Source organism: Triticum aestivum, chromosome 7A, assembly GCF_018294505.1.
Source record: "Triticum aestivum cultivar Chinese Spring chromosome 7A, IWGSC CS RefSeq v2.1, whole genome shotgun sequence".
In the NCBI taxonomy this organism is placed as follows: Eukaryota; Viridiplantae; Streptophyta; class Magnoliopsida; order Poales; family Poaceae; genus Triticum; species Triticum aestivum.
Genome location: NC_057812.1, coordinates 479,090,627 through 479,162,715, shown reverse-complemented (window position 1 = coordinate 479,162,715; position 72,089 = coordinate 479,090,627).

The following is a 72,089-nucleotide window of genomic DNA, read 5'->3' as shown; positions in this document are numbered from 1 at the left end:
ATGGTCTTAAACAAGCTCCTAGAGCATGGTATAAATGCTTGACCAAGTTCCTTACTACAAGTGGTTTTGAAATTGGTAAAATTGATTCTACTCTTTTTACTAAAAGGGTTAATGGAGAACTATTTGTATGCCAAATTTATGTTGATGATATCATATTTGGTTCAACTAACCCTCTCTTTAGTGAAAAGTTTGGAAAGCTAATGTCAGAGAAGTTTGAGATGTCTATGATGAGTGAACTCAAATTCTTTCTCGGGTTGCAAATCAAGCAAACTAAGGAAGGTACATTTGTCTCTCAAACAAAGTACACCAAGGACTTATTCAAGAAGTTCAATATGCAAGAATGCAAAGGTATGTCTACACCCATGCCTACTAGTGGACATAATGATTTGACCAAAGATGGTGAACCTGTTGATCAAAAGGTTTATCGCTCTATGATTGGTTCATTGTTATACCTATGTGCTTCACGTCCCGATATTATGCTAAGTGTGTGCATGTGTGCACGATATCAAGCTGCTCCTAAAGATTGTCATCTTAAGGCTGTGAAAAGGATAGTGAGATATTTAATCCATACACCAAATTTTGGCATTTGGTATCCTAAGAGGTCTTCTTTTGATCTTGTTGGCTATTCCGACTCGGATTATGCCGGAGACAAGGTTGATAGAAAGTCCACTTCGGGTACTTGTCAATTTCTTGGTAGATCTCTTGTGTCTTGGTCTTCCAAGAAACAAAACTCGGTATCCTTATCCACCGCCGAAGCGGAATACATTGCCGCTGGTTCATGTTGTGCTCAATTACTTTGGATGACCCAAACTCTTAAAGATTATGGGATTTATGTGAAACATGTTCCACTGCTTTGTGACAATGAAAGTGCTATCAAAATTGGTCATAATCCTGTACAACATTCTCGAACTAAGCATATTGAAGTTCGTCATCATTTCATTCGAGATCATGTTGCTAAGGGTGACATCAATCTTAAGCATGTTCGCACCGATAAGCAATTAGCGGATATATTCACTAAACCGCTTGATGAGAAAGTGTTTTGCAGGTTGAGAGGAGAATTGAACATCATTGATGCTTCGAACTTGGAGTAGAAACTCCATTGGATACATGCAAGACATGAGCTTATGACTAATCCATGATATATCTCTTATGATAACTATCTTATGTCTTGGATATATTTGCACCTTGCATGTTGTCTAACCCATGTAGGTGCTTGGTTGAATCTAATTCCATGAGATTGCGACTCACTCACATCTTGAGCAATCTCTACATCACCAAGACTCTACACAATAGTGGTTGAAGACAAGGAAGCACAAAACCATTCAAACATATCCTTTGACAAATTCTATGTTAAGCTTCATGATTGTCATTTTTGGATACACAAGTGCTCTTCCTTGCAAGAACTAACCCATGTAGGTAGATGAACTCAAACTCCAAGTGGTGCTCCCAACTCTTGATGAACTACATCAACCTTGAGCACCGACACAAGTTCAACTACATGAGCAAGAACCACATCACCACCCAAGGTATGTCATTCCATCTTAGAGAAGCTTTACTCCAAGACATGAGTCAAAGCAACTCAACAAGATGTGAATACATCAAAATGCTTAAACGAAAAATGGTAACCCGATTTTGAGCTTAGACGATGAGTATGACCTATGATCAAGTTTTCTCACTTGACTCCTAAGTCAATATACTCTAACATAGGTGACTATGTCACCGCCCAATTCTAGATGAAGTTATCTTGTGTTCTTTTCTGAGTTATTGCATTTGTCCCTTGCATATTTGTTTCCTTCTCTTTCAAACAAAAAAAACTTCATCTAGAAACTTTCACTCTTTTCTCTTTGTTTTTGTTCTGCATATTTCTGCATCAAATTCCTTGCAAATCCTTCAGGTAATTCATTGCAAATCTTTGTGAGATCCTACATGTCTAGTGAGCTGAGGTGACAAGTGTTTTTCTCTGTATAAACTCGGTTTCACCGACTTGCAATTTTCGGTCCAACCGAATCCTTTCGGTACCACCGAAATATGCCACTCAGTGCCACTGACTTTGCAATCAGAAAAACAGTTTGCCGCTTGTTCTACATCTCTTCTGATCCAGCTCCACTCAATGAATCTTGTCCTCTACAAGCATCACAATTTTATCCTCTGCCTTGTGCTGAATCTCAAGGACCAAACCTATTCGACGGATTCCAGGAGAAACCTTCTTGGAAATTGATGTCAAAGGGGGAGAGAGAGATCACATCAAAGCTTGTAGGAGAGAGAGATCACATCAAGGGAGAGAAACACCAAACCTACAAGAGAGAAAATATTAAGGGGAGAGAGAGACCTCAAGGGGGGAGAGAAAGTCTCAAGGATCCCAGATGTTGTTAAGGGGGAGAGAGAGAAAATACTCAAGGATCCCAGATGCTTGATGTTCAAGAGGAGAGATGCCACATGTCTTTTTGGGGGAAAGACATGTTCATATGAACTCATTTGAATTTAGTTCTATTCATATCCTTCAGCTCTGATTTTCTGTTTCCTATCTTCTCCCAATATCCCATGTAAGATTCAGGGGGAGCAAGACACCTAAGGGAAAGAAATTAGTCAAATTCATTGCATATCTTTATTCTTGGGGACATGTTGAATTCTATGTGGTACCTTGTACTCACTCTCTACATGTCATCCCAGTCTTGGTATTCTTGTGGTTTCTTTTGTTTGCTCTGGCTAGTGGACGTACCTGTGTTATCTAACCTTGTTTGTGCAGGTTCATTCCATCCTAAGCCAACTCAAGACCACAAGGTAAGTATATGCATCAAAATCATGAGTATGAGGAGTTCTTGCTTATGTACATACTGTTTGCAAGAAGGACTCATGAGCATGAAGGTATTTTCCTTGATAATCTTTTGCTCTGATGCATATGGCCAAGATGCATGTAACACATTGCCTACTCTGTCATGGTTATGCTCACATGCCTCTATATTTCATATTTACATGAGTGCATACATGTAGGGGGAGCCTATGCTTGTTACATGTCCTTCCAAAGCTTTACTTGTTGTTCTTTATATCTTTATCTAAAGCTTTGATGTATGTTGCCATCAATTACCAAAAAGGGGGAGATTGAAAGCACAAGTGCTCCCTAGGTGGTTTTGATAATTGATGACAACATATCTCTTGTTGGACTAACATTTCTATCTAGCATGTTTCAGATAAGTTCAACAATGGAGTGGCATGGACTAAAGGTTGTGGGAACTCCTTCAAGATGCTAAGGACAAAGGATTGGCTAAAGCTTCAAGCTCAAGACTCTTCATTTTACATTTTAGTGATCCAAGATCACATTGAGTCTTTAGGAAAAGCCAATACTATTAAGGAGGGATGAGGTGTTGCTTAATGAGCCTCTTGCTTCATGTGCTTAATGATATGCTCCAAAACCCTCAGCTACGTTCCCACTTCCACATATGACCTAAACCCTAAGCCAAACTCGGTCCTACCGATTCTTCCTATCCGGCGCCACCGAGTTCACTTGTCATAAGCCACTGCCAAACCCTAATCAGTTCGGTCTCACCGATGGGATCTCGGTCTCACCGAGATGGGCTTGCAAACTCTCTGTTACCCATTGCAATATTCTCGGTCCCACCGAGATATGCAATCGGTCCCACCGAGTTTGCTTGACCAAATCTCAGTTTCACTTATTACCCAAATCGGTCCCACCGAGTTTGAGTAATCGGTCAAACCGAGTTTTGGATTTACCCTAACCCTAGCACATCGGTCCCACCGAGTTGATCCAGTCGGTCCCACCGAAATCACTAACGGTCACTAGGTTTACATTTTCGGTCCGACCGAGTTTATTGATTCGGTCCCACCGAGATTGGAAAACTGTGTAACGGTTGGATTTTGTGTGGAGGCTATATATACCCCTCCACCTCCTTCTCATTAAGTGAGAGAGCCATCAGAACACACACACCATTCCAACTCATATGTTCTGAGAGAGAACCACCTACTCATGTGTTGAGACCAAGACATTCCATTCCTACCATATGAATCTTGATCTCTAGCCTTCCCAAGTTGCTTTCCACTCAAATCTTCTTTCCACCAAATCCAAATCCTATGAGAGAGAGTTGAGTGTTGGGGAGACTATCATTTGAAGCACAAGAGCAAGGAGTTCATTACCTACACACCATTTGTTACTTCTTGGAGAGTGGTGTCTCCTAGATTGGCTAGGTGTCACTTGGGAGCCTCCGACAAGATTGTGGAGTTGAACCAAGGAGTTTGTAAGGGCAAGGAGATCGCCTACTTCGTGAAGATCTACCGCTAGTGAGGCAAGTCCTGTGTGGGCGATGGCCATGGTGGGATAGACAAGGTTGCTTCTTCGTGGACCCTTTGTGGGTGGTTGCTTCTTCGTGGACCCTTCGTGGGTGGAGCCCTGTGTGGACTCGCGCAACCGTTGCCCTTGGGTGGAGCCCTGTGTGGACTCGCGCAACCATTACCCTTCGTGGGTTGAAGTCTCCATCAACGTGGATGTAGGATAGCACCACCTATCCGAACCACGGGAAAAACATCCGTGTCTCCAATTGCGTTTGGTTTCTCCAAACCATTCTCTTTACATTCCCGCAAGTTGCATGCTTTACATTCCGCTGCTCATATACTCTTTGCATGCTTGCTTGTTATGTATTGTGTGTGTTGAAATTGTGCCTAAACTCCACTTAAACCGAAAAAGCTTAAAAATTGCAACTTTAGCACTAAGTGTCTAATCACCCCCCTCTAGACACATCTACTTCTAGATCCTACATAGTGCTAGTCCATACTCCCTCCTTTCCAGTTAATATGGCTTAATCTTTTTGCGGGTAAATAAGAGATCTTTATTCATATATAAGCATTCTTAGGACGATCAGCCAAGACACTGGTTACTAGGAAGCGAGGTACCCCGAAAAAAAAGAAGTAGGAAGCGAGGTGTTTCATCAAGCCAGCTCTCGGCCACATTCAAAGTGCAGCAAGCATGGTTCGCACAAAGATCCGCTGCAAGGTTTGCTGACCTATTTACATGCTGAATAGCAAAAAAAGAGGAAATATTACCGAGCGCTCCTATTTGTAACAGGATATGAGCCAGAATTAAGCGAGAATTGTGGCGAGTGTTCCATGCAATCAACTTCCATTATCACATGCGAGAACCCTCGAAGAGAACTAAATGTGTTGAAGATTGCTTTATCACATTTTAAAAATATAATAAGAGTGCAGACGCTCCTCCATCTGGTTCCTAGTACTAGTATAGTACATACCTCTATAGACTATAGTAGTAGTACTAGTACTAGTAAACTTTGCGCTTGGTTGTTCGCCTCTTCTGGAAGTGCAACAATAATAGTACTAGTACAGTGTATGCTTCTGGCAATCTGACACCGAATTAACTGTTGCACATCCACCGCCTAAGCGAAGGAGAGCTTGCATTAGTCAAAAGTTTCTCCTTGTCCTGTGAGCCAGCGCGTGCAAGCTTCTCCCGTCCTGCAAGCTTCTCCTCATTCGGCAAGTTGACGGGACACAACAAAGTAATGTTAGTCCATACTGCCTCCTCTCCGGTTAATATGGCTTAATTTCAAATGAGATAAATACACTGTATGTCACTGTATATTTGTAAAAATATGGTCAGTGGACTTCATAATGCGCTCATTGCGCTCAATATATACATTTTTCAGTGTTTATACGGTCACTAGCTCACCCTGGCTGAGTATGTGTGTGCATGCACGTGTAGGTTGAGCACTTGAGTGTGACCGTGTGTGTTCCGTCGTGTGCTTGGACATGCATGCATTAGGATGTCGCGCGCGTTTTTGCATCCATGTGTACGTGTGACTGTTGCATACACGTAGGGGGAGTACGTGTAGGGGCCACTAAAGGAGCAGTCAAATCACACAGTAAGTTACTCGGAATAACCAACCATCATTTCACTCTTCAATGACACGTACGCAATATAAAATGGTTGATATGGAGAGAAAAGGAAAACCACTATATATACACTAGCAGGAGCCTAACCTACAAGCCTGCTTGCTTGGGTTGCTCTCTTCACAAGCATAGAACACCGGTGGCCACACCGCTGGTGACATATCCAGCCTGATCCCGCAGCTGGGGGAAGGGAACAATGTTCTGCGTAGACGCGGTCGACATCGGCGAGGGAGAAAATCCACAGTCGGTGCGTCCCAATCGGGGGTCACCGCGGTATGGGCCGATGCCACGTCCTAACCGCCCTTCTAGCTATAGCCCGACGTCTGTTTTGAAAATATTATTGCATGTCAACAAAAATTATACTAGTATCGTTGTTCCGTTTCGAAAAAAAGCATATAAGCTGTTACTTCTTACCCAAAGGATCTTTATATCCAACAGACACAAAATATCCATTCGACTGTTCGAAATTACTTTCACTGTTGATCTGATGTCGAGGTAATTGCTGCATCACCACCAAACCCACCATCTCTTAAGCTAAAGTAGACCGAGCTAACCCCTATATTAGCATATTACTAAGATAAACAGGAGGCACTGTAGAATCATTTAGGACGTGAGCTTGTCAATCTGAATGTGGAGGGACACCAGCTTAGCCCCGGCCAGCAGCTTAGGCGGAACTGTGAAGTAGGTCAGCTCTTGCACGGTGATGTCACCGGGATCCCTGCTGCTTGTCACCTCCATTTCCACCTTGACGGTGTCGGTCCTGCCTTTGGGCTCCCCCGGCGAGCCATTCGCCCATAGCTTGGCCACGTAGTGCGGCAGTGGGGACGCCCCCGCTCTGATGCAGACGACCGACACGGCGATAGGCGCGCCGATGTCAAGCATGCCGCCGACCAAGAAAAGCACGCGGTCGTTCTCCTCCGCAAACAGCAAGAGCCGTGGCTCCGACAGTGGCACTTGCAGCTGGAGCGCCTTGCCATACTGGATCCTGTGCATGGGCATGGGATGCACGGTGCTGATGTGGTGGGAGAGCACCGGCGGCGGGCCTTCATAGCCACAGATGGGCACGGGGCATTTGCAGGGCGCGAGCGGACACACGCTCTAGTGATCGGCAAGCTTGTGGTAAGTGACGTAGAGCCCACAGCCTTCGTGTGGGCACTCCACCCTCACCGAGGAGAGGACGGCGTCCACTGCCGTGTTCCGCACGTCGAATCCACCGCCACGCTCGCACTTCTGGCACTGCCGCTGGTTCCCGAGGCGCTCGACGCGGCAGTTCGCGCAAGCCAGGCGCCCTCCCTTGCACTGCACAAATCAATCGAAAAACACATCAATCAAGAAACCTGCACCTTGCTCGATCAGCCAAACGGACAAGGTGTATTCTAACCTCATACACTGGAGGCTTCAAGGGGCGAAGGCACAAGAGGCACAAGGTGAGGTCCACCGAGACCATAGAGAGCTCCATCGTCGGGTCTTGTTCCGTCTGCATGATCTCGCCCTCCTCGTGCACAAGCATCTCTCGCTTTATTAGGGCCGGGGTATTACAAAGCTTTACCGTCACATATTTTATACTACTTCAAGGTGCATTAAATCAACACATGCAAGTATCAAAAGGAGAGTCACTACATGCAAGCATGCGTTGTAATTAATGCATCGGTAAACGCAAATTATTGAAATATATCGAGTGCAGTGCTTTGATGTGTCGCGTCAACTCGTACAAGACTGAGAAGTTTGATTACTACAACGCCCTCTCGCCTTAACCGCACCTTCCTTTGGCTGTATGAAAGGTGGGCCACCGACCTGTTGGGCCCACCTATCATGGACGCAAAGGCAGGAGCAGTAAGTCAATGAAGTTGCGTCCCTCCCTCGCCCATGAGCGTGATGGCTGGCAGGACTAGGAGAAGCTTCTTCGTTCGCTACACGCTCTCTCTCCGGTATGCGGTGGACATGCAGCAGTTCAATCGGTGTCAGATGGCCAGAAGAATATTGTAGTACTCCTCCACTGCAGTAGTACTCCTGAAGAGGCGAAAAGCCAAGCGCAGCCCGGACGCTCGTGTGGCAGTTTCATGTGTAGAGTAGTCTAGGATAGCGTGTACTGTGGTTGTAAGCTTAAAATCGTTGGGGTCGGCTCCATGCTATATTCTTTTTGATTAAAGTAATCTTCTGGCCCTACCTGTCATCCTGGTGATTCTAGTTTGCACGCTCATCTGGTCAAGACAAGAATATATATTTTAATTTGTGGTGGGGTAAATGTTAGAGGTTGCAGCAAATGGAGTATTGTACATTGCGGGTCTTTCAGCGTCAACTCGTACAACGAGGAGAAGCTTGATTTTACTACTACACGCCTTCTCCCTCACCCATGCGCGTGGTGGTTTGCAGACGAGGACAGGCTTTTTCTTATAGTACTACAACAAGCTATCCCTCCCGCTCGCAGTGGACGGACATGCAGCAGTGGATCCGATACTGTAGAAGCAGTAGTAGTAACATCATTGTTCGTCTTCTCGAAGAGGCGAAGAGCCAAGTGCAACCCGAATGTGGCAGTTGCGAACCTTGGAGCACGCATATAGCCAGCCTCTTGCATGAGACAAAATTGCTATGTGAGCCCACTATTGTAGTACTCCCTCCGCCCGGAAATACTTGTCATCAAAATGAATAAAAGGGGATGTATCTAAATGTATATTAGTTCTAGATACATCTTTTTTATCCATTATGATGACAAGTATTTTTGTACAGAGGGAGTACTTGCTAGTATAGCCTTGTAAACCAGAAAGGAGAATTTGCCTTTCTAGAGATTTCAACAAGTGACTAGACTACACCGAGACGGAGTACATATGGAGCAAAATGAGTGAATCTACACCATAAATAAATACGTAGTTCTCTCGTTTTCCTCTCAGCCTTGGTCGCGGTGCACAATATTGAGTATACTAGTACTATCATCTTGAAATTTACGAGGTCACCATAGGCACCTCGTCGTCGATGGGGACGTCTCCTGACACGCGATAGACACGAGCGGCAGTCGCCTACATTGGTGCTTGAATGCCAAGGAGGGAGAGGGTAGCAGTTCCTGAGACGTTGAACAGTCAATGATGCATCCACAAATTACTCTACATGCAGAGGGAATTAATTGGAGAACTAGAATAGAGCCAGCACAATGTGAATGCAGCAGAGTTTGGATTCTCATATAAAGGCGCCCCACCATTCCAATCCATCTACTCCTTAGTCTGTCCGCAACACTGCTCACTCCAATCCAAGACCAAGTGACCAGAAGCCAGAAGCACCTATGGAGACGATGGTCGCGAGCGGCAGTCGGTTGTGCCAAATCATCCAAAGCACCGGCCCACGGCCCCACACCGTGCAGCGTTTCCAGACGGTGCTGGCGACTGCCGGTGTCGTAGCCCTCGCCGACGTCGGCTTCGCCTCTCGCATGGACGACATGATGGTCAACTCCATCGCAAGTTCGCCATCGTCAAGAAGCATGTAGCGAAAGCTCCTACTAGTCCTGCCAGCCACCACACTCATGCGCGAGGGAGGGACGCAGCTTCATTGACTTACTACTCCTGCCTTTGCGTCTATGACAGGTGGGCCCAACAGGTGGTTGGCCCACCTGTCATGCAGCCAAAGGCAGGTGCAGTTAAGGCGCCGGAGCTCAGTCCGCGAGGGAGAGGGCTGATACGTCTCCGTCGTATCTACTTTTCCAAACACTTTTGCCCTTGTTTTGGACTCTAACTTGCATGATTTGAATGGAACTAACCTGGACTGACATTGCTTTCAGTAGAATTGACATGGTGTTATTTATGTGCAGAAACAAAAGTTCTCGGAATGACCTGAAACTCCATGGAGATTATTTTTGGAAATAATAAAAAAATACTGGCAAAAGTCAAGGCCAGGGGCCCACACCCTAGCCACGAGGGTGGGGGCGCGCCCCCTACCTCGTGGGCCCCCTGGAGCTCCTCCGACCTCATCTCCAACTCTATATATTCGTGTTCGGAGAGAGAAAAAAATCAGAGAAAAGGATTCATAGAAAAGGATTCGTCGCGTTTTACGATACGGAGCCACCGCCAAGCCCTAAACTCTCTCGGGAGGGCTGATCTGGAGTCCGCTCAGGGCTCCGGAGAGGGAATCCGTCGCCGTCGTCATCATCAACCATCCTTCATCACCAATTTCATGATTCTCACCACCGTGCGTGAGTAATTCCATCGTAGGCTTGCTGGACGGCGATGGGTTGGATGAGATTTATCATGTAATCGAGTTAGTTTTGTTAGGGTTTGATCCCTAGTATCCACTATGTTATGAGATTGATGTTGCTATGACTTTGCTATGCTTAATGCTTGTCACTAGGGCCTGAGTGACATGATTTTAGATCTGAACCTATTATGTTTTCATGAATATATGTGAGTTCTTGATCCTATCTTGCAAGTCTATAGTCACCTACTATGTGTTATGATCCGGCAACCCCGAAGTGACAATAATCGGAACCACTCCCGGTGATGACCGTAGTTTGAGGAGTTCATGTATTCACTATGTGTTAATGCTTTGGTTCGGTACTGTATTAAAATGAGGCCTTAATATCCCTTAGTTTCCGCTAGGACCCCGATGCCACGGGAGGGTAGGACAAAAGATGTCATGCAAATTCTTTTCCATAAGCATGTATGACTATATTCAGAATACATGCCTACATCACATTGATGAACTGGAGCTAGTTCTGTGTCACCCTAGGTTATGATTGTTACATGATGAACCGCATCCAGCATAATTCTCTATCACCGATCCATTGCCTACGAGCTTTCCGTATATTGTTCTTCGCTTATTTACTTCTCCGTTGCTATTGTTATCCTCACTACAAAACACCAAAAATATTACTTTTGCTATCGTTACCTTTTGCTACCATTACCACTACTATCATATTACTTTGCTACTAAACACTTTGCTGCAGATATTAAGTTATCTAGGTGTGGTTGAATTGACAACTCAGCTGCTAATACTTGAGAATATTCTTTGGCTCCCCTTGTGTCAAATCAATAAATTTGGGTTGAATACTCTACCCTCGAAAACTGTTGCGATTCCCTATACTTGTGGGTTATCAAGACTATTTTCTGGCGCCGTTGCCGGGGAGCATAGCTCTATTCTTTGAGCCACTTGGGATTTATATCTGCTGGTCATTATGAAGAACTTGAAAGATGCGAAAACAAAAAATTATCCCTCAACTACGAGGGGAGGTAAGGAACTGCCATCTAGCTCTGCACTTGATTCATCTTCTGTTTTGAGTAAGCTGCGACACCTAGACCTTCTTCTGATATGTCGCATATTATTGATGATGCCACTTCTGCTATGCATGATACTTCTGATGAAACTACTTCTATGCTTGATACTACTGTGCCACTTGGTGAATTTATTGATGAAGAACTTGCTAGGGCTAGAGAGAATGAAATTATTGAAACTGATAATATTGATGAAAGTGATGATGAAGGCTCTCCTAATAAATATGAATTACCTGTTGTGTCTGAGGGCTATGTTATGGATGAAGAAACTAAAAGAGACTTTCTTGCTTGCAATGATAGATGTGATCTTAAGAAATTATTAGCTAAGATTAAACAAAAAACTTTGGATGCTAGAATGAAATATGATCCTGCTTATGCTACTTTACCTATCTTTGTTACTGATAAGGATTATGAATTCTCTATTGATCCTGATATAATTACTTTGGTTGAATCTGATCCTTTTTATGGCTATGAATCTGAAATTGTTGTGGCACATCTTACTAAATTAAATGATATAGCCACCCTGTTCACTAATGATGAGAGAACTCGCTACTTTTATATCCTTAAAATGTTCCCATTCTCATTAAAGGGTGATGCTAAGATATGGTTTAATTCTCTTGATCCTGGTTGTGTGCGTAGTCCCCAGGATATGATTTATTACTTCTCTGCTAAATATTTCCCTACTCATAAGAAACAAGCTGCCTTAAGGGATATATATAATTTTGTGCAAATTGAAGAAGAGAGTCTCCCACAAGCTTGGGGGAGGCTTCTCCAATTACTTAATGCTTTGCCTGATCATCCTCTTAAGAAAAATGAAATACTTGATATCTTTTATAATGGACTAACCGATGCTTCCAGAGATTACCTGGATAGTTGTGCTGGTTCTGTTTTCAAGGAAAGAACACCGGATGAAGTTGAAATTCTATTGAATAATATGTTGACAAATGAAAATAATTGGACACTTCCTGAGCCAACTCCTGAGCCTATTCCTAAACCAACTCCGAAGAGAAGGGGTGTTCTATTTCTCAGTCCTAAAGATATGCAAGAGGCAAAGAAATCTATGAAAGAAAAGGGTATCAAAGCTGAAGATGTTAAGAATTAACTCCTATTGAAGAAATACATGGTCTTAATTTACCGCATGTTGAAGAAATATATGGTTTTAATCCATCACCTATTGAAGAAACACATGGTCTTGATAACCCGACACAGGTAGTAAAGGTAAATTCTCTCTATAGATATGATAAAGCTGAAATCCCTCCTACTAAGTTTGCTAGCCAATGTTTGGATGAGTTTGATAACTTTATGGTTAAGCAAGAATACTTCAATGCTTATTTTGGTAGACAATTGAAACAAAATGCTTATATGATTGAACACTTGGGTGATTATATGTCTAGAGTTAAAGGTGAATTTAAACTCATTAGTAAACATGCTTCTATGGTTACCACTCAAGTAGAACAAGTACTTAAAGCTCAGAATGATTTGCTCAATGAATTAAATAGTAAGAAAAATGATAATGTTGTTAGAGTTATGACTGGAGGTGGTAAAATGACTCAGGAACCTTTGTATCCTAAAGGCCATCCTAAGAGAATTGAGCAAGATTCTCAGAGAAATAATATAGATGCACCTAGTCCTTCTAAAAGGAAGAAAAAGAAAAATGATAGGACTTTGCATGCTTCTAGTGAACCTGTTATGGACACACCTGGGAATCCCAATGATATTTCTATTTCTGATGCTGAAACACAATCTGGTAATGAACATGAAACTAGTGATAATGTTAATGATAATGTTCATGTTGATGTTCAACCTAGCAATGATAATGATGTAGAAGCTGAACCTGTTGTTGATCTTGATAACCCACAATCAAAGAATTAACGTTATGATAAAAGAGACTTTGTTGCTAGGAAACATGATAAAGAAAGAGAGCCTTGGGTTCAGAAACCCATGCCTTTTCCTCCTAAGCCATCCAAGAAAAAGGATGATGAGGATTTTGAGCGCTTTGCTGAAATGATTAGACCTATCTTTTTGCGTATGCGTTTGACTGATATGCTTAAAATGAATCCTTATGCTAAGCACATGAAAGATATTGTTACTAATAAAAGAAAGATACCGGAAGCTAAAATTTCCACCATGCTTGCTAATTATACTTTTAAGGGTGGAATACCAAAGAAACTAGGAGATTCCGGAGTACCAACTATACCATGCTCCATTAAAAGAAACTATGTTAAAACTGCTTTATGTGATCTTGGAGCAGGTGTCAGTGTTATGCCTCTCTCTTTATATCGTAGACTTGATTTAAATAAGTTGACACCTACCGGAATATCTTTGCAAATGGCTGATAAATCAACTGCTATACCTGTCGTTATTTGTGAGGATGTGCCTATTGTGGTTGCAAACGTTACTATTTTAACGGACTTTGTTATTCTTGATATTCCCAAGGACGATAGTATGCCTATTATTCTTGGAAGAATCTTTTGAATACTGCAGGGTCTGTTATGGATTGCACCAAAGGCAATGTCACTTTTCATGTTAATGGTAATGATCATACGGTACACTTTCCGAGGAAACAACCTCAACTTCACAGTATCAATTCTATTGGAAAATTTCCATCGATTATTTTTGGAGGCTTTGAATTTCCTCTTCCTACTGTCAAGAAGAAATTATTATTGTTGGGGATGTGCATATCCCTGTTGAGAAAATAATGAAGAGATTTTTGAGGGGCTCATCGAGCCGAAGCTCAAAGGAAAAGCAAAATGAAGAAGCAGAGAGGCCCAAATATAATCTGCCTCGCACCGCGGAGGTTCGGCCATGTGAATGGCCTTCTGGTGATTTCTTGAGAGCAGCCGGGATTTATGATGATTTTTATGAATTGGCTAAGAATGCAGGCCTCACTGACTTCCCCCGCAACCGATGCGAACAGTATCTCTTACTCACCAATACTTTTGTGCAAAACTTCTGGTATTATCCTAGGGAATCACCTCCTTCAGTAGAGTTTCATTTATATGATGTGGTTAAGAAGATGCCACTATATGAATTCTGCAGGGTTTGCAAAATACCTTGAGAGGGTAGCTTAGAGGAACCACATCGTACAGATGTGGACGGGTTTATTGACACTATTACTGTAGGGGAAACTAGGAAAGTTTCCGATGCAAGAATCACTAGCATACATTTTCCTGTTTTACGCTACTTTGCAATATTTGCTAGTCGTTGCTTAATTGGTCGCGGAAACTGTGGAAACCTTAGTGATATTGATATTATTATTTTGTTCCATGGTTTATTCTGTGACGACTCTGTTAGTATGGGCGGTATTATTGCTAAACGGTTAAGTCTGAACCGTACAAAGGGCCCCATCTTTGGAGGTGTCTATGCTTCATGCCTTGCTGCATACTATAACATACCTATTAGGCACTATGAAAAAGAAGAAAAATTGTTACCTACTGTTTATTTAGATTATAAGAGTATGGAAGCGCATGATTTTATTGTAAAGAATAGGGAAGGGGAGCTTAAATACAAATTGTTCTTTGATAAACATCATCCTGAGACTATCACCTTGCCTGCTCCTTCCTTGTTTGATTTATCTACAGGCTAGTATCTCGTCCCGCTGGAGGCTATTCACGCTTACCGGAACCCTACATCAGCCACAGAGCCAGAGTCGGAACCACAATTTGATCCTCCACGACAGTATAATTACCAGTGGGATCCAGAGATGATTGCCAACCAGTGGCAATCAGAGTCTTCTTCTTTGCAGTACGACCCCAACTATTACTTTGGATATCTGCCAGGCCAGCCGTGGCCATAGACCAACTTAGGCCAAAAGCCTAAGCTTGGGGGAGTACGTATTTATCACCGACATTACATTCATGTTCACACACTCATTGCTAGATGTCGGTGCTCATACTTTTTCATTGTAATATCCATGCTAGTTTATTTTTTATGATTTCTTCTTGTGTGTTTAATAAACCTTAAGAAAAACCACAAAAAAATTAGTTGTAGCTTTTAGCTAGCTTTAATTCCTATTCCTGTAGTAGTAGTAATTAAAAAGAAAACCCAAAAAAGATTTCCTATTCTTCTTTTGCTTGTTGGGAGCTTTCTCGTGTAAATAGTTTTATTTCTTTTCTTTTCTTTGGGGGTCGATAGGAGAAGACCATAACTAAATTGTTAAAGTGGCTCTTATTTGCATTATTGTTGATCTGATAAAAGATCCCATATTGCCTTGTCTTCTCCTATTTATTGAATGCTTGCAGATTCAAGCTTAGTCCAATGCAAATGCACTATTATTATTATTCACATCATTCGGTCGTGCAAGTGAAAGGCAATTATGACAATATATGATGGACCGATTGAGATGGGAGAAGCTGGTATGAACTCGACCTCTCTTGTTTTTGTAAATATGATTAGTTCATCGTTCCTGATTCAGCTTATTATGAATAAACATGTTTGCAATGACAATTAGACATTATAGTTGCTTATGCCATGCTTAATTAGCTAGGAGCTTATAATGGTTTACCTTGCACGCCAACATGCCATTAAAATGGTTGTGATGTGGTATGATAGGGTGGTATCCTCTTTTGAACGATTCGAGTGGCTTGACTTGGCACATGTTCACGCATGTAGTTGAAACAAAATAAACATAGCCTCTGCGATATTTATGTTCATGGTGCATTATATCCTACTCATGCTTGCATTCGGTGTTGATTAATTTTAATGCATGTTCTTGACTATTGTCGCTCTCTAGCTGGTCGCTTCCCAGTCTTTTGCTAGCCTTCACCTGTACTAAGCGGGAATATTGCTTGTGCATCCAATCCCATAAACCCCAAAGTTATTCCATATGAGTCCACCATACCTACCTATATACGGTATCTACCTACCATTCCAAGTAAATTTGTATGTGCCAAACTCTAAACCTTCAAATAAACATTTTGTTTTGTATGCTCGAATAGCTCATGTATCGACTAGGGTTGTCTGTATCTTCCATGTTAGGCGGGTTATTCTCAAGAGGAGTGGACTCCGCTCCACATTCACGAGAAAATGGTTGGTCATCGGGATGCCCAGTCCCATGCTTTATGCAAATCAAATCAAAATAATTGCAAACAAAACTCCCCCAGGACTGTTGTTAGTTGGAGGCACTCGTTGTTTCGAGCAAGCCATGGATTGATGCTTGTTGGTGGAGGGGGAGTATAAACTTTACCATTCTATTTGGGAACCGCCTATAATGTGTGTAGCATGGAAGATATCGCCATCTCTTGGTTGTTATGTTGACAATGAAAGTATGCCGCTCAAAATATTATTCATTTGTATTTCAAAACCGAGCTTTGGCACCTCTACAAATCCCTGCTTCCCTCTGCGAAGGGCCTATCTTTTTACTTTTATGTCGAGTCATCATCCTCTTATTGAAAAGCACCAGTTGGAGAGCACCACTATAATTTGCATTCATTACTGTTAGTTTACATTGAGTGTGACCTGACTGGATCTCTTTTACCATGAATTACAATGTCTAGTCAGTCCTTGATCTTTAAAGGTGCTCTGCATTTATATTTTGCGGTCTCATAAAGGGCTAGCGAGATACCATCTTGTTATATCATATTATGATTGTTTTGAGAAAGTGTTGTCATCCAAGATTTATTATTATTGCTCGCGATTATGCCATTTATATGAGTAAACATGAGACCTAAGAGTTATTGTGAATATGGTTAGTTCATAATATTTGCTGAAAACTTGAATGTTGGCTTTACATATTTACAACAACAAGAGCAAACAGACTTTGTAAAAGTTCTTCTTTTTCACTTTCAGTTTATCAACTGAATTGCTTGAGGACAAGCCAAGGTTTAAGCTTGGGGGAGTTGATACGTCTCCATCGTATCTACTTTTCCAAACACTTTTGCCCTTGTTTTGCACTCTAACTTGCATGATTTGAATGGAACTAACCCGGACTGACGCTGTTTTTAGCAGAATTGCCATGGTGTTATTTATGTGCAGAAACAAAATTTCTTGGAATGACCTGAAACTCCGTAGAGATTATTTTTGGAAATGATAAAAAATACTGGCAAAAGATCAAGGCCAGGGGGCCACACCCTAGCCACGAGGGTGGGGGCACGCCTGCCCCCCTGGGCACGCCCCCCCTACCTCGTGGGCCCCTTGGAGCTCCTCCGACATCAACTCCAACTCTATATATTCGTGTTCGAAGAGAAAAAATCAGAGAAAAGGATTCATCGCATTTTACGATACGAAGCCACCGCCAAGCCCTAAACTCCTCTCGGGAGGGCTGATCTGGAGTCCGTTCGGGGCTCCAGAGAGGGGAATCCGTCGCCGTCGTCATCATCAACCATCCTCCATCACCAATTTCATGATGATCACCACCATGCGTGAGTAATTCCATTGTAGGCTTGCTGGACGGTGATGGGTTGGATGAGATTTATCATGTAATCGAGTTAGTTTTGTTAGGGTTTGATCCCTAGTATCCACTATGTTCTAAGATTGATGTTGCTATGACTTTGCTATGCTTAATGCTTGTCACTAGGGCCCGAGTGCCATGATTTCAGATCTGAACCTATTATGTTTTCATGAATATATGTGAGTTCTTGATCCTATCTTGCAAGTCTATAATCACCTACTATGTGTTATGATCCGGCAACCCCAAAGTGACAATAATTGGGACCACTCCCAGTGATGACCGTAGTTTGAGGAGTTCATGTATTCACTATGTGTTAATGCTTTGGTCCGATACTCTATTAAATGGAGGCCTTAATATCCCTTAGTTTCCGCTAGGACCCCGCTGCCACGAGAGGGTAGGACAAAAGATGTCATGCAAGTTCTTTTCCATAAGCATGTATGACTATATTCGGAATACATGCCTACATTACATTGATGAGCTGGAGCTAGTTCTGTGTCACCCTAGGTCATAACTATTACATGATGAACCACATCCGGCATAATTCTCTATCACCGATCCATTGCCTACGAGCTTTCCATATATTGTTCTTCGCTTATTTACTTTTCCATTGCTATTGTTATCCTCTCTACAAAAGACCAAAAATATTACTTTTGCTATCGTTACCTTTTGCTACCGTTACCACTACTATCATATTACTTTGCTACTAAACACTTTGCTGCAGATATTAAGTTATCCAGGTGTGGTTGAATTGACAACTCAACTGCTAATACTTGAGAATATTATTTGGCTCCCCTTGTGTCAAATCAATAAATTTGGGTTGAATACTCTACCCTCGAAAACTGTTGTGATCCCCTATACTTGTGGGTTATCAAGGGCGTTGTAGTAATCAAACTTCTCGGTCTTGTACGAGTTGACGCGACACATCAAAGCATTGCACTCGATATAAGTCTTTTTACACATTTCAAATGGACTACTACATACGAATGTATGTAGTCATATTTTGCTTCGTATGTAGTCACTTGTTGCAATCTCTAAAAAGACTTATATTTGGAAACGGAGGGAGTACAACGCATGCATGCACGCCGTGACTTCCCTTTTGATACTTGCATGTGTTGATTTGATGCGCCTTGCCAAATTTTGACTATAAATTTAACTAACCAAATTTTCATGCATGTCACAAAAAATTACGGGGCTGTTTGGATTGTGACTATGTTTGTCTTATGTTGCCACATTATTTTTCCCACACTTGCCACACTTGCCTAACTTGAGTTGCTCAAATTGTTAGACACACTTTGGCTTGCCTAAGAATCTTGCCACACTTTTTGTGTCTATGACATGTGGGGTTCACTGCTAATAAAAAAATCTTGTCTTAGGTGTGGCTAATAAAAAGGACTTATATTTAGGAATGGAGGGAGTAGAAAATATAATTAATAATGCAAGTTGGGGCAACCCGCGTTTCCGAGCCATGGGCTTGTTCACAATTTTTACGAGGGGGTGGTTGTTCATTTAATGGAGGGACTTGTACCAAACTTGAACGATACAAAGTGCGACCTGGCACACCGTAACACCACTTGGAACAAGCGGGTAGCTATCTCAAAAAACAATCAACAACTAAAAAACGGCGACCTGGCACGTAGTACACAATTTTAAACGATTGTTTTGATGGAGTGAAAAGGGAAAACTACCCCACTACGTATATATAGGCCGGAGCCTCCGCGCTTGCTTACTAGGGTTGCTCTATTCACACTCTTATCCTCTCCAGATCTAAACAAGATAGGGGTGGTAACACTGTCTTTCTCCCTTCAAAAAACATTGTCTTTCTATCCTCACCACTGGTTACAGATCCGGACGTATCCCCCTCCGCTGGTGAAGGGGAGGAGGGGCAGCATTTAGGCCGTCGTCGACAGCGATGGAGGAGATTCACTGCCGGCTGCACCGTTATCTTTGGCCGAGCGCTGGCGCGGGAAGTCCTCTGATCCCTTCGCAGTTGCCCTAGTGTGGGCGGATCTGGCCTCCCGCCGCCCACCTATCCACATCCTGACGACCTTCAGGTATATCTTCCTTCGAAACCGCCTTAGCTCTACTTCCCCAGCTCACTACGTCGCTGCATGTGCATCATTTTCTACCTCTCAGCCCCTCTCGATCGGATGGTCCAACTCACCTATTTTTTTCTTCTATTGTTAGAGGTAAAGCTACTTCATGGAGTCAAATCTTGTACTTGGTTCAAACAAGAAGGGGCTGTTTGGTTTGTGACTAACTTTGCCAAAGGTTGCCACACCTAAGGTTAGGCAATTTTGACTAACTTAGGTGAGCGTTTGGTTCAAGCCACACCTTAGGCAAGCCATACTTGAGCCCCACATGGCATACACACAAAACGTGTGGCAAGATTCCCTTAGGCTTGCCAACTTGTGGCTTTCATTTTGTGGAAAAATATGGCAATACTAGGCCTAGAACCAAACAACCCCTAAACTTAGGCATGGTTGGCAAAAATGTGTGGCAAAATATGGCAATACTAGGCCTAGAACCAAACATGGTACATCGGACTTGGTACAAACAGGAAGGAAAGGGGGTGAAAGTAGTACAGATTGGTCATCCAACCGATCTCTTGGTCGAAAAGGGAAATATAGGGGTAACGCTGAACACAGTGGTATGACTAGGACTAGATTTGATATCCACACATAGGAGTAGGTGGCTAGAGTGAAAAAAATGGGACCAACCCAGATATGTTTCTTGGATGTTTGTTTCTCGGGGCAACAAACTATGAATCACCACTTTATGCCCCTGTTTAGGTACATGGTGCTGGACTGCTGGTGCACCCACTGTCCCATGCCCTTATACCAAATATTTAGCTGTTCTTAATCTAATGCCCGTGGTAAAAATGAAGCCATGCCACTGTTATAAGCCATGACAAGTTTAGCCAAATGTTTTTGCCTGTAATTGTTTGAGACTCTGACTGTTTCCTCTGTAGCTTTTTGTGTAAACAGGGATATCCATTTCACCTGGTTGCTGTTGTGACCTTTTGGTGCACTGCACAAAACTCTTCTTAAAAGGTCCTCTTAAAAGCAGTGACTTTTGTGTTGTTTAACTGGAATGTCAGAATGGAACAGCTGGTTCATTTCAGTGGAACTGCACAAAGGGAGATCTGTGTTCCAATCCTCATCATCCATATTGGCACCATAACCTTCCTTTAGGTAAGAATGATATTTAATGCATGTGTTCATCTCTATTTTGCAACTGCCATGAGAAAATAATGCTATTTTTTACTAGTACACTTGTACTCCCTCACTGACAAAACCAATTCTGAAATAGAAGGCCAATCATGTACTTGGTTTCACCAACTAGTGAGGAGAATGGGAAACAGAGCATGAAGAGGAGGAGGAAGAAGAATAAACAGTGCCAAGGCGATCTTGCTGAAGCCAGAGGCCTCATTCGAGGCCATTCAAGGGCTCCGGCAACGACTACCTTACATGTGAGATGATCCTCCAGGGAGCCCTTCCACTTCTGCCATCTCACTTAATTAATTAGGAGTACTTAAGTACCACTAATTTATTGTTGCCTAATTTTCTTGTCGGAGTTAAACAAATCTTTAGTAGCACCCTATGTTGAATCATGTATGTGTGTATGTTTGCCTATGGAGGTGAATCATGTGGTGGAGCGGGGAGGGAATATTATTAGTGTCATGACATAATAGTGCTATTGTTTTGCATGTCAATTTATTGCCATTGGTTCAATGAGGCAATGTTTTGCGTATTGTCCATCATGAATTTGATGCTATTGTTAAAATAATATGCTAATGCCTTTTTGTCCTTTCTCACTAAGCTAATGAAGGTTTCACCTTGTTCCTACTTGTGCAAACAGGGATCATGTTGTGCCAATCATACATTTTAGTGGAACTACACAAGACAATACAATGAACTGTATCCCAGCCTGTGCTTTAATTCTGCTGGAAGTTCTTGATAATCTTTCGATATAATCTCAGCACTAGTAAACAAGAGTGATTTCAACCATACATTTGAAGTGCACAAAAATATATACTATTGAGTGATTCCAGTGAGTGCTTTATCATCTCTTATGGGACTACATGAATAAGCTTTTTTCCTCAGGTTGGTACAGGCCTAAGGCCTTCGTCCATATTAGTTTGCTGTCATCCCTATTTGTATCGTGCTACTGTCATGAGAAACTCCTTTATCTTTCCACGTTAAAGTTTTGCAACCTATGATACATGGCAATGCTTTGAGTGTTGAGCTAATTGGCACTGATTAAATAAACTAATACCTCTCTTTAAGCAAGACTACTATGTTGCTAACTTTACCCATTAAGATAATGAGGGTGCTTCTATTTGTTAGTGTATGTTTCATTAACTAGTCCCACTATTACAGTAATCTCACTCTCTCAATATATGTGCCGACAAGGATGCTCGATTTTGGTGGAACTGCACAAAAACTTTTGGTGCTTCATTGCCTCGATAGCTTTCGTCCTTTCCTGTCAGTCGCTAATTTGGGCCTGCTTTCTTCCTTCGCTATCAGTCGCTTCGCTTATCTCGGCTTCCAGTCAAAGGAAAAAGTAATTGATATGCTACCTCACACATGTTGGTATTGGTCTTTATCCTGATTATTGTGCTTGTCATGTATTGGTAATTTGGCATTGTGCTACCGTTTGCCAATTTTATAAAGGAGTAACTTGGAGCCTGAACTCGCAAGCTAATCATTGCATTGGGTGATTTCAGTAGAACTACACAAAAAGATCAGATGGACAGATACTTATGTTGTTGCTATGTACTCCAAAGTTCACTCAGACAAGCATCGATGTTGACAAGAAGTGCCTATATTCATTCGAGTATCAACCAGCGTCAACCAGTTGTCAAACTCCAAGTATTAGGAGAGTGAACGCTAAAAATATTGCTTGGCGCATAGCCCAGAAAAACACAGTCCAGTCTTTGGCCCCAACTTGTGACCTTTGGTTATTGGCAGATATGGTAGCGAACTGTATGGCATGGAGTCTAAAGATTCCAGACAAGTTGGTTGACGCGTATATTCATCTGGCACTTAATCAGTCTGCACATCAGGGATGCTCCATTTCAGTTGAACTGCACAAAAAATTTGGGTGGTTCATTTTCTCAACCGCCTCCTTTCTCGTCTGCAATTAGAATTTTGGCGAGCTACAAGACCAAGATGAACCAGTAAAGTAGTTGGATGAAAGTAGTGGCCAAGTTGCTCAAACCTCCCTCGGCACGAGGCCACTATTTGAGGATAAACCTACATGCAAAGTTCAAATTGTCTGTGCTGCCTCTTATGTACTCGAAAGTTTACTCATACAAGCATTAATTTTAGCAAGTACCTCCGACTGAACACCATTTACCAGTCTGCAATGTAGAATTTTCGCGAGCTACATGACCAAGATGAGCCAGTAAACTAGTTGGATGAAAGTAGTGGCCAAGTTTCTCAAACCTCCCTCGGCACGAGGCCACTATTTGAGGATAAACCTACAAGCAAAGTCCAGATTGTCTGTGCTGCCTCTTATGTACTCAAAAGTTTACTCGTACAAGCATTAATTTTAGCAAGAAGTACCTCCGACTGAACACCATTTACCAGTTTGTACCCTAGGTAATTAAAGTTCGTCCATGTATCATATTGGCTGCGATCTCAATCATTTGGATGCATAAACATACTGAACATGTGTATATCTGAATCTTTTTGTGAATTATCTATGAATATTGTTGTGTGATCTATCAATCATTTGGATCCATAGACATGCTGAACTTGTGTATATATGAATCTTTTGAGTTGTTGATAGTGAATGTTGTCTATGAATATGAACGTGTCCTGTGAACCTGAGTTTGATACGAATGTTTACCTTTTCTGTTGTGCTTGGGTGTGAACTTTTTAGTATGCCTACTGTGGGGTATGTGACGTGTGGGTGTCAACGGCACACCTTCTTCCCGAGAAGAATTGCACCTGCTTTGTTAGGGTAGCAACGATGCATCGACTCGTTTTAATCTTTTTGCTCTCTCTTGCCCCCTCCCCCGCTTAACCCCTACCGTAATGTTTTCGGCCTCAAAACAAACATAGTACTGTGTTGTTTTTGGGGCTTGATGAAAAATCGAGTGTAGGTTTCTGTAGGTTGGCCCGCCCAGCAAATGGGTTGCTGGTCCACCACGGACTGGGAGGCTAAAAATACAAGTTGTATGGTGCAGAGGCAAGTAAAAAACACCATCGAGAGCCATCCACTGAAGAAGAAAAAATCGCACCTGATGTGCTTCTTCAGTCATGCTGCCGGCCCCCTCAATAATCCAGTTCGCTCGGGGATCTGGTATCATTTTTTTCAGAGGGCGAACAAGTATCAGCTAGGACTAGGTTTTGAATTTTAACATGCGTAGCCCATGACATACGGTGACAGTGGTTTCAACTTATTTTTTGAGGTCCATACCGGCCTATGGGCTTTTTCTTAAAAATGAGCCCAATGTATTTTTTTTAACCACATTATATATAATTACTATTATCGTATATTTTATAGAGACTTATATATACATTATAAAAACATCCCACGTGTTATTAACTTATAAAAGTAAATGTTTAACAGAAGTTGGCAAGGAAAATCATGGTTGTTTTTGACTCACGGGCAAGGAAAATTCTGGTGATTGCGTACAAAAGCTTGCGAAGATTTTAAGGACCAATGTAATAATAACGCGCTCATTTTTATTATGAGAAATAACTCTCTAATTTGTTAATTATGTATATAAAAAATGTGCCTCTCCGGTTTATTTTTGATATTAATTGCTCCTTCTAACATAACATTATATATATAACAAGCCCAGCTAATTCATGTATTTGAAGGAAGTGCAAATGGGCTGGGATTTCTTAGATAATATAAATGGGCCGCTTTGACGCGAAATTATTTGTTCACCCAGCCCAGCAAATGGATTGTACATTCTAGAAAACATGGGTTAAATGTATGCCACATTTTTGCAGACTGACATGTGGGCCAATAGGTCGAAGCCTACGCAGGGCGTTGTCAACTTGGTCGGCATGCACCTTCAATCTCTCGTCTTCTTCCTCCAGCGTCTCCGGGACCGCCTGGTCCGGCCTCCGACGGCTAGCGGCTCTGCTTAGCACGCATCACTGCGAAGCGCTACCCCACCGCCGGCCAAGCTATCCCTCCACCCCTCCACACCTCCTGTTATTCTCCACCGACTGCAGCCCCACGCCGCACCAGAACCAGCTATAGCCCTTCTCCTCCACTCAATTTGCGACTCCACTACCGCGTCTTCCCATCTCCGAGTCGTTCCCATCCGCGGCCTCGCCGTCGTCCATCGCCTCGCTACGCTCGGTGCGGCATGGTCAACAAACGAGAGTCATCGGAAGAGGATTGTACGTGGAGAGCCTGACGGCTGGGACCCATGAGGTCCATGGTCGCATGTAAGGAAAGTTCCTCCTTATTAAGCTGAAAAAATGTTTCCTCCACCTGACAGCTGGGACCCACCGACTGTATCTTCGCACGGAAGGAAGTGCCTCCTTGTTATGCGAAAAAATTATTCCTCCCGTTGACAGCTGGGACCCGTCAGATTTGGTGGCTGACTTGTGGGCCTACTAAGCGGACGTGTACGCAGGGCTTTGTTAACTTAATCAACAAATGATTCTAGTAGCTGGACCATTGGATGTTAATCCAATAGTCGTGCTCCTTCTTCAACCTCTGTTCTTGCTCCTGTCTCCCATGGGCGGCACCGCGGTTGTGCTGCCATGCACCCGAACCAGTCAAGTTTCCCACTCCTCTCCATCTGCGACTCCACTGCCCGGTCTTCCCCATCTCTGGGTCATTCCAGTCTCGGGCCTCGCCGTCGTCCACCGGCCTTTGGTGCGCTCAGCACGGTGTGGTCAACGTGGTCAACAACCGCTAGTCATCGAAAGATGACTGTACGTGAGAGGCTGACAGTGGGGACGCACCACGCCCATGGACGCATGCATGCAACGGAACGCGGCGTGGTCAACATGGTCAAGGAACGACTTCCATTGGAAGTGTAATGTACGTGGAGAGGCTGACAGCTGGGTCCACAGCCGCAGCAAGGAAGTGCCTCCTTATTACGCGGAAAATAATGATTCCTCCACCAAACAGCAGGGACCCACCGGACGGGCCACCGTATTTTGCGAAAAAATGTTTCCCCCTGACTGCTGGGACCCACCGAATGGGTCACCGTATTTCGCAAAAAAACATTCCCCCCGCTGTCAGCTCGGACCCACTGGAAGTGCCTCCTTATTATGCAGAAAAAATGAATACTCCCCCTGCTAGCTGGGACCCACCTTGGTGGGAGGCTGACTTGTGGGCCTACTAAGTTGACTGGGACAGAGGGCTTTGTCAACTTAGTCAATATGAACGATTCTAGCTCCAGTGACCGTACGATGTCTATCCAACGGCCGTAGTGCTTCTTCAACCTCTGGTCTTCTTGCTCCAGCCGCCCAAACCAGCGTCGGTCGTGCCGCGTGCTCCTGCCTCCCGTGGCCGGCTGTGATGTCGCGAAGGCCGCACCGCCCCCTACTACTCCCACCGCTGGCCAGGCCATCCCTCTACTCACCCACACCCCCTGTTATTCTACGGCGGCGACAGCCTCATACCGCAGTCGAACTAGTGAACCCTCGTACTCTCTCCGCGCGGGCTTCCACTACCGCGTCTTTCTCGGCTCCGCCCCCATCCCCTTCCTAGGCCTCGCTGTCGTCCACCGCCCTGGTGCTCTCGGCGGGGCGTGGTCAATGTGGTCAAGGAACGGCTTCCATCGAACATGGACTACACATGGAGAGGCTGACAGCTGGGTCCATGGCCGCAGCAAGGAAGTGCCTCCTTATTACGCGCAAAATAATTATTCCTCCACCTGACAGCGGGGACCCATCGGACGGGCCACCATATTTCGTGAAAAAACGTTTCCACTGACTGCTGGGACCCACCAGCTACATCTTTGCACGCAAGGAAGTGCGTCCGGGCAAAAAAACGATTCGCACCCCTGACTGCTGGGACCCACCAGCTACATCTTCACACGGAAGGAAGTGCCTGACAGTCGGGACCCACCTGGTCGAAGTGTATGTAGCATTGTCATTTTGGTCACGAACGTTTACGTACAAACTGGTCGATGTAGAGGCGCGCTGTTGGATTTCGGGTTCCGGCTGACCCTTAAGGTTTGAACACTGGGGTGCGCGCGGAGATTACGCCTTCTACCTTCCCGTCTCGCAAGGATCTAGACTACTGAAAGAACAGCACAAGAGACACGAGGTTTATACTGGTTCGGGCCACCGTTGTGGTGTAATACCCTACTCCAGTGTGTGGGGGGTGGATTGCCTCTTGGGGCTGATGATGATGAACAATACAAGGAAGAACAGCCTCGCGAGGGTCTGTTCTTGGCTGGGGCGATGAACTGCTGGGAGGAGTTCAGCCACCTTTCTCTCTTTCTCTCTCTCTAGCCAACCGACTGAATCCCCTTTGCTCTGTGGGCGGCTGGTCCTATTTATAGAGGCCCTGGTCCTCTTCCCAAATATTGAGCGGGAAGAGAGCCAACAATGGCGGGCTAATTTAAAGGGGGACAGCTAGTATCAGCTATCCTGACAAAAGCAGTCTTCGCCTGCGCAAAGCTCTGGTGATGACGCCGTCCTGGGCTCCATGGTGACCTCCGACTCGTAGTCCTCCTGGTCCTGGTCTCGTTGCACCGAAACGGCAACCTTTACCTGATGGCTCGGTACTTCGTGGCTGCGCTTGTCCCCTTTGCACCAAAGAGGAAAGGAGGATGCTGCCCGGGCTGGCACCCGCCTGGCGCCCCGAGTCGTCATGGCTTGTGTCACGGGCACCTCACGAGGCACCCCGCCTTGATCTCTCCGCCTCCTCGCGAGCCAGCCTGACGAGGCCGCGCCTGAGGAAGCTCCGTGTCGTCCGCCTCGCGAGGCTTGGCCCCTCGTGATGGTCTTGAGTCTCGTGTTGATGAATATGGGCCGTGCCGGGCCTCCTTTGAGCCACGCCGCAGGCCGCAGGCAGGCAAGTCTGGGGACCCCCGTTCCCAGAACGCCGACAGTAGCCCCCGGGCCCAAGGCGCGCCCGGACTTGGCCGTGATGAGAAGCGAAGGGGCAAGGGCGAAGCGCCGCGGGCCCTAACAGCCTGCGGCCTTGGACGCCGCGTGGCGGTTGATGGGACGTGGGCATCTCCGCTTCCCCATGATGCCTCGGTGATCGCGCGAGTTGGACAAGTCCCTGCATGCAAACCGTGTCATTATTACCTGTGATCGTGGAGGCCGGCCATTGGCCTTCGCTGGCTATAAGTACGGGCCGGCGCGCGCCCCTCCAGTTCATCCCCCTTGCTTCTCCTTTTCCTTCATGGCCCCGTCGAGGAGGTTTTCAGCCGCCGAGAAGGGGAAGGCTTGCCGGGTTGAGCCCGCCTCTCCCTCGCCCAAGTGCGGCCGAGGGCGTCCTCGTAAGCATCCTGTGGCCACTATGGTGGCTCCCCGCGGCCGTGAAGGCGATCTTCAGCTCAGCGATGGGCGGATTGCTGCAGCCGGGGGGCGCGCTCCGGCTGTGCGTCCCCCCAGGCCGCGCGTTTGTGCTGCTGAAGCGCTGCCGGAGTTCGTTGTGTAGGCAGCGGAGCCGGCTAGCACCCGGCTCTCGCTTCCTCGCTTCCTCCTTGGCGAGCTCCCGGCCGGCGCCCCGGGTGGCCTCTGGCTCCAGGCCGACGGCTGCTGCAGCCGGGCCTCATGGGTCTCCCTGGAGGTCTCCATGGCCGGGAGCCTATCCCTGGCCCGCGGTTGGCAGACGTTTGCCCGCGCGCGTGGCCTGAGCCGTCGGTGCACCCTACACTTCAAGTTCGATGGCGACGCCGCCCTCTACGTGAGGGTGTTTGGGGAAGATGGTCGACGCGCAGGGTGCTGCCCCGAGGGTGACGACGGCGGCTGGGAACCCAGCTCTGGTGACGATGGAGGGAGCGGCGCTTGCGTGGCTGGCGGCGTTCGAGGTTCCTCAAGCTTCTCCGGTTCTTCTTCAGGCGGCGACTCCTCTAGTTGTGGCCGCGATTAGCCTCCACGCCGTCGTGTCTGCTTGGGGGGCGGCAGCGTGTCCGCACGCCGTCGCGCCCTGGTGAAGCGCGAGAGGGAGTCCGTTTGAGCTTCGGAGGCAGCTCGGGCCTTTCCCCGCGGGCTGGTGTGAGGCGAGCCGCTCCGGATTTGTTCTTCCTTTTTCCTTTTTCCTGCGCAACAAAGACAATAGTGTGGAGCCCCGCAGGGGCGTGTTTGGGTTATTGCTTGTTGATCATCGTTTTGCTTTCGTTACCGTTCCTTCTGGCTATGTGCCCGAGCGTGAATAGTTCCCGACCCCGGCCGCGAGGGGGGCGACCGACCCAGGCCCTTTGTTTGTGTTGCGGTGCCCACGGGGCACGGGCTGGAGGGGTGCTCCTGTAAGGGGCCCAGGTCGCGAACTCTTTGAACGACTAGGATAGGAACGCTCGTGAGGGCGCTCAACTGCTCCCCCTCGTGAGGTCTTGCGCAAAAGAAATCGAGGCAGGAGAGTGGAAAGCCGAAGAATCGCAAGCCAAAGATGGCAACAACTTCCGTAAAACTTCAAATGCGAACAAACAAGCCAACTGTGGAAAGCAAATGAAAAAGCCGCGTCCGGCACCTAATCTAGTCTTCGACGTCTTCTCACCAGCGCGGAGCTAAGTGTTGCCACTGGGCGTGGGAGGGAGCCCCAGGGCCTGAGGCCGGTGCTCCTGAGACTCCGGGGCGTGTACAGCCCCACTCATTATTACGTGAGAGTGTCACGGGCGGCGAGCTTCATAGGCATTGGCCTTCTTCACAGGCTCCGGGCCTTTTTCCAAAACGCGATAGCTTCACAGGCACTCACCTTGCTTCACAGGCTCCGGGCCTTCCCAAAAAGGATGATCTTCACAAGCACTCGCCTTGCTTCACAGGCTCTGGGCCTTTCCTGAAAAGGATGATCTTCACAGGCACTCGCCTTGCTTCACAGGCTCTGGGCCTTCTCCAAAAAGGATGATCTTCACAGGCACTCGCCTTGCTTCACAGGCTCTGGGCCTTCTCCAAAAAGGATGATCTTCACAGGCACTCGCCTTGCTTCACAGGCTCTGGGCCTTCTCCAAAAAGGATGATCTTCACAGGCACTCGCCTTGCTTCACAGGCTCTGGGCCTTCTCCAAAAATGATGATCTTCACAGGCACTCGCCTTGCTTCACAGGCTCTGGGCCTTTTCATGGGTAGAACCTCCGGAGGTGTTGGATGTTCCATGCATTCTGGACTGGCACTCCCTCCTGAGTCTCCAAGCGCGCGGAGCCGGGCCTGGAAACATGAACAACCTTGAACGGGCCCTCCCACATGGGAGAGAGCTTGTGCAGTCCCTCCCTGGAGAGAACCCGCCTGAGCACGAGGTCTCCTACCTCGAGAGTCCTGTGATGGATGTTGCGGTAGTGATATCACCGCAGCGCTTGCTGGTACCTCACCGCTTGCAGCGCGGCTTCTCGGCGACGTTCCTCCCCCAGCACGAGGTCCATCCCCCGCATGGCGTCCTGTTGCGCCTCGTCGAACGCCAGGACCCGCGCAGAGCGACGTCTGACCTCGTGAGGGAGGACCGCTTCCGCTCCGTAGTCCAGGAAGAATGGGGTCTCTCCAGTCGGTTTGGTCGCGGTGGTGTGGATGGACCACATCACGGACTGAAGCTCGTCGTGCCAACCTCTGCCGCAGGCCTCCAGCTTCTTCTTGAATGTCCTGGTCTTGAGGCCCCTCAGGACCTCCGCGTTGGCTCGCTCGGCCTAGCCGTTGCTTCGGGGGTGCGCCACTGAGGCGTAGCATATCTGCGTTCCAAGGTTAGCACAATATGTTTTGAAGAGGTTACTGGTGAACTGCAAACCGTTGTCCGTGATGATGTGATTCGGCACCCCGAACCGGCTCACGATGCCCTTGATGAACTTGATCGCGGAATGCGCGGGAATGATGCGGACAGCCTCTACTTCAGCCCACTTGGTGAATTTGTCCACGGCAACATAGAGGTAACGGTAGCCCCCTGGCGCTCAAGGGAACGGGCCCAAGATGTCCAGCCCCCAGACTGTGAATGGCCACGAAAGGGGGATAGTCTGCAAGCTTCCTGCTGGCTGGTGGATCTGCTTGGCGTGGAACTGGCAGGGTTCACAAGCTTTCACTAGTTCCACGGCATTGTTGAGCGCGGTGGGCCAATAAAACCCACTGCGGAATGCCTTGCCGACGAGGGTCCGCGATGATGAATGATGTCCGCAGTCCCCGCCGTGTATATCTTTCAGTAGTTCCTTCCCTTGCTCCCTGGAGATGCAGCGCAGGGATACACCGTTTGGTCGCTTCCGGTAGAGCTCTCCGTCCTTGATGCAGTATGTCGTGGCCTGGCGTGCCACTCGCTCCGCTTCCTCCTCCTTCTCCAGCAAGGTCCCTTGCGCTAAGTAGCTCCGGAGCTCCGTGATCCAACACCCCTCCTGAGGCTCCATCATCAGGAGCAGGCGCGCTCCTGAGGCCGGACCACAGGTCGGAGCTCCTGAGGCAGGTGGCTGGGGGAGCTCCTCCCACGGCTGAGTCGTGTTTGATAACGTCGGCAGAGCTGAGGGCTTGAAGAGCCGCTCCTCAAAAACGCCAGGCTCCTGGGGTAACCGTCTGGATGCACGTTTTGCGATGTCGTCGGCCTCCTGATTGGTGCCACGGGGCACATGCTGCAACTCCAACCCCTAGAATTGCTTCTCCATCTTGCGGACTTCCACAAGGTAGGCTTCCATGTGCTCATCCTTCGGCTCGTACACCTTGTTGGAGAAATTGACAAGCAGCTGCGAATCGCCCTTGATGGTGAGGCGTTTCACTCCCAGGGCAGCCGCGGCCTTCAAGCCCGCTATTAAACCTTCATACTTTGCTATGTTGTTGGAGACCTTTTCGCCTTGCTGGAAGCATAGTTGCACGGCGTAATAGAGCTTGTCCTGCGTGGGCGATATAAGCACCGCCCCAGCCCCTGTGCCATGCCTGGAGAACGCCCCATCGAAGTACATGACCTAGCCTTCTGGCGCTTCGCTTCCCGGGGATAGGGACCGATCCTCATCGGCCCTGAGGCTTGGCGCCTCCGTCCACTCTGCCACAAAATCCGCCAACGCTGCTCCCTTGATGACCTTGGTCGTGCTGAATTCGAGCTGAAACGCTTGCAGTTCTATGTTCCACTCAGCGACCCTTCCAGCTGAATTAGGGCTCCTGAGCACTCTCTCCAGGGGGTATGACGAGACGACCTTGATGAGGTGACCCTGAAAATAGTGTCGCAGCTTGCGCGAAGCCACCAGTAGCGCGAGGAGTTTCTGAGGCATGGGGTACCGTGCTCTTGCGTCCCGCAGCACTGTGCTGACGAAGTACACTAGGTGCTCAACGAGGTGGAGTGCGTCAGTGTTGGGGGTTCTTTCCGGAGACCGTGGCGCCTCTTGAGGCAATGAGACCTCCGGAGACTGGCCATCTAGAGGGGGGGCCTCTTCCGCCTCTGGTGCGCCCCTCTGCGGCGGCTTATCCTCCTCAGCCGCGGTGGCGGTTTTTGTAGGCCTTCCTTGTCCCTGTTCTACCTTGTCCCGGGTTGCTGCTGTGGTTCTGATTCGGCGCTCCTCTCTGACCGCCACCAAGGCTGCGCTGGCGGAGTAGGGAGTGGCGGCGAGGTAAAGCACCAGGGGCTCCTGAGGGCGCGGAGCCACCATGACCGGTGGGCTGGTCAGGTATCTCTTGAGATCCTGGAACGCCTTGTCGGCCTCCTCAGTCCACTCGAAGGGCCCCTTCTTCTTCATTAGCTGGAAGAAGGGTAGGGCTCGTTCTCCCAGCTTGGAGATGAAGCGCCCTAGTGCGGTCATGCGCCCCGTGAGCTTCTGCATTTCTCTAAGGGTCTTGGGGGGGCTCATGTCTTCCACCGCCTTGACCTTCTCTGGGTTAGCCTCGATGCCTCGGTGGGACACGAGGAAACCCTAGAGCTTACCTGAGGGGACTTCAAACACACACTTCTTCGGGTTGAGCCGTAAGTTCACTGCATTGAGGCTCGCGAAGGTTTCCTCCAAGTCCCGTATCAAGGTCCCGGCCTCCCGAGACTTTACCACAGTGTCATCAATGTAAGCTTCAACATTCTTTCCGAGCTGCGGGCCCAAGGTGATGTGCATCAGCCGCTGAAAGGTCGCCCCTGTGTTACGCAGCCCAAATGGCATGCACGTGTAGCAGTATACCCCACACGGCGTCAGGAAGGCCGTCTTCTCGACGTCTTCTACCGCCATCTTGATCTGGTGATACCCAAAGAAGGCATCTAGGAAGCATAGTAGGTTGCATTCCGCAGTGGAATCGACGATCTGGTCAATGCGGGGGAGCGGGAACGGATCTTGTGGGCATGCTCTGTTGAAGTTGGTGAAGTCGACACACATACGCTCCTTCCCACCCTTCTTTGGCACAACGACAGGGTTGGCCAACCAATCTGGGTATCGGACCTCGCGGATGACCCCAGCGGCCTCTAATTTGCGGGTCTCTTGGACGATGAAGGCCTGCTTCTCTGTGGACTGCCGCCTGGCCTTCTGCTTCACAGGGCGCACGTTGGGGCACATGTTGAGGTGATGCTGGATTACACTCCTGGGGATCCCTACCAACTGGTCCGGCTCCCAAGCGAATACATTCTTGTTTGCGCGCAGGAACCCGACCAGGGCTGCCTCCTGCTCGGGTTTGAGGTGGGCGCCTATGGTGAAAGTGGCATTGGTGGACCCATCCTCATCGACGGGTATCTGCTTCGTTTCTACCTTGTCTTGGGTGAATAACTGCTTCTTCTTGGCAGGTGCAACCCCCTTGGGCTCGGGGGTCTCCAGGTCGGCTGGCTGTGCCGACGCCGCTGTCTTGAAGGCAAGCTTGAGCGCCCGCAGCGCGTCCCCGGTGTCCCCGTGCACAGTGAGGACACCGCTGCTCCCGGGCATCTTCATGAGGTTCTACGCTGGGTGCGTCGCGGCCATGAATTGGACCAGCGCTGGGTAGCCGAGGATGGCGTTGTAGGGGAGACCGATGGGGGCGATGTCAAAGTCAACCAGCTCCATGCGAAAGTTGTCGTAGGTGCCGAAGGTCACGGGGAGCCAGATCTGCCCCAAGGAACTGGACGAATTGCCCCCGACGCCTGAGAAGGGCCGGCTGGGTTGCAGCCGTTCCAGGGGTATGCAGAGGAGGTTGAAGGCCTCGACCGAGAGCACGCTGAGGCCCGCGCTGCCATCAACGAGGGTTCTGGTGACGGCCACCTGGAAGATGGTGGGGGTGCACAACATAGGGAGCGCGCCCGAGCAGGCCGAGTTGGAGGGGTGATCCTCCGAACTGAAGGTTAGGCCGGTCTCGGGCGCCGCCCGATCCGGGGGAGCCCCCTGCCGCGTGGAAGCGGCGCTGACCCGGCGGACGAACGGCTTGACGTGATGACTTGTGGGCGGCGCCTGCGAGCCGCCCAGGAGGGCCGCGACGACCGGGGGTGTTGGTGTGGCGCGATGGGACGGCGCAGGAGAGCCCCCTACGGCGCGGGCGAGCTCGGGGGCGGCCCGGCGCTCCGCGCGGGCTTGTCGAGCGTCAGACATGAGCGTGATGGTCGGAGGAGAACGGAGCAACGGACGACGAATTCCGGCGCACCCCTACCTGGCGCGCCAAATGTCGGATTTCGGGTTCCGGCTGACCCTTAAGGTTCGAACACTGGGGTGAGCGCGGAGATTACGCCTTCTACCTCCCCGTCTCGCAAGGATCTAGACTACTGAAAGAACAGCACAAGAGACACGTGGTTTATACTGGTTCGGGCCACCGTTGTGGTGTAATACCCTACTCCAGTGTGTGGGGGATGGATTGCCTCTTGGGGCTGATGATGATGAACAATACAAGGAAGAACAGCCTCGCGAGGGTCTGTTCTTGGCTGGGGCGATGAACTGCTGGGAGGAGTTCAACCACCTTTCTCTTTTTCTCTCTCTCTCTCTAGCCAACCGACCGAATACCCTTTGCTCTGTGGGCGGCTGGTCCTATTTATAGAGGCCCTGGTCCTCTTCCCAAATATTGAGCGGGAAGGGAGCCAACAATGGCGGGCTAATTTGAAGGGGGACAGCTAGTATCAGCTATCCTGACAAAAGCAGTCTTCGCCTGCGCAAAGCTCTGGTGATGACGCCGTCCTGGGCTCCATGGTGACCTCCATCTCGTAGTCCTCCTGGTCTTGGTCTCGTTGCACCGAAACGGTAACCTTTGCCTGATGCCTCGGTACTCCGCGGCTGCGCTTGTCCCCTTTGCACCAAAGAGGAAAGGAGGACGCTGCGCAGGCTGGCACCCGCCTGGCGCCCCAAGTCGTCATGGCTTGCGTCACGGGAACCTCGCGAGGCACCCCGCCTTGATCTCTCCGCCTCCTCGTGAGCCAACCTGACGAGGCCGCGCCTGAGGAAGCTCCGTGTCGTCCGCCTCGCGAGGCTTGGCCCCTCGCGAGGGTCTTGAGTCTCGTGTTGATGAAGATGGGTCGTGTCAGGCCTCCTTTGAGCCACGTCACAGGCCGCAGGTAGGCAACTCTGGGGACCCCCGTTCCCAGAACGCCGACACGCGCACGTGTCATAGTAGAGGCGCGCATGTAGCATGTACACGTAAGTACAGCGGCCAGTGTGCAAGAAATAAAATGCGGCCACGTACGTACATACAGGCAGGGTCTCGAACGCCTACTCGCGCATACGTACGGCCAGGGCTCGTGTACATGGCTGGGTCGGAACGGAGAAACTGCGTCGTCGTCGTGTTCATGGGGAGCCAACCGGCTGGGTCGGAACAGAATGTGTCGTCGTGTTCATCGGGAGGGCTTGGACGGAACAGTCGATAGAAACAAGGCCTGGTGTACCGCGGAATGGAGAAAACGGCCTTGTCTTCGACCGGCCACGTTCGAAACGGGATCCTGTTCATCGGGAGGGGTCTGGCGTACCGCAAAACGGAGGAAACGGACCTCCTACGGTCGAAATGGGGGTCCTGTTGATCGGGAGGGGTGTGGCATACCACAAAACGGAGGAAACGGACTTGTGTTGGAGCGCTAGGTCGAAACGAGGGTCCTATTCATTGGGAGGGGTGTGGCGTACCACAAGACGGGACTCCACGGGATACTATTCATCTCCACTGTCGACCCCCTCCAGCCTCCACGGGCTACTGTTCATCCACTTTCGACCTCCTCCAGCCTCCACCTACGACTCTTCATCCACTGGCTCCTGCTCATCCAGCCTCCACCACGCGCTACTCCACCGGCTACTGTTCAACCAGCCCTCTCCACGGCCTCCTGTTCAACCACCCCTCCACGGGCTACTGTTCATCCAGCCCTACTATTCATCCTGCCCTCCACGGGGTGGTCCTATTCATCCAGGCCTCCACGGGGTCCTGTTCATCCAGCCCCAACCGTCTCGATCGATCGGGGTCCTGTTCATCTAGAGGCAACACCACGAGGTCCTGTTCATCCACCCCCACTGGGAACTATTCATCCCTCCAGCAACGCTCACTGTTCATCCAGAGGCAGCATCGATCGGCTTTAGTTAGCAGCAATAGCAAAGGAATCGCTCGATCGGGTTCAGTTAACAGCCATCGATCGATCACTCGGGTTCACTAACGCGTAGTCTGCAGTGCAATCGCTCGGGTTTAGTTAGAGCCCAACGCCTCGCTCGGGTTCAATTAGAACCCAACGCCTCGCACCCACGCGCGTGCGTGTACGAGAGAAACACGCATCACTCGGCCCCGACCACCCACCGTAACCGGGAACACCCCGATATTTTCCTCGCCCTCGCTTCTACCATGGTTTTTTTCCGTCATGGACGGCTCAAAGAATGTCATGCAGCCGCGTCTCCAGCCCGCCCAGGATGAAAAGCCCATTTTTTGTCATGATTTTTTGTCATATAAGTAGGACCCCACCACATCTATGATGATACCGTGTTTTGTCACAATTATTGTCATAGAAGTGTCATAAGTATGACAGAAAAATTCGTTCAGCCCAAAATGTCACAAATGTGTCTTTTTTTGTAGTGGAGGTGGGCCGATAAGCTCCAGCGTGTCACCGACCAGGAGCTTCGGTGGGCGCCCAATGAAATGGAAAGATCAGTCGCGCGCGTCCGCCGGCAAGAGGCAGATCGGTACGTCAAGGCGCTGCGAGACGGAGGAGTCGGAGTACTGCCTCCGCACTGGGAAGACGCCGCTCACCAGGGAGCTGCTGGCGACGGGCTGCCGGAATACTGGCCCCAAGAGGGATTATTAGTTTTAGTATTGATCGTTTTCAATTTTATGCATTGTACCTAGTAGTTAATTATCATCACGTGGAAAATTAATATATATTATGAATTCCACATATTAATATATATATATATATATTAATTGTTCATTAGATCATCCACATATTAATATATATACGTACTGGCCCCAGGAGGGATTATTAGTTTGTTATGAATTCCATTTTCTATCTGTTTTTGTATACTAATTTGAATCTAGCTGTTATCATCCACATATACAGAATGGAAAGCATATATACACATATTGAAACAGAACATATAAGAATGGAAAACAAAGTACACACATTGAAACAGAGCAATAAACAGAGTGATACTATGATTGTTGTGAATACATAGCTATCCACGTTGAAACAACTTTTCAAAATAAAACGCGTCCATGAGACCATGACCAGCAGCCCTTGCCTAGGGTAGCTCTTGGCTCTGCCCGAACTCGTGCAGGCATTCGTCCAAGCAGTCGACACGCTCGTGGTACATCTGGAGCGCGATCTTGAGCTCCAAGTTGGCTATTTCATCGAAGATCACCAACTCGAGGATGCGACGACCATGTTCCTCTACTGCGCCCAGGTGGACACCTAGGCCAAGGAGGCGGTCGAGCCTACGGACCAGCGTGTTGGCATCCAGCGGGCCGCTGACAAGGCGAACGGCGACACCCATGCGAACGTCACGGTGGGTGTCCTGTGCAAGTACGTCGTGGCCGGCATCTGGTGCAAGTACGGCGTTGTGGGCCTCTGCCCATCCTGGCGAGGAATGGGGGTACTGACGGGACGTGTACCCAGCTGCGACACCGTGTTGATAGCAGGCAAGCACCGATGGATCCGCTCTTGCTGTGCGGCGCACCGCGCCTCTTGCTCTGCGGTGCTCCAACGGTCTCACCGTGCGGCGAGCCGCAGCCTATCAGCGCGGACGCGCCTAGCTTGCTCTGCGGCGTGCCATCGATCATGTTGTGCGGCGAGCTGCAGCCTGTCGGTGTTGACATGCCTATCTTGATCCGCGGCGCTCAAGCGCCATGCACCAAAGGTCTGCTCAACCCTGGCGATGACGCACATCACAACGTCGTCCATCGCGTTGCCGGGGAGCGCCTCGGCCTCGACGGGCCGTGGCGCCTGCTCATTTTCCTCGTCGACGAGGTTGATGGCAGAGGCAGCGCTTTGGTGGGTTGGCATGCTTGGAAAAGGTGGATGTGCTACAGGCTGCGCTTGTCACCTCCGTGTGTCACACGCCCCCTATGCGCAATATAGCAGGGTGGTGGGAAACAGGTGAGGAAATGGCGGCAAACGGTGGCGTGTTCATAAAACGCCATCAATTAATGGACACTTAGCATCGAGCTAGCACAAGAAATAGATGATGATCAGATGAACACGGACCACACTAGGGATCCCGTCGGTGATGAATTCATCAATCCCAAATGGTTAAATACTAGAAAGTGTTTGCCCACAACACACACGGCCTATTTCATCACAAATAGGTCAGATGGATCAACTGTATGCCACGTATCGCACATTGTCAAAAAGTAATGCGGTAGACCTTCTTTAACATGTGTTAAAAAATAAAATAAATAAAAAACAAGGACCTCGAGATTAAATTTCCCATCACCTAATTTAACATCGACACAACTTCCCATCCAGTGACCCATCCGATGGCTACTCCAGCCTGAGCACACTTAACTTGATAGTTTTCTTACATGAGCTACTGGTGGAACAGCTAGTCCTTGCTGATAGGAATGCCTCTTCGCATCCTTATGGCGTATCCGGATGACCGCCCGTCCCACAATGGCCAATAGATGTTGTGTAGACAGAGCATATCACATACGTCTTATTAGAAGCAATCGTCTGCATTATTGTCGGTCTTCGCACACATTTCTGATTACAAACCTGTTTGCCGCGTATCACACACATCTTGTTATATTGAACCATTTCTGTTCTCTTGCCCAATCACAAATAGTTCATCCAAGTGAACCGTATGTTGTACATCGCACACACCTTGATCGGGTTGTCCGTTTCTTTTGTGTTGCCTAATCACAAATAGTTCATCCAAGTGAACCGTATGTTGTACATCGCACACACCTTCATCTGGTTGCCTGTTTCTTTTGTTCCTCCTCATCGCAAACAGTTAATTGAACTGAAACATATGCCCTTCATCGCACACGCAACTAAAACCTGAACCGTGTTTGATGCATCTGTCATCGCAAACGTTTTATACATTTCCAACGGTTTTCCTACACCACCGTTTGCGATCATTGCATCGCACATAGTTTCTCGAAGGGTCTCTGATCATAGTGTCGCATTAGCAGCATCCTGCAGTAGTGTAAGACAATACTTCTGGGATGACCCACACCTTTATAAAGAAGGAGTAGATGGTGTTATTAGACGTTGTGTACCTGAGCATGAATAGGAATAGATCCTACGCAAGTGTCACTCCAAGGCTTATGGAGGACACCACGTTGGAGATAGAACTGCACATAAGGTATTGCAATCCGGTTTTTATTGGCCTACTCTTTTCAAGGATGCATGTAAGTTTGTCTTGTCTTGTGATGAATGTTAAAGAATTGGTAATATTAGTAGAAGTCAAGAAATGCCTATGAACTATTCACTTGTTATTGAACCATTTGATGTTTGGAGCTCTGATTATATGGGACCGTTTTCTTCCTCTAATGGGTATACACATATTTTAGTTGTTGTTGATTATGTTACTAAGTGGGCAGAAGCTATTCCAACTAGTAGTGCTGACCATAACACCTCTATTAAGATGCTTAAACAAGTTATTTTTCCGAGGTTTGGAGTCCCTAGATATTTAATGACTGATGGTGGTTCACATTTTATTCATGGTGCCTTTCGTAAAATGCTTGCTAAGTATGATGTGGGCGGAGGCAGCAGGGGAGGCTGCGGTAGGGCGCCGGTGCATGGGCCAACGGCGGGAGACGTGGGCAGCGCGGGTGCACGCACGCGCAGCTGGACGCGTCAGGACAGGGGAACGACCATGGACGGATGAGCACGGCTATGGGCATGGAGCTTCGGGAATGATGGGATGAGCAATCTACGGCATCGGATCGAAGGGGAAAACAAGGGGATATGGAGGAGAAGCTCACTGCGAGCTCGATGGGCGAGCTCGATGGCGAGGTCGGGGAGGCCGGAGGTGGGCCGGAGTAGCGGGAATCAACGACGGATGACGACGATGTACATGATGAAGATGGTGGTGATGGCGAGTGTACGGGCCGTCCCTGCTTGATTTGAGGCCCGGGATGGACGAAGTCGATGGTGGCGGTCCTCCTGAACCCATCGGTGTGGCGGACGATGGCCGGTGCCCGCGGTGATTCGCAGCGGCGTGCTCCAGTGCATCGTGGTTAGTTTGGTCAGAGTATGTGTGTGTGAGAGAGAAAGGACGTGGGGGCACGAGGGGGAAAGGAAGGGGGCGAGGCTATATAGGACTGGGGCGGTGGATGCCCGCCACGGCGGCAGGGGCGCACCATGGCCGGGCGATGAGCGCCACGACCCCCCTTGCCTCCCTGTAGCAGAGGAAGGAGGCAAGTGGGGGTGGGCCGGATGGGCTGCCCACTTGCCCGATGGGTCAGAAGCCCACGGGGTTTTCTCCCCTTTTTATATTTATTCTTTTCCAGTTCATTTTATTTCTTTTTCTTTTCTGATTTATTTTATTACTAGTACATTTTAGTTTTATAAAAATATGAGACCAATACTTAAATTAGTGTTTTAAATTACCCCTCTTCCACAAAAAGTTTCAGACTTTAATCAAATAGGTATATATTCGTTTGCTATTTCAAAGCATGTAATAAATATTTTTAGCCCCTGTTTTAATTAGTTAAAGGCATTAAACCACTTTTGCAAAGATGTTGGTTCACAACCATAACTAGTTATGGAATATTTTCCACACTTTGAACATTTTACTATGTATGTTTGAAAATTTTGAATTTTTGACTTTAAATTTGAATTTGAATACAAACAGTGATTTGGATCAAGTGAGGTTTAACAACAGTAATGTGATGATGTGGGACCATTAATACGGGTTTACTGTAGCTTAATTATCCAGGCGTCACAATTCTCCTCCACTACAAGAAATCTTGTCCCGAGATTTAAGGGGTGGAGTAAGGGGAAAAACTTGGGAAGGACGGAGATCAACACAAGATAGGTACCTGGGGGCTATCTCAGTGAACATGGCATAGAGGCATCTCTCGAGTTGAAATTTAAGAAAGTCATCGAGAGCAAAATATGAAGGTACAATAAGAAGTTTCAAGCGAATGGACAAATGATCGATACCTGAACAGAGTGTGAGAAGGGTTTCAGAGCATCGGGAATAGATCATCTCTCGGAGGGTGGCTCATGATAACACACAAAGCCAAGAGCATAAGATACTTCGGCATCAAGGTTGTACAGGAGAGTCAGGCTTCGATCCTGTGGAACTGTGGGTTATGGGCCCCCCTTGTGCGTTCAGGGTAGGAAAAGCGGCGACATCTTGCATGGATATGATAGCAAGGCATGTCATAGGATAGCCTGTCAGTTATGTTGGCATCAACGTTGGTACCATGGGCGAGGGACAAAGAGAACCATTTTCCTACTCGTTGGAACGAGGCAGACCATTAGGCAAAGTTCTCGTCCATCGGTGGTTACCAGAATGTCAACAACAATAGTAATAGGGTTTTACTGTAAGAGTTGTACACCAAGATGTTTAATTAAGCAGAAGAATGTTACTGCTTAGCTCATATAGGTCACAAGAAAGGTTTAAACAAAACAAGGGAAAGGAAAATGTGATTATCAATTTAATCAGAACAATGGAAAGGAAAAAGTGGTTAAACACAAATATCAGGAGTATATTATTCCCAAGGACAAGTAGAAGATGATATCCATGACAGTAGAGTAAGTAGAATACCATTTAGTAATGGGGAGGGGAATGTTCATGACGTTACCCATACAACAGTGTTTGGACAGGTGATCAAGAAACATTTATCATTGCGCTTGCAATGTTCTTGTGGATATTCGGGGCGCCACAGACAAGCTTCGGGATAGCATTGACATGGTCATCAGGTAAAGGTCAGACCTTGGGGCCACAAAGGATCCATCAGGAATTTCTAGAACATCTCATGCAATAGGACGTGGCCAATGGGTCCGGTAGCAATCCATCGACATTTCAAAAAGGATGTATTTACAACATTATCTAAACAAGTTTGTGTTGGGGGAGGCAAGAATGTTGTCGATGATAACACAAATCATCGAGGGGCAAGGATGGTATTTCTCATCATGAATTTAATTAATATCCTGGAAGAGTTCAGAATGTTTATGATGATCACGACATATTTGTCGAGAGGTTTCATGAAGATGTAATCGATCGGCGATGACATAAATTCAAAGGAATGATGAAGCAAAAGGTTATGGGAACCACGAGTATGACACAAACTCGAAAATAAGCTTGCTATTCAAGACAAAATGATATGACGAGGAAAATCGATGTAGGCTTAGCTCATCGTCAAAAATTATGCTCCGGGAAGAAGCATCAGGTAGCACAGTTAAAATTTATCACGATAATGATATAGCTGATCAGGCTAGGAATGAATTGAAGGATTATTAAACTCGCAAGTAATGAAAATTATTTAGAGTTGTTGAATCGGAGTGCAGGATCAATTCTCTTATCGGTGTTCTCGAGTGACTGACAACTCAAAACCCGGGGGAAAATCTGAAATCGGTGAGAAGTAATACTAGATGAATACTCATAGGAAGCAACTCAGTTATTTGATATTCTCAAGATACCAGGGGTAATACTTGAAGGTAGACCATATTAGAGTTTGGACATGTGTATTGATATGCAGAAGGCCAGCACTTCAACTTGTGCGAGAAAGGGGATCAAAGAAGACAATCTTGGGTGGAACCACGATTGCAAAGGCCAAATCACAAATACAGGATCAAATTATACCAAGGGAATAATTATTGTTACGAGAAGCTTCCATGATAAGATCTACATCGTTTCCATGGGCATGAACACAAAGTTCAAGGTCGACTCCCACTTCTTCAATGCATAACCTTCCATTCACCTCTCGTATTTCAAAAATGACATTTAGTTGTTGAAAGTTTTTACCTGGTGCAATACATGTATGCCCCATGAAATCTTTCAGACTCACACGGATTAGGGAGGGCGTAGGTTCAACCCATCAGGGCATGTTGGAACATATACCACAAACTTCAGAGTAAATATAATACAAGCTCGAAAGTAGAGCATGGTTCACAAAGCAGTGAATACAATTTACCAAAGGCATTATATACCCATGGAAAGGCTCACAAGGTTATTGAATATGAAGGAAACTATCGGATAAAATCCGACAAAAGGGTCTGGTGGTCCACAAGGGATCTGAGGTGAGCATCGGTAGTCAACCAGAGGAATAAAGAATGCAAGGAGATCGGATTATAGAAACAATTGACTAACTCAAAGCTCAAATGCAAAGGAATTATGAATTCCAAGACAAGGGATCAGAAGCAATGCTATGATTAGGAATGGATAAGTTTAATAGCCTTAGGGGTACAATCGATGGCAATTCGATTGGTCGAGATCCAGCTCATGTTTAAAATGACGCCTGAGCTGGAAGGATGAATTCTAGGATCTGATTGAGGATTGCGAGCATTCACAACTTATTGAATCAACGGACTCAAAATGATAATGGCAAGGGATGCCGATAAGATTACCGGACTTATGAGGTTAATCATAATGCAAGGAAGCAAGAATTTCAAGAGCAATAGGTTGTTGAGGATTTTCGGAGATCGAAGGGTATTTCAAAGACTTTTGTGAAATACATGAATCAACTGGGGATGAGCGGATACTAGATAAGTGCGAGAAATTATCCATAGGGGTATTTAGGCGGCAAAGAACTGCAAGGCAGTAGTCATAAAGTATTCTCGGAACAATAGACAGAATTTCCAAGATATCTTGTAATAACAAGATCAATGGGATTGAAAATGGCAATTGTATGCAGTTATACATAATGATATAACAGTGGTAGGGAATTTGCAAAGGTGGTGGGCACAAGTGTCTCGAGAGAACATCGAAGATTATCTTCGGAATCTTCTGGTGCAGCACGCAATCATCTGTAATAAGGGGAACTCTAGGTGGATGTGATCACGAGATCCTAATGTTAGAGTTAGTAAAACCATTTTAACCCGAATAGAAGAGAGATTAGAGTCCCATAGTATAGACGAGGAATAAAAAATCCTAATATTACCCAAATGGGAACGTCGGCCCGTAAGACACACAGCCATGTTAGTAAAAAGTTTTCCAAGGTCTAGACTCGACTTCGTCCAAGAAGTGTGGAAGGGGGATTCCTACAGGCAGTCAGCTCTGATACCAACTTGCGACCCCCCCTGATTTGATCGTACACTATTCATGCACGCAAATGTGTATGACCAAGATCAGGGACTCGCGGGAAGATATCACAACACAACTCTGGACACAAATTAAAAACATACAAGCTTTATATTACAAGCCAGTGGCCTCGAAGGCTCGAATACATAAGCTCGAAAGCACAAAAGTCAGTGGAAGCAACAATATCTGAGTACATACATAAGTTAAACAAGTTTGCCTTAAGAAGGATAGAACAAAAGTAGCAATGATCGAAAAGGCGAGGCCTCCTGCCTGGGACCTCCTAACTACTCCTCAAATCCGAACTCCATGTAGAATCATCCTTGGGATCCTTTGGCTGCTGGGCTCCATCATAACATCGCAATAACCGGGAAAAGGGGAAAAAAGAAGTAGCAAAGCAACCATGAGTACTCATCCAAAGTACTCGCAAGCAAGGATCTACACTACATATGCATTGGTATCAATAAAAGGGGTAGTATATGTGGACTGAACTGCAGAATGCCAGAATAAGAGGGGGATAGCTAGTCCTATCGAAGACTATGCTTCCAGCAACCTCCATCTTGAAGTAGTAGAAGAGAATAGATGGAAAGTTCACCAAGTATCATCGTATAGCATAATCCTACCCGGCGATCCTCCCCTCGTCGCCCTATGAGAGAGCGATCACCGGTTGTATCTGGCACTTGGAAGGGTGTATTTTATTAAGTATCCGGTGCTAGTTGTCATAAGGTCAAGGTACAACTCCGGGTCGTCCTTTTACCAAGGGACACGGCTATTCGAATAGATAAACTTCCCTGCAGGGGTGCACCACATTTACCAACACGCTCGATCCCCTTTGGCTGGACACACTTTCCTGGGTCATGCCCGGCCTCGAAAGATCAACACGTCACAGCCCCACCTAGGCACAACAGAGAGGTCAGCACGTCGGTCTAAATCCTATGGCGCAGGGGTCTGGGCCCATTGCCCGTTGCACACCTGCACATTGCGAACGCAACCGGTAAGCAGACCTAACCTCCCTAATACAAGAGCAGGCGTTCCAGTCCAATCCGGCGCGCGCTGCTCAATCGCTGACGTCAAGAAGGCTTCGGCTGATACCAAGACGTCGAGTGCCCATAACTGTTCCCGCGTAGTTGGTTAGTGCGTATAGGCCAGTGGCCAGACTCATATCAAATACCAAGATCTCGTTAAGCATGTTGTTTTGAAGTAACCACGAATGCCGACCAGGGCCAGGCCCACCTCTCACCTAGGTGGTCTCAACCTGCCCTGTCACTCCGCCACAAAGATCCACACAGAGGGCCGTTGGGAAAGTATGTCCTTTCAGCCCCCAATCCATGAATCAACCGCGGGTACTCAATGAGCCGACCCGACTTTAGTCACCACAAGCATCAAGAATTATGTATATAAGTATATACCCGTGATCAACTCCCGAGTGATCACAGCCCGATAGTATAGCATAGCAGACGGACAATAATGTAGGGCCACTGATGAAATACTAGCATCCTATACTAAGCATTAGGATTGCAGGTAAAGGTAACAACAGTAGTAGCAAAGACAGGCTATGCATCAGAATAGGATTAACGGAAAGCAGTAACATGCTACACTACTCTAATGCAAGCAGTAGAGAGAAGAATGGGTGATATCGGGTTGATCAAGGGGGGGCTTGCCTGGTTGCTCTGGCAAGGAAAGGTCGTCAACACAGTAGTCGGACTGGGGGTCGCCGGCAGTCTCGGGGTCTACTGGAAAGAAGTAAGGGAGGGGGAACACAATAAATAACAGAGCAATCAAAGCATCACAAAGCGTAACATGGCAATACGCGGTACTAGAGGTGACCTAACACAGTAGGAGGGGATACCGGCGAAGGGGGAAAACATCCGGGAAAGTATCCCCGGTGTTTCATGTTTTCAGGCAGATGAACCGGAGGGGGAGAGTTGCGTGTTCGCTATGCTAGGGATGTGTGATGGACGAACGGGCTACGTACCCGGATTCTTCTCATTGTTCTGAGCAACTTTCACGTACAAAGTTTTTCCATCCGAGCTACGGTTTGTTTTATATTAATTTTTCAAAGTTTTAAATGTTTTTCAAAATTTTTGGATTTACTTGTAATTCGAAAATAAATGGGAAAATGCTAGGTGCACCTAGATCTGTGTACATAGAAGTGCACCATAGAATGACATGTGGGTCCACGGGTCCTAGTTGACCAGTCAAACTTTGACTGGTCAACAGGGGGTGGGACCCCACTGTCATTGTCTAGTAGACTCAAGTTAACAATTTGTTTTAGACTAATTAGGTTTTAGTTAATTAAGTTAACTAATTAAATTACTAATCAACTAATTAATTAATTTAATATTTATGATTTATATCCTTGTTTTTTAACCTTTTTTGGTAGGGCCCAGGTGGCAGTGGCCAACCGGCCTCCTGGCCGGGCACTACGCACGGCCTCACAGAGGAGGGTCGGCGGCCACGGTCAGGCGCAGGGGGCGGGGGTCGGCCGGCAATGGGGCGGCACCGGCGGAGGGCAGTGCCGGTGCCGGCGAGACGAGTGGGGCGGGCGCTGCAGGCAAGCAGCGGTGGCGTAGCGAGGTGGTCAGGAGCAGGCAAGGAGCAGCTGCACAACGGCGCAGTGACAAGCGTAGCCAGGGCAAGGCGAGGCCGTCGCGGCACCGTGCGGGGCTGCGTGCATGGCGATGCAGGGGGAAACACCGACGGCAGCAGCACAGCCGAAGCGGGGAAAAGGGGGCGGCAGCGGCAAGAAGCACAAGCGGCAGCCGACTTCGGGTGCGGCAACAGCAACATAGGAGTAGGCGCAGAAGCAGGACCGCGGGCGACAGCGGGAGCGCGGGCCCGAGTGGCATTTGCGATGAGCGGGGGCCAGCGCAGGCGGACGGCGCGTGGCGCGAACATGCGGCGGAGGCAGCAGAGGAGGCTGCGGCGGGGCGCCGGTGCATGGGCCAGCGACGGGAGACGTGGGCGGTGCGGGCGTGTGGCCAGGGTGCGGCGGGTGCACGCACGCGCAGCCGGACGCGTCAGGCCAGGGGAACGACCATGGACGGATGAGCACGGCTACGGGCATGGAGCTTCGGGCACGACGGGACGAGCATTCTACGGCGTTGGATCAAAGGGGAAAACAAGGGGATATAGAGGAGAAGCTCACTGCAAGCTCGATGGCGAGGTCGGGAAGGCCGGAGGTGGGCCGGAGTGGCGGGAATCGACGGCGGACGACGATGATGTACAGGATGAAGATGGTGGCGATGGCGAGTGTACGGGCCGTCCCTGCTCGATTTGAGGCCCGGGATGGACGAAGTCGATGGTGGCGGTCCTCATGAACCCGTCGGTGTGGCGGACGATGGTCGGTGGCCGCGGTGATTCGCAGCGGCGTGCTCCGGTGCGTCGTGGTTAGTTTGGTCAGAGTATGTGTGTGTGAGAGAGAAAGGACGTGAGGCGCGAGGGGGAAAGGGAGGGAGGAGCTAGGGTTCGTCGAGGGGAAAGGGGCGAGGCTATATAGGACGGGGGCGGCGGATGCCCGCCACGGCGGCAGGGGCGCGCCATTGCCGGGCGATGAGCGCCACGACCACCCTTGCCTCCCTGTAGCAGAGGAAGGAGGCAAGTGGGGGTGGGTCGGCTGGGATGCCCACTTGCCCGATGGGTCAGAAGCCCAGGGGGTTTTATCCCCTTTTTATTTTTATTCTTTTCCAGTTTCTTTTATTTATTTTTATTTTATTACTAGTAGATTTTAGTTTTATAAAAATATGAGACCAATACTTAAATTAGTGTTTTAAATTACCCCTCTGCCACAAAAAGTTTCACACTTTAATAAAATAGGTTTATACTTGTTTGCTATTTCAAAGCATGTAATAAATATTTTTAGCCCCTGTTTTAATTAGTTAAAGGCATTAAACCACTTTGCAAAGATGTTGGTTCACAACCATAATTAGTTATGGAATATTTTCCACACTTTGAAAATTTTACTATGCATGTTTGCAAATTTTGAATTTTTGACTTTAAATTTGAATTTGAATAAGAACAGTGATTTGGATCAAGTGAGGATTAACAATAGTAATGTGATGACATGGCACCATTAATAGGGGTTTACTGTAGCTTAATTATCTGGGCGTCACACTCAATGCACACGATTAGTCCATAAATGCATTGTCATCAATCACCAAAACCACATAGGGAGAAATATGCCCTTACAGCACGCCCTGGTGCCTCATGGGCAGTAGGTGGCCCCCCTCCAGTGGGTCTTTGCTCCAGTATTTTTTATGTATTCCATAAAAAATCTCCAAAAAGTTTCGTCCAGTTCCGAGAACTTTTATTTCTGCACAAAAACAACACCATGGTACTTCTGCTAGAAACATCGTCAGTCCAGATTAGTTTCATTCAAATCATGCAAATTAGAGTCCAAAACAAGAGCAAAAGTGTTTGGAAAAGTAGATACGACAGAGACATGTCAATAACCCACAAGTATAGGGGATCAATTGTAGCCTTTTTCGATAGGTAAGAGTGTCGAACCCAACGAGGAGCTAAAGGTAGAAGTAATATTCTCTCAAGTTCTATTGACCACCGATAGAAAATTATGCACACCAAAGTTTGCTTTACCTAGAAACAAGTAATAAAACCATAAGTACTTTGTAGGTGTAGTGGGATAAGTTTGCAAAATAATAGAGAAAGTGAAAATAAAAGTTAGTTGCTGTTTCACTAAAAGAACAATTAAATTAGTATAGCGAGTGTGAAAAAGTGATGGTAGGATTTGCGGAATCGCCCCTAAGCAATTGGCTAAGTTTACTGAACCGATAACAAGTTTTTATGTGGGAGAGACCACTGCTAGCATGTCATTCCTTACTTGGAATACTATACACTTATGATTGGAACTATTAGAAAGCATCCACAACTACTAAAGTTCATTAAGATATAATCCAACCATAGCATTAAAATATATTGGCCCGCCTTCAATCACGTATAAATCATTTTCTATGGTAGGAAGAAGTTTCCGCCACTCTTGCCCTCCAATGCATATTCTTCTCAATATACAACTAACCCTATGGTGTGATCCACGCGTGCTACTTGTGAGCTGCATTGGGATTTCCTCGAAGAGGAGAGGATGGTGTGGTACAATAGAGATAAGTATTTCCCTCAGCTAAGAACCATGACTATTAATCCAACAGGAGAATCACGCGAAACCTCGTTAACAACACCTACACACAAAAGAGCAAATACTTGCACCCAACACGATCAAGGGGGTTGTCAATCCCCTCGGTGGTTATTTGCAAGGATCAAATCTCATAGTGATAGATAGATAAAATAAAATACAAAATAAAATAATGGTAATAAAATTGCAGCAAGGTATTTTTGGATTTTATATATGATAAAAGTGTTGGGGAACGTAGTAATTTCAAAAAAATTCCTACGCACACGCAAGATCATGGTGATGCATAGCAACGAGAGGGAAGAGTGTTGTCTACGTACCCTTGTAGACCGAAAGCGGAAGCGTTAGCACAACGCGGTTCATGTAGTCGTACGTCTTCACAATCCGACCGATCAAGTACTGAACGCACGGAACCTCCGAGTTCAGCACACGTTCAGCCCGATGACGTCCCTCGAACTCTGACCCAGCCGAGTATTGAGGGAGAGTTTCATCAGCACGACGGCGTGGTGAAGATGATGATGTTCTATGATGCAGGGCTTCGCCTAAGCACCGCTACGATATGATCGAGGTGGATTATGGTCGAGGGGGGCACCGCACACGGCTAAGAGATCAAGAGATCAATTGTTGTGTTAATGGGGTGCCCCCTGGCCACGTATATAAAGGAGTGGAGGAGGGGAGGGGCTAGCCCTCTCCATGGCGCGCCCTAGGGGAGTTCTACTCCCACCGGGAGTAGGATTCCCCCTTTCCTAGTAGAACTAGGATCCCTTCCAAGTAGTAGGAGTAGGAGAGAAGGAAAGGGAAAGGAAAAGGAGAAGGAAGGAAGGGGGCGCCCCCCCTCCCTAGTCCAATTCGGACCAGCCCATGGGGAGGGGTGCGGCCACCCTTTGAGGGGAGCAACTAGTTAACGAGCGCTCCTTCGGGAGCCTCGCAACGATCAGTGCCACTTGGCGCGCTCTCAGCCATTCGCCACGTGTCGGGCTCTAGACGCTCCCTTCGGATTTTGTTTTTTTTTATTTTTCCACACGCGTTTTCGGCTTTTTAAACGGTTATTTTCTGGGGTTTTTTCGACGTTTTGGTTTTCCCCTGGTCTTTCTTATCTTTTCGAAAAAAATCGAAAAAAAAAATTTTGCGCGAAAAAACGCGTTTTCTTTTTTTCCCTTTCGCTAAAGTCACGGTTTTTCTTCCGTGAGAGGCACGGTTGTGCTTTAGCGAGAGTCACCCCGTGCCTTTCGGAAACGAAAAAAATGCGTTTTCTGTTTTTTTTCTTTCACGAGAGTCACGGTTTTGCTTCCGCGAGAGGCACGGTTGTGCTTTCGCGAGAGTCACGACCGTGCCTCTCTGAAAGGGAAAAACAAAACGCATTTTTCTGCTTTTTTTTCTTTCGTGAGAGTCACGGTTTTCCTTCCACGAGAGGCACGGTTGTGCTTATGCGAAAGTCACGGTCGTGCCTCTCGAAAAGGGAAAAAATACGCGTTTTCTGTTTTTTTTTCTTTCGCGAGAGTCACGGTTTTGCTTTCGCGAGAGGCACGGTTGTGCTTTCGCGAGAGTTACGGCCGTGCCTCTCGGAAACAGAAAAAAAACGCGTTTTCTGTTTTTTCTTCTTTCCACGAGAGTCATCGTTTTGCTTCCACGAGAGGCACGGTTGTGATTTCGCGAGAGGCATGGGCGTGCCTCTTTCGGAAAGGGAAAAAACCGTGCACCCGGTTCGGTTTTTTCGCCCGGTTTTTTTGTCCGGTTTTTTTCATAAAAAAAGATCATCAAAACCTATCAACATGGGATCTAGTTTTGAAGATCTCGACGCGAGGAATCCAATGGTGAAAACGGTTCGAGATTTGGACGCACGGTTTAAGAGATAAAACGTTTTGAATAAACGGGTCTACGAAAAAAGGGAAAACTCCGAGGTTGCGACAAGTGGCGCGCTGCATGTGCGCCACTTGTCGCGACCTGGGAAAGTGGAGTGTTCTTTGCAACGAGTACTCCTTAATTAGTGATTTCGCCCTTTGAGGCCTTTTTCTCCATTCCCGTATGGCCCATTAAGGCCCAATACGAATTCCCGTAACTCCCCAGTACTCCCGAAAATACCCGAATCACTCGGAACCTTTCCAATGTCCGAATATAGTCGTCCAATATATCGATCTTTATGTCTCAACCATTTCGAGACTCCTCGTCATGTCCCCGATCTCATCCGGGACTCCGAACTCCTTCGGTACATCAAAACACATAAACTCATAATATAACTGTCATCGAACTTTAAGCGTGCGGACCCTACGGGTTCGAGAACTATGAAGACATGACCGAGACACGTCTCCGGTCAATAACCAATAGCGGAACCTATATGCTCATATTAGCTCCTACATATTCTACAAAGATCTTTATCGATCAAACCGCATAACAACATACGTTGCTCCCTTTGTCATCGGTATGTTACTTGCCCGAGATTCGGTCGTCGGTATCTCAATACCTAGTTCAATCTTGTTACCGGCAAGTCTCTTTACTCGTTTCGTAATACATCATCCCACAACTAACTCATTAGTTGCAATGCTTGCAAGGCTTATAGTGATGTGCATTACCGAGTGGGCCCAGAGATACCTCTCCGACAATCAGAGTGACAAATCCTAATCTCGAAATACGCCAACCCAACAAGTACCTTCGGAGACACCTGTAGAGCACCTTTATAATCACCCAGTTACGTTTGTGACGTTTGGTAGGACACAAAGTGTTCCTCCGGTAAACGGGAGTTGCATAATCTCATAGTCATAGGAACATGTATAAGTCATGAAGAAAGCAATAGCAACAAACTAAACAATCAAGTGCTAAGCTAACGGAATGGGTCAAGTCAATCACATCATTCTCCTAATGATGTGATCCCGTTAATCAAATGACAACTCATGTCTATGGTTAGGAAACATAACCATCTTTGGTCAACGAGCTAGTCAAGTAGAGGCATACTAGTGACACTCTGTTTGTCTATGTATTCACACATGTATTATGTTTCTGGTTAATACAACTCTAGCATGAATAAAAAACATTTACCATGATATAAGGAAAAAAATAATAACTTTATTATTGCCTCTAGGGCATATTTCCTTCAATCTCCCACTTGCACTAGAGTCAATAATCTAGTTCACATCGCCATGTGATTTAATACCAATAGTTCACATCACCATGTGATTAACACCCATAGTTCACATCGACATGTGACCAACACCCAAATGGTTTACTAGAGTCAATAATCTAGTTCACATCGCTATGCGATTAACACCCAAAGAGTACTAAGGTGTGATCATGTTTTGCTTGTGAGAGAAGTTTAGTCAACGGGTCTGCCACATTCAGATCCGTAAGTATTTTGCAAATTTCTATGTCAACAATGCTCTGCACGGAGCTACTCTAGTTAATTGCTCCCAATTTCAATATGTATCCAGATTGAGATTTAGGGTCATTTGGATCAGTGTCAAAATTTGCATCGACGTAACCCTTTACGATGAACCTTTTTGTCACCTCCATAATCGAGAAACATATCCTTATTCCACTAAGGATAATTTTGACCGATGTCTAGTGATCTACTCCTAGATCAATGTTGTAATCCCTTGCCAAAAACAGTGTAGGGTATACAATAGATCTGGTACACAGCATGGCATATTTTATAGAACCTATGGCCAAGGCATAGGGAATGACTTTCATTCTCTTTCTATATTCTGCCGTTGTCGGGCTTTGAGTCTTACTCAGTTTCACACCTTGTAACACAGGAAAGAACTCTTTCTTTGACTGTTCCATTTTGAACTACTTCAAAATCTTGTCAAGGTATGTACTCATTGAAAAACTTATCAAGCATCTTGATCTATCTCTATAGATCTTGATGCTCAATATGTAAGCAGTTTTAGTGAGGTCTTTCTTTGAAAAACTCCTTTCAAACACTCCTTTATGTTTTGTAGAATAATTCTACATTATCTCCGATCAACAATATGTCATTCACATATACTTATCAGAAATGTTGTAGTGCTCCCACTCACTTTCTTGTAAATACAGGCTTCACCGCAAGTCTGTATACAACTATTTGCCTTGATCAACTTATCAAAGCGTATATTCCAACTCCGAGATGCTTGCACCAGTCCATAGATGGATTGTTGAAGCTTGCATATTTTGTTAGCACCTTTAGGATTGACAAAAATTTCTTGTTGCATCGTATACAACTCTTCTTTAATAAATCCATTAAGGAATGTAGTTTTGTTTATCCATTTGCCAGATTTCATAAAATGTGGCAATTGCTAACATGATTCAGACAGACTTAATCATAGATACGAGTGAGAAACTCTCATCGTAGTCAACACCTTGAACTTGTCGAAAACATTTTGCGACAATTCTAGCTTTGTCGATAGTAACACTACTATCAGCGTCCGTCTTCCTCTTGAAGATCCATTTAATCTCAATGGCTCGCCAATCTTTGGGCAAGTCAATCAAAGTCCATACTTTGTTCTTATACATGGATATCATCTCAGATTTAATGGCCTCAAGCCATTTCTCGGAATTTTGGCTCATCATCGCTTCCTCATAGTTCGTAGGTTCGTCATGGTCAAGTAACATGACCTCCAGAACAGGATTACCGTACCACTCTCGTGCGGATCTCACTCTGGTTTACCTACGAGGTTCGGTAGTAACTTGATCTGAAGTTACATGATAATCATCATTAGCTTCCTCACTAATTGGCGTAGGAGTCACAGGAACAGATTTCTGTGATGAACTACTTTCCAATAAGGGAGTAGGTACAGTTACCTCATCAAGTTCTACTTTCCTCCCACTCACTTCTTTCGAGAGAAACTCCTTCTCTACAAAGGATCCATTCTTAGCAATGAATATCTTGCCTTCGGATCTGTGATAGAAGGTGTACCCAACATTTTCTTTTGGGTATCCTATGAAGACACACTTCTCCGATTTAGGTTTGAGCTTATCAGGTTGAAACTTTTTCACATAAGCATTGCAACCTCAAACTTTAAGAAACGACAACTTAGGTTTCTTGCCAAACCATAGTTCATACTGTGTCATCTCAACGGATTTAGATGGTGCCCTTTTTAATGTGAATGCAATTGTCTCTAATGCACAACCCCAAAACTATAGTGGTAAATCGGTAAGAAACATCATAGATTGCACTATATCCAATAAAGTACGGTTATGACATTCAGACACACCATTACATTGTGGTGTTCCGGGTGGTGTGAGTAGTGAAACTATTTCACATTGTTTTAACTGAAGGCCAAACTCGTAACTTAAATATTTCACCTCTGCGATCATATTGTAGAAACTTTTATTTTCTTGTTACGATGATTCTCCACTTCGCTCTGAAATTCTTTGAACTTTTCAAATGTTTCAGACTTGTGTTTCATCAAGTAAATATACCCATATCTGCTCAAATCATCTGTGAAGGTCAGAAAATAACGATACTTGTCGTGAGCCTTAACACTCATCGGACCGCATACATCAGTATTTATTATTTCCAATAAGTCAGTTGCTCACTCCATTGTTCCAGAGAATGGAGTCTTAGTCATCTTTCCCATGAGGCATGGTTCGCAAGCATCAAGTGATTCATAATCAAGTGATTCCAAAAGTCCATCAGTATGGAGTTTATGCGCTTTACACCAATATGACCTAAACGGCAGTGCCACAAATAAGTTGCACTATCATTATTAACTTTGCATCTTTTGGCTTCAATATTATGAAAATGTGTATCACCACGATCGAGATCCAACAAACCATTTTCATTGGGTGTATGACCATAGAAGGTTTTATTCATGTAAACAGAACAACAATTATTCTCTAACTTACATGAATAGCCGTATTGCAATAAACATGATCCAATCATATTCATGCTCAACGCAAACACTAAATAACATTTATTTTAGGTTCAACACTAATCCTGAAAGTATAGGGAGTGTGCGATGATGATCATATCAATCTTGGAACCACTTCCAATACACATCGTCACTTCACCCTTAACTAGTCTCTGTTCATTCGGCAACTCCCGTTTCGAGTTACTACTCTTAGCAACTGAACCAGTATCAAATACCGAGGGGTTGCTATAAACACTAGTAAAGTACACATCAATAACATGTATATCAAATATAGCTTTGTTCACTTTGCCATCCTTCTTATCCACCAAATACTTGGGGCAGTTCCGCTTCCAGTCCCTTTGAAGTAGAAGCACTTAGTCTCAGGCTTAGGTCCAGACTTGGGCTTCTTCACTTGAGCAGCAACTCGCTTGCCGTTCTACTTGAAGTTCCCCTTATTCCCTTTGCCCTTTACTTGAAACTAATGGTCTTGTCAACCATCAACACTTGATGTTTTTGTTGATTTCTACCTTCATCGATTTCAGCATCACGAAGAGCTTGGGAATCGTTTCCTTTATCCCTTGCATATTATAGTTCATCACGAAGTTCTAGTAACTTGGTGATAGTGACTAGAGAACTCTGCCAATCACTGTCTTATCTGGAAGATTAACTCCCACTTGATTCAAGCGATTGTAGTACCCAGACAATCTGAGCACATCCTCACTGCTTGAGCTATTCTCCTCCAGCTTTTAGCTATAGAACTTGTTGGAGACTTCATATCTCTCAACTCAGGTATTTGCTTGAAATATTACCTTCAACTCCTAGAACATCTCATATGGTCCATGATGTTCAAAACGTCTTTGAAGTCTCGATTCTAAGCCGTTTAAGCATGGTGCACTAAACTATCAAGTAGTCATCATATTGAGCTAACCAAATGTTCGTAACATCTGCATCTGCTCCTGCAATAGGTTTGTCACCTAGCGGTGCATCAAGGGCATAATTCTTCTGTGCAACAATGAGGATAAACCTCAGATCATGGATCCAATCCGCATCTTTGCTACTAACATCTTTCAACTTAGTTTTCTCTAGGAACATATCAAAAATAAAATAGGGGAGCTAAACGCGAGCTATTGATCTACAACATAGATATGCTAATACTACCAGGACTAAGTTCATGATAAATTTAAGTTCAATTAATCGTATTACTTAAGAACTCCCACTTAGATAGACATCCCTCTAATCCTCTAAGTGATCACGTGATCCATATCAACTAAACCATGTCCGATCATCATGTGAGATGGAGTAGTATCAACGGTGAACATCACTATGTTGATCATATCTACTATATGATTCACGCTCGACCTTTCGGTCTCCGTGTTCCGAGGCCATATCTGTTATATGTTAGGCTCGCCAAGTTTAACCTCAGTATTCCGTGTGTGCAACTATTTTGCACCCGTTGTAATTGAACGTAGAGCCTATCACCCCCGATCATCACGTGGTGTCTCAGCACGAAGAACTTTCGCAACGGTGCATACTCAGGGAGAACACTTATACTTTGATAATTTAGTGAGGGATCATCTTATAATGCTACCATCAATCAAAGCAAGATAAGATGCATAAAAGATAAACATCACATGCAATCAATATAAGTGATATGATATGGCCATCATCATCTTGTGCTTGTGATCTCCATCTCCGAAGCACCTTCATGATCACCATCGTCACCGGCGCGACACCTTGATCTCCATCGTAGCATCGTTGTCGTCTCGCCAATCTTATGCTTCCACGACTATCGCTACCGCTTAGTGATAAAGTAAAGCATTACAGGGCGATTGCATTGCATACAATAAAGCGACAACCATATGGCTCCTGCCAGTTGCCGATAACTCGGTTACAAAACATGATCATCTCATATAATAAAATTTAGCATCACGTCTTGACCATATCACATCACAACATGCCCTGCAAAAACAAGTTAGACGTCCTCTACTTTGTTGTTGCAAATTTTTACGTGGCTGGTATGGGCTTAGCAAGAACCGTTCTTACCTACGCATCAAAACCACAATGATAGTTTGTCAAGTTGGTGCTGTTTTAACCTTCGCAAGGACCGGGCGTAGCCACACTCGGTTCAACTAAAGTTGGATAAACTGACACCTGCCAGCCACCTGTGTGCAAAGCATGTCGGTAGAACCAGTCTCACGTAAGCGTACGCGTAATACCGGTCTGGGCCGCTTCATCCAACAATACCGCCGAACCAAAGTATGACATGCTGGTAAGCAGTATGACTTATATCGCCCACAACTCACTTGTGTTCTACTCGTGCATATGACTTCTACGCATAAAACCTGGCTCAGATGCCACTGTTGGGGAATGTAGTAATTTCAAAAAAATTCCTACGCACACGCAAGATCATGGCGATGCATAGCAACGAGAGGGAAGAGTGTTGTCTACGTACCCTCGTAGACCTAAAGTGGAAGCGTTAGCACAACGCGGTTGATGTAGTCGTACGTCTTCACGATCCGACTGATCAAGTACCAAACGCATGGCACCTCCGAGTTCAGCACACGTTCAGCCCGATGACGTCCCTCGAACTCCGATGCAGTCGAGTGTTGAGGGAGAGTTTCATCAGCACGACACGCGTGGTGACGATGATGATGTTCTACCGACGCAGGGCTTCGCCTAAGCACCGCTACAATATGATCAAGGTGGATTATGGTGGAGGGGGGCACCGCACACAGCTAAGAGATCAAGAGATCAATTGTTGTGTCTATGGGGTGCCCCCTGGCCACGTATATAAAGGAGTGGAGGAGGGAAGGGGCCGGCCCTCTCTATGGCGCGCCCTAGGGGAGTCCTACTCCCACCGGGAGTAGGATTCCCCCTTTCCTAGTAGAACTAGGATCCCTTCCAAGTAGTAGGAGTAGGAGAGAAGGAAAGGGAAAGGAAAAAGTGAAGGGAGGAAGGGGGCGCCCCCCCTCCCTAGTCCAATTCGGAGCAGCCCATGGGGAGGGGTGCGGCCACCCTTTGAGGCCTTTTTCTCCTTTCCCGTATGGCCCATTAAGGCCCAATACGAATTCCCGTAACTCCCCGGTACTCCCGAAAATACTCGAATCACTCGGAACCTTTCCGATGTCCGAATATAGTCGTCAAATATATCGATCTTTACGTCTCGACCATTTCGAGACTCCTCGTCATGTCCCCGATCTCATCCGGGACTCCAAACTCCTTCGGTACATCAAAACACATAAACTCATAATATAACAGTCATCGAACTTTAAGCGTGCGGACCCTACGGGTTCGAGAACTTTGTAGACATGACCGAGACACGTCTCCGGTCAATAACCAATAGCGGAACCTGGATGCTCATATTGGCTCCTACATATTCTATGAAGATCTTTATCGATCAAACCGCATAACAACATACGTTGTTCCCTTTGTCATCGGTATGTTACTTGCCCGAGATTCGATCGTCGGTATCTCAATACCTAGTTCAATCTCGTTACCGGCAAGTCTCTTTACTCGTTCCATAATACATCATCCCACAACTAACTCATTAGTTGCAATGCTTGCAAGGCTTATAGTGATGTGCATTACCGAGTGGGCCCAGAGATACCTCTTCGACAATCGGAGTGACAAATGCTAATCTCAAAATATGCCAACCCAACAAGTACCTTCGGAGACACCTGTAGAGCACCTTTATAATCACCCAGTTACGTTGTGACGTTTGGTAGCACACAAAGTGTTCCTCCGGTAAACGGGAGTTGCATAATCTCATAGTCATAGGAACATGTATAAGTCATGAAGGCAATAGCAACAAACTAAACAATCAAATGCTAAGCTAACGGAATGGGTCAAGTCAATCACATCATTCTCCTAATGATGTGATCCCGTTAATCAAATGACAACTCATGTCTATGGTTAGGAAACATAACCATCTTTGATCAACGAGCTAGTCAAGTAGAGGCATACTAGTGACACTCTGTTTGTCTATGTATTCACACATGTATTATGTTTCCGGTTAATACAATTCTAGCATGAATAATAAACATTTATCATGATATAAGGAAATAAATAATAACTTTAGTATTGCCTCTAGGGCATATTTCCTTCAAAAAGTAGACCTAGGGGCCATAGTTTTCACTAGAGGCTTCTCTCTCGAACAAAAAGCATGCAGTGGGTCAACAAATTAATGTTGGGCAATTGATAGAAAAACACATAGTTATAACGATATTTAAGGCAATGATCATGTATATAGGCATCACGTCCGAGACAAGTAGAGCGACTCCTGCCTGCATCTACTACTATTACTCCACCCATCGACTGTTATCCAGCATGCATTTAAAGTATTTAATTTCATGAAAAACGGAGTAACGCCTTAAGTAAGATGACATGATGTAGACAAAGTAAATCCAACCAGTATGAATAAACCCCATCGTTCCACCTGATGCGCCGCCCCACTCTGTCTTCTCCTCGTAGAAGCACGGGATCACACTAATGGCCTCGCCAACAGTGGCAGTGTCGATCGGCTCATGGGGCACGGCCAGGGCGCCGGGTGGATGGCCCTGGTGCACCCTGGCATGTCCTGCAGGAGCTTCCCCTGTTGGGGAACGTAGTAATTTCAAAAAAATTCCTACGCACACGCAAGATCATGGTGATGCATAGCAACAAGAGGGGAGAGTGTGTCCACGTACCCTTGTAGACCGAAAGCGAAAGCGTTAGCACAACGCGGTTGATGTAGTCGTACGTCTTCACGATCCGATCGATCAAGTACCGAACACACGGCACCTCCGAGTTCTGTACACGTTCAACTTGATGACGTCTCTCGAAGTCCGATCCAGCTGAGCTTTGAGGGAGAGTTCCGTCAGCATGACGGCGTGGTGACGACGTTAATGTTCTACCATTGAGGGCTTCGCCTAAGCACCGCTATGATATTATCGAGCTGGACTATGCTGGAGAGGGGCACCGCACACGGCTAAAAGATCCAAGAGATCAATTGTTGTGTCTATGGGGTGCCCCCTGGCCACATATATAAAGGAGTGGAGGAGGGGGAGAGGGCCGGCCCCTATTGCGCGCCCTGGAGGAGTCCTACTCCCACCGGGAGTAGGATTCCTCCCCTTCCAAGTAGTAGGAGTAGGAGACAGGGAAGGGGAAGAGGGAAGAGAAGGAAGGAGGGGGCGCCGCCCCTCCCCCTAGTCAAATTCGGACTAGTCATTGGGGGCACGCGGCTTGCCTCTCTCTCTCCCCTAAAGCCCAATAAGGCCCATATACTTCTTCCCCCGTATTCCCGTAACTCCCCGGTACTCCGAAAAATACCCGAACCACTCGAAACCTTTCCGATGTCCGAATATAGTCGTCCAATATATCGATCTTTATGTCTCTACCATTTCGAGACTCCTCGTCATGTCCTTGATCTCATCCAGGACTCCGAACTACCTTCGGTACATCAAAACACATAAACTCATAATATAACTATCATCAAACTTTAAGCGTGTGGACCCTACGGGTTTGAGAACTATGTAGACATGACCGAGACATGTCTTCGGTCAATAACCAATAGCGGAACCTAGATGCTCATATTGGCTCCTACATATTCTACGAATATCTTTATCGGTCAAACCGCACAACAACATACGTTGTTCCCTTTGTCATCGGTATGTTACTTGCCTGGGATTCGATCGTCGGTATCTCAATACCAAGTTCAATCTCGTTAACGGCAAGTCTCTTTACTCGTTCCGTAATACACCATCCCGTAACTAACTCATTAGTTACAATGCTTGCAAGGCTTATAGTGATGTGCATTACCGAGTGGGCCCAGAGATACCTCTCCGACAATCGGAGTGACAAATCCTAATCTCGAAATACGCCAACCCAACAAGTACCTTCGGAGACACCTATAGAGCACCTTTATAATCACCCATTTACGTTGTGACATTTGGTAGCACACAAAGTGTTCCTCCAGTAAACGGGAGTTGCATAATCTCATAGTCATAGGGACAATATAAGTCATGAAGAAAGCAATAGAAACAAACTAAACGATCAAGTGCTAAGCTAACGGAATGGGTCAAGTCAATCATATCATTCTCTTAATGATGTGATCATGTTAATCAAATGACAACTCTTTGTCTATGGCTAGAAAACATAACCATCTTTGATCAACGAGCTAGTCAAGTAGAGGCATACTAGTGACACTCTGTTTGTCTATGTATTCACACATGTATCATATTTCCGGTTAATACAATTCTAGCATGAATAATAAACATTTATCATGAAATAAGGAAATAAATAATAACTTTATTATTGCCTCTAGGGCATATTTCCTTCAGTCTCCCACTTGCACTAGAGTCAATAATCTAGTTCACATCGCCATGTGATTTAACACCAATAGTTCACATTGTCATGTGACCAACACCCAAAGGGTTTACTAGAGTCGATAATCTAGTTCACATCGCTACGTGATTAACACCCAAAGAGTACTAAGGTGTGATCATGTTTTGCTTGTGAGAGAAGTTTAGTCTATGGGTCTGCCACATTCAGATCCGTATGTATTTTGCAAATTTCTATGTCAACAATGCTCTGCACGGAGCTACTCTAGCTAATTGCTCCCACTTTCAATATGTATCTAGATTGAGACTTTGAGTCATCTGGATTAGTGTCAAAACTTGCATCGACGTAACCCTTTACGACGAACCTTTTGTCACCTCCATAATCGAGAAACATATCCTTATTCCACTAAGGATAATTTTGGCCGCTGTCCAGTGATCTACTCCTAGATCACTATTGTACTCCTTTGCTAAAACCAGTGTAGGGTATACAATAGATCTGGTACATAGCCTGGCATACTTTATAGAAACTATGGCTGATGCATAGGGAATGACCTTCATTCTCTTTCTATCTTCTGCCGTGGTCGGGCTTTGGGTCTTACTCAATTTCACACCTTCTAACACAGGTAAGAACTCTTTCTTTGACTATTCCATTTTGAACTACTTCAAAATCTTGTCAAGGTATGTACTCATTGAAAAAACTTATCAAGCGTCTTGATCTATCTCTATAGGTCTTGATGCTCAATATGTAAGCAGCTTCACCAAGGTCTTTCTTTGAAGAACTCCTTTCAAATACTCCTTTATGCTTTCCAGAAAATTCTACATCATTTCTGATCAACAATATGTCATTTACATATACTTATCAAAAAGGTTGTAGTGCTCCCACTCACTTTCTTGTAAATACAGGCTTCACCGCAAGTCTGTATAAAACTATATGCTTTAATCAACTCACCAAAGCATATATTCCAACTCCGAGATGCTTGCACCAGTCTATAGATGGATCGCTGGAGCTTGCACATTTTGTTAGCACCTTTAGGATTGACAAAACCTTTTGGTTGCATCATATACAACTCTTCTTTAATAAACCCATTAAGGATTGCAGTTTTGTTATCCTTTTGTCAGATTCCATAAAATGCGGCAATTGCTAACATGATTCGGACAGACTTCAAGCATCGATACGAGTGAGAAAATCTCATCGCAGTCAACACCTTGAACTTTGTCAAAACCATTTTCGACAAGTCTAGCTTTGTAGATCGTAACACCACAATCAGTGTCCGTCTTCCTCTTGAAGATCCATTTATTCTCGATGGCTTGCCGATCATCGGGCAAGTCAACCAAAGTCCACACTTTGTTCTCATACATGGATCCCATCTCAGATTTCATGGTCTCAAGCCATTTTACGGAATTTGGGCTCATCATCGCTTCCTCATAGTTCACAGGTTCGTCATGGTCAAGTAACATGACCTCCAGAACAGGATTACCGTACCACTCTGGTGCGGAACGTACTCTAGTTGACCTACGAGGTTTGGTAGTAACTTGATCTGAAGTTTCATGATCATCATCATTAACTTCCTCACTAATTGGTGTAGGCATCACTCGAACAGATTTCTGTGATGAACTACTTTCCAATTTGGGAGAAGGTACAATTACCTCATCAAGTTCTACTTTCCTCCCACTCACTTCTTTCGAGAGAAACTCCTTCTATAGAAAGGATCCATTCTTAGCAACAAATATCTTGCCTTTGGATCTGTGATAGAAGGTGTACACCACAGTTAATTTTGGGTATACTATGAAGACGCACTTCTCCGACTTGGGTTTGAGCTTATCAAGATGAAACTTTTTCACATAAGCATCGCAACCCCAAACTTTAAGAAACGACAGCTTAGGTTTTCTTGCTAAACCACAGTTCATATGGTGTCGTCTCAACGTATTTAGATGGTGCCCTATTTAACGTGAATGCAGTTGTCTCTAATGCATAACCCCAAAACGATAGTGGTAAATTGGTAAGAGACATCATAGATTGTACCATATCTAATAAAGTATGGTTATGATGTTCGGACACATGCTGTGGTGTCCCAGGTGGCGTGAGTTGCGAAACTATTCCGCATTATTTCAAATGAAGACCAAACTTGTAACTCAAATATTCTCCTCCACAATCAGATTGTAGAAACTTTATTTTGTTGTTACGATGATTTTCCACTTCACTCTGAAATTATATGAACTTTTAAAATGTTTTAGACTTATGTTTCATCAAGTAGATATACACACATATGTTCAAATCATCTGTGAAGGTCAGAAAACAATGATACCCACCGTGAGTCTCAACACTCATTGGACCGCATACATCGGTATGTATTATTTCCAGTAAGTCAGTGGCTCGCTCCATTGTTCCAGAGAACGGAGTCTTAGTCATCTTGCCCATGAGGCATGGTTCGCAAGCATCAAAATGATTCATAATCAAGTGATTCAAAAGCCCATCAGCATGGAGTTTCTTCATGCGCTTTACACCAATATGACCTAAACGGCAGTGCCACAAATAAGTTGCACTATCATTATTAACTTTGTATCTTTTGGCTTCAATATTATGAATATGTGTATCACTACGATCGAGATCCAACGAACCATTTTCATTGGGTGTATGACCATAGAAGGTTTTATTCATGTAAACAAAACAACAATTATTCTCTAACTTAAATGAATAACCGTATTGCAATAAAAATGATCAAATCATATTCATGCTCAACACAAACACCAAATAACATTTATTTAGGTTTAACACTAATCCCGAAAGTATGGGGAGTGTGCGATAATGATCATATCAATCTTGGAACCACTTCCAACACACATCGTCACTTCACCCTTAACTAGTCTCTGTTCATTCTGCAACTCCCGTTTCGAGTTACTACTCTTAGCAACTGAACCAGTATCAAATACCGAGGGGTTGCTATAAACACTAGTAAAGTACACATCAATAACATGTATATCAAATATAGCATTGTTCACTTTGCCATCCTTCTTATCCACCAAATACTTGGGGCAGTTCCGCTTCCAGTGACCAGTCCCTTTGCAGTAGAAGTACTTAGTCTCAGGCTTAGGTCCAGACTTGGGCTTCTTCACTTGAGCAGTAACTTGCTTGCCATTCTTCTTGAAGTTCCCTTTCTTTCCCTTCGCCCTTTTCTTGAAACTAGTGGTCTTGTTAATCATCAACACTTGATGCTCTTTCTTGATTTCTACCTTCATCGATTTTATCATCATGAAAAACTCAAGAATCGTTTTCATCATCCCTTGCATACTATAGTTCATCACGAAGTTCTACTAACTTGGTGATGGTGACTAGAGAATTCTGTCAATCACTATTTTATCTGGAAGATTAACTCCCACTTGATTCAAGTGATTGTAGTACCCAGACAATCTAAGCACATGCTCACTGCTTGAGCTATTCTCCTCCATCTTTTAGCTATAGAACTTGTTGGAGACTTCATATCTCTCAACTCGGGTATTTGATTGAAATATTAACTTCAACTCCTGGAACATCTCATATGATCCATGACGTTCAACGTCGTTGAAGTCCCGATTCTAAGTTGTTAAGCATGGTGCACTAACCTATCAAGTAGTCATCATATTGAGCTAGCCAAACGTTCATAACGTATGCATCTGCTCCTACAATAAGTCTGTCACCTAGCGGTGCATCAAGAACATAATTCTTCTGTGCAGCAATGAGGATAATTCTCATATCACGGATCCAATCTGCATCATTGCTACTAACATATTTCAACTTAGTTTTCTCTTGGAACATATCAAAAATAAAATAGAGGAGCTAAACACGAGCTATTGATCTACAACATAGATATGCTAATACTACCAGGACTAAGTTCATGATAAATTAAAGTTCAATTAATCATATTACTTAAGAACTCCCACTTAGATAGACATCTCTCTAATCATCTAAGTGATCACGTGATCCAAATCAACTAAACCATAACCGATCATCATGTGAAATGGAGTAGTTTTCAATGGTGAACATCATTATGTTGATCATATCTACTATATGATTCACGCTCGACCTTTCGGTCTCAGTGTTCCGAGGCCATATCTTCATATGCTAGGCTTGTCAAGTTTAACCTGAGTATTCTGCGTGTGCAAAACTGGCTTGCACCCATTGTAGATGGATGTAGAGCTTATCACACCTGATCATCACGTGGTGTCTGGGCACGACGAACTTTGGCAACGGTGCATACTCAGGGAGAACACTTTTATCTTGAAATTTAGTGAGAGATCATCTTATAATGCTACCGTCAATCAAAGCAAAAAAAGATGCATAAAAGATAAACATCACATGCAATCTATATAAGTGATATGATATGGCCATCATCACCTTATGCTTGTGATCTCTATCTCCGAAGCACCGTCATGATCACCATCGTCACCGGCGCGACACCTTGATCTCCATCGTAGCATCGTTGTCGTCTTGCCAACTATTGCTTCTACGACTATCGCTAACGCTTAGTGATAAAGTAAAGCAATTACAGGGCGATTGCATTGCATACAATAAAGCGACAACCATATGGTTCCTACCAGTTGCCGATAACTCCGTTACAAAACATGATCATCTCATACAATAAATATAGCATCATGTCTTGACCATATCACATCACAACATGCCCTGCAAAAACAAGTTAGACGTCCTCTATTTTGTTGTTGCAAGTTTTACGTGGCTGCTACGGGCTGAGCAAGAACTGTTCTTACCTACGCATCAAAACCACAACGATAGTTTGTCAAGTTAGTGTTGTTTTAACCTTCTCAAGGACCGGCGTAGCCACACTCGGTTCAACTAAAGTTGGAGAAACTGACACCCACCAGCCACCTGTGTGCAAAGCACGTCGGTAGAACCAGTCTCGCGTAGGCATACGCGTAATGTCGGTCCGGGCCGCTTCATCCAACAATACTACCGAACCAAAGTATGACATGCTGGTAAGCAGTATGACTTGTATCACCCACAACTCATTTGTGTTCTACTCGTGCATATAACATCAATGCATAAAACTAGGCTCTGATACCACCATTGGGGAACGTAGTAATTTCAAAAAAATCCTATGCACACGCAAGATCATGGTGATGCATAGCAACGAGAGGGGAGAGTTTGTCCACGTACCCTTGTAGACCAAAAGCGGAAGCGTTAGCACAACGCGGTTGATGTAGTCGTATGTCTTCACGATCCGACCGATCAAGTATCGATCGCACGGCACCTATGAGTTCTGCACACGTTCAACTCGATGACGTCCCTCGAACTCCGATCCAGCCGAGCTTTGAGGGAGAGTTCCGTCAGCACGACGGCATGGTGACGATGTTGATGTTCTACCGTCGTAGGGCTTTGCCTAAGCACCACTATGATATTGTAGCGACCAGACCTCAAACGGTCCAATCTCTATGCTCCGGTGTCATCCCTGGATCAGTAATGCTGACACCACACAGTACTCGAAGGATTTATAGCAGAGTAGCAATCACACACTTATTACATCGAGTGTCTCAAAAGAGAACTTATTACAATAATTATGGCTTAAGGCCATCTAATAACGATAACAGAGGAAGGCTTGGAAGATAAGTGAGTCCATCAACTCCAACGGCATCACTGAGTATAGAACCACGACCTAAAACTCCTTAATCGTCGTCTGAAAAGTCTGCAACATTAACGTTGCAGCCCAAAAACGGGCCAGCACATGGAATATGCTGGCAATGTAACACATAGAGAATAATGGAATGAAACAGCTATACTATATGCATATTTGGCTGGTGGAAAGCTCTATGGTTACAGTTTTTCATAAAGCCAATTTTTCCCTACTGTAAAGGAATAAATTTATTTAACTATTATGGTGGTTGTTAAACATTGAGAATGGTTGACAGCATTCTCAATCCCAATTAAACATCATCATTAAACAAACCCAACAAAATTAATCTTTAGAGTAACATGTTGAGATTCACATGATAATCCATGTACTAGATACTCAAGATGTCCATAACCGGGGACACGGTTAACCATGATTAGTTTATACACTCTGCAGAGGTTTGCGCACTTTTCCCCACAAGATTCGATCGCCTCCGTTTGGTTTCTCGCACTACACGGTGTTTGAGAAACGGATGACTGAGACATAGTCTTTTAGAAGCGCTAGCACCTTACGATGGGTAGACCGTACCACCTACATCCCCTACATCTGCTAGTCTACCACTGTAAGAGTTCGCACGACTTAGTCAACTATACTAGAGCCCATAATAGCTTGTGGCTGCACATGGAAGTTTTTAGCATGAATAATCTCATGATCCCTTTGAGCCTGGGTGGTGGTCCAAAAGAAAACAGGCAATCCTGGAATACCCAGGTGCCTCAGTCCACCCAGATGTGTGTTTAGGTTGCCACCTTAAGTAAACCATTAATTGACAAAGCTCACATCTGTCATGGATACACTCACCCAATCCACGTCTACTAGCATAGCATAGCAATAATAAGCAAACGTAGAAGTAACTCCCAAAGGTTTGATAATTAGACAGGTAATAGGTACTACCTCAACTACTTCCCAAACCCACAATTTAATTAGATCCTAATCATGCAATGTGTAAGGATTGATCTAATGCAATAAAACTGGGTAGTAGGAGGTATGATCAAAGTGTTACTTGCCTTGCTAATGATCCGGGAAACCTAGCGATTCGAAGTAACAGGCGGCGCACTCCGGGTACTCTATCGCAAACAAACAAGCATACAATAAGTACTCAGCTAATGCACAGGTAAAACTCAAATAAGAGATCTAACCAGAAAGTTTAACTTAAGAACTCCGGTTGGCAAAAAGAATCGAATCGAATGAAGCAACGAAAGACAAACGGCAAAAGAAACATGCTTCGTTTACTATTCTGGATATAGGGCAATTTTTACAGTGGCAAAAACTTGTTTAAATTGGTGAAACGGAAAGAGGGTTTCGAGACGAAACTCCAGGCTCTTGAATCGCCTGATTCCGATAGACGAGCGAAAAGATAAACTAAAACGAAAATCGGATCAGAAATCGCGATCAGAAAATCGCGGATTTAATCCGAGAAAAAGAAAAATGACGAACAGTTTAACAAACGAACGTTCGTTAACTGAATCTAAACGAAGAACGCGTTCGTTAAAACGAACGAACAAGCGAACACTCGCTAATTAGCCTAAACCGGGGAAAAACCGATCTAAAAACGAAACAAAAACAAAAAACCGACGAAAACCGAATGGTTTTTCCGGGAAAATCGGCGGCGGGATCGAGGTAAACCTCGGGCGGCGGGACGGCGGTGGCGGGGTCCGGCGAGGCGCCGGGCGCGGGCGGCGGCGTCGGGCGCGGCGGCGGGGTCTGGCGGGGCTGCGGCGGCGGGCGGCGGCGACGGGCGGCGTCGGGTGCGGGCGGCGGCGGCGGCGGCGGGCGGCGGCGTTGGCTAGGGTTTCGGCCCGGGGTGGGCTGGCGGCTTATAAAGGCTGGGTCCGGGGGAGTCCGGGCTTAGCACGGTCCGTAGGTCGGTACGGACGTTTTTTTTTAAACTTACGCTCGGAAAAAAAAACAAAAGGACTACTAAACGGACTCCAAAAATCCTGAAATAAATTTTCCCCGGCTTCTAAAATCAAGCCGCACAGGATGAACATTTATTTGGGGCCTAAATGCAATTTTGAAAAACGCGCATTTTTCCTAAATTCAGATAAAATAGCAAATAAAACCAAATAAAATCTTATTTGATTTTTTATTAAATCCTCAATATTTCTTTATTTTGGGAAAGTCATTTTATTTCCTCTCTCATATTTTTGTAATAGAAATAATTGAAGATAAAATAAATAAAATCAAATGATCCTATTTTCAAAATTTGAGACAACTCAAATATGAAAATAACGAAATTCCCAACTCTCTCTGAGGGTCCTTGAGATGCGAAAAAATTCTAGGATCAACCAAAATGCAATAAATATGATATGCAATGATGATCTAGTGTATAACATTCAAATTGAAAATTTGGGATGTTACAAACCTACCCCCCTTAAGATGAATCTCGCCCTCGAGATTCGGGTTGGCTAGAAAATAGGTGAGGGTGGTCCTTCAGCAAATCTTCCTCTTGTTCCCAGGTGGCTTCATCCTCTGTGTGGTGGCTCCACTGAACCTTGCAAAACTTGATAACCTTGATGCGGGTGACTCGACTGGCATACTCTAGAATCTTAACTGGTTTCTCCTCATAGGTCAAATCACTGTCCAACTAAATTGCTTCCAGTGGTACCGTATCTCTCAGCGGTATGTCGGCCATCTCTGCGTGGCACTTCTTCAACTGGGATACATGGAACACGTCGTGAACTCCTGACAATCCTTCGGGCAATTCCAACTTATAGGCAACTTCTCCCATATGCTCCAAAACTTGGTATGGGCCTACAAAACGTGGTGCTAACTTTCCCTTAACTCCAAAGCGCTTAACTCCTCGAAGTGGTGATACTCGAAGATAGACTCGGTCTCCGACTTCGTAAACTGTCTCCTTGCGTTTAGAATCTGCATAACTCTTCTGCCTGGATTGAGCTACCTTCAGCCTGTCGTGAATTAATTTCACTTTTGGTTCAGACTCCTTTATCAGATCCGGTCCGAACAACTGGCGATCTCCAACTTCATCCTAGGACAATGGGGTCCTGCACCTCCTTCCATACAAGGCTTCGAAAGGGGCCATATTCCAACTGGATTGATAGCTGTTGTTGTAAGAGAACTCTACATATGGCAAATTCTCATCCCAACTAGATCCATAATCTAGCGCACAAGCTCTTAGCATATCCTCCAAAATCTGATTTACTCTCTCGGTCTGTCCATCTATCTGTGGGTGGAAAGCTGTGCTAAACTCCAGTCTGGTTCCCAAAGTCTCATGCAACTGATTCCAGAACTTTGAGGTAAACTGGGTTCCTCTATCCGATACAATGCTCCTTGGAACTCCATGCAGACATACGATCTTGGTCATGTATATCTTTGCCAACTTTGCACTGGTATAGGTAGTCTTCACTGGAATGAAATGAGCTACCTTTGTCAAACGATCGACTACAACCCATATCGAGTCATAGCCTGAACGTGTTCCGGGCAATCCTGTGATGAAATCCATGTCTAGCTTATCCCACTTCCATTCGGGTATCGGCAATGGTTGTAGCAATCATGCTGGCTTTTGATGCTCTGCCTTCACTCTCTGACATACATCACAAACTGCTACATACTCAGCAATATCCTTCTTCATTCCGGTCCACCAGAAAATATCCTTCAAATCCAAATACATCTTGGTATTTCCTGGGTGAATCGAGTATGGTGAATCATGGGCCTCTTGTAAAATTAACTTCCTGATCTCCGGATCATTTGGTACATAGACACGGTCTTCAAACCATAAGGTATCGTGCTCATCCTCACGAAATCCCTTAGCTTTTTCCTTTGTTCATTTTCTCCTTAATGGAAGCAATTTCCTTGTCAGTCCTTTGAGCTTCTATGATCTTATCCATTAAAGTAGACTGAATCTCCAATGCTGCTACATATCCTCTTGGAAATATTTCCAAACATAGCTCTCGAAGATTTTCGGCTAACTCCCCTGGGAAATCTCCCGTCATTAGGGTGTTTACATGGCTCTTACGGCTTAATGCATCAGCTACTACGTTAGCCTTTCTGGGGTGATAATGCAATTTCATATCATAATCCTTGATGAGCTCCAACCATCTCCTTTGTCTGAGGTTCAACTCCTTCTGTGTGAAAATATACTTCAAACTCTTGTGATCCGTGTACACCTCGCAATGGTTTCCAATCAGAAAATGTCTCCAAGTCTTCAATGCATGCACTACGGCTGCTAACTCCAAATCATGCGTGGCATAATTCAACTCATGAGGCTTAAGCTGTTGTGAGGCATATGAAACAACTCTGCCTTCCTGCATAAGCACTGCTCCAAGTCCTCGTCATGAAGCGTCGCAATACACCTCATAATCCTTGGTCTGGTCCGGTAAAATCAACATGGGTGAGGTAACCAAACGTTTCTTCAACTCCTGAAAACTAGCCTCGCATTCCTCCGTCCATATGAACTTGGTATCCTTCTTCAACAACTCCGTCATAGGCTTCGCAATCTTTGAGAAATTCTCAATAAACCTCCGGTAGTATCCTGCAAGTCCAAGAAAACTCCGGATCTCTCCCACGGTGGTTGGTGCTTCCCACTTGGTCACGATATCAACTTTAGTGGGATCTACTGCTATACCTTCTCCGGATATAACGTGTCCGAGAAATCCAACTTCCTTCAACCAAAACTCACATTTGCTAAATTTGGCATATAATTGATGTTCTCTGAGCTTTCCAAGAACCAAACACAAATGTTCCTTATGCTCCTCTTCATTCTTTGAGTAAACCAGGATATCATCAATGAACACTATGACGAACTTATCCAATAACTCCATAAACACTTTGTTCATCATGTTCATAAAATATGCAGGTGCGTTAGTCAGACCAAATGACATAACGGTATACTCGTACAGCCCATACCTGGTGGTAAAAGCCGTCTTGGGTATATCCTGTTCCGGAATCTTCAACTGGTGGTATCTTGATCGCAGATCGATCTTGGAAAATACCTTAGCTCCTTGCAATCGAT